This window comes from Nicotiana tomentosiformis, chromosome 2 (assembly GCF_000390325.3).
Source record: "Nicotiana tomentosiformis chromosome 2, ASM39032v3, whole genome shotgun sequence".
Lineage (NCBI taxonomy): Eukaryota > Viridiplantae > Streptophyta > Magnoliopsida > Solanales > Solanaceae > Nicotiana > Nicotiana tomentosiformis.
The window spans coordinates 172461883-172533971 of record NC_090813.1 but is presented as its reverse complement, the minus strand read 5'-3'; the positions used below and the strand labels follow the sequence as shown (position 1 = coordinate 172533971).

Here is a 72089-nt window from a genome sequence, read left to right as displayed (position 1 = left end):
CTTTTGCACCTGCGATGGATAGGCTGCAGGTGCGAGGCCATAGAAACGGCTAGTTGAACACCAATGTGGAGAGTGGCTAGGGAAGGCTAGATCCGCAGGTGCGGATAGGTAAGCACAAGTTAGCAGGCGCAGTGCATATGAGAGGTTGTAGAAGCGGAAGCGCAGGTGCACTTGGTGAGCCGCAGAAGAGGAAGGTTTGGGAATCGAGCTGAACCGCAGAAGTGGGCTTCTTTTAGCAGAAGCTGAGATGCAAAAGCTATCAAGTAATCGCAGGTGTGATTTTGCTTGACATGATTTTTATATGGAGCGTTTGGTCATTTTTCTTATTTTTGGAATTGTGGAGCTCGATTAAGGGTTAAGGGCAATTTTTTGGAGGATGTTTTATCACAATTAAAGGGGTAAGTGATCTCTACTTGATTTTAGTGTTGGATATTGATTACCCGTAGATTATTACATCTAATTTTCATGAATTAAAGGTGGGATTTGGGGGGTTTTTGGACTATGATTTTGGAGAGTGAGATTTGATTATTTGAAGGTCGATTTGAGGTTAGAATTGGATGAAACAGATATACTTGGACTCGTATTGGAATGAGTGTTCAAAATTTATGAGTTTTTTCGAGTTCTGGGGTATGAGCTCGGGGTTGACTTTTTTTTATTTTAATTAAAGATCTTAGCTTTATCATTTGAAATCGTTTCATATGACTTTTATTGATGATATTTTGGCTAGATTCGAGCCGTCCAGAGGTTGATTCACGCGAGAAGGGCCTATTAAAGGATTGATTTGGCTTGCTTGAGGTAAGTATCTTACCTAAACTTGGTTGAGGCACTAGTTGCCTGAGTTATTTCTGATAGCTACGTACTATGGGTGGCGTACATGTGCGGGGATGAGCCTATGGGCGCACACCGGGTATTATTCATGATCGGGTTAGTGCTTAAGCTACGTTATACCTTGAATTGATTGCTAAGATTTATGCTATGATGCTTCTTATATTTATAACCCTGTTATGAGCTATATAAACCATGTGTGAGGGGTTCATCTCCTGATTGAACTTGATAATTGCTACTTTCGTGATGCAATTGCCTGAATTGAGTTATGATAGCACACTTTGCGCATGCATACACCTTAGCATGTCACTTATACTAGTCCAAGAGTATGAAATTTGATTAATTGATCATATACGTGTATTCTTGTATATTTATTTTCTGTGTGATATGGTTTGGACTGGTAGCACGTGACCATGCCGTGCAATTTGTGATATTGAGCCTCTGACTATGTCGGGCCCCCGATTTATTTACTTATCTTCTTTATATGCTGGATCATTGAAGAGCAGAGTACGTTAATTAATTATGTGCACCAAGGTGGTTCTTTTTGTGATTTATGATATCATTTTATTGTTCTATACTTGTCGGATTTATGAACTGCACATGTGAATAATGAGTATCATTTATAATTCTTGCTTCTATTACCTTGTCGAGGTTAGTTATAATACTTGCTGAGTACATGAGGTCGGTTATACACTATACTCTGCACTTGATTATGCAGATCCAGGTGTTGGACCGAGCCACCAGTAGCTGACGTTTATTGCTGAGTGGTCATCCGAGTGATGAGGTAGAGCTGCATCTCGTATGCAGTTTTGGCGACTCTTTTTATTTTTGACTGTTGTCTTTATTTCAGACAGTATTGTTATTTAACTTTTCAGACTTGTATTTCCGTTTAAGAATGACTATGTATTTATCAGTTCTTGAGGATTTGTTATGTATCGATGTTGTTTTTATGTTAATTGGCCTTAGACTTGTACTATTTCTGTTAATTCAGTATTTATATTTCACTTTTGTTATGCTTGCCTTGCCTAACAAGTGAGTTATGTGCCATCACGACCGGTTGGTGATTTTGGGTTGTGACAAGGTGGTATCAGATCCCTCGGTTCATAGATTTTATGGGTCATGAGCAAGTTTAGTAGAGTCTTGATAACCGGTATGGAGACGTCTGTACTTATCTTCGAGAGGCTAACGAACTATTAGTAAACTTCACTTTCTTGCATTTTTGTTGTGCGAATTTGTTAGTTTCAAAGTTTGAATCTTTACTCTTCTATTCTCTCATAGATGGTGAGGATACGTCCAGCCGGATCGGGCGGGCAGGCACCAATACCGCCAGTCAGGTTCGCGAGAGATAGGGGCTGAGGGAGAGGCCGAGGTGGGGCTCGCACTACAGTGTGGGTAGCACATGTGGAGCCACTGGATGCTTCCGTGAAGGAGAAATTTCCGAATGTTGTTAAGCCGATGAGACCAGCTCAGACACTAGCGATTACTATTGTAATACCTGGTCTTCAGGAGGTTTTGGCTCAGATCTTGAGTGAGTGAACGAGCTTCGCTCAGGCTTTTACAATACCTGTTGCACCAGCTACCTCACAGGCTGGGGGATAAGCCTAGACTCCCGCCCCCGTGCACCGGAGCAACTAGCTCAGGGTTATCAGACACTATGGGTGTTACCGGTTCATCCAGTTATTGTTGCTCGGGCCGAGGTTAATCCACCTATTACGGATGAGGAGCAGAAGAGGTTGGATAAATTTAAGAGGCTTGACCCTCCCGAGTTCGGTGTAGGAGAGTCAGAGGATGCTTAGAGTTTTTGGATCGGTATCATTGAATTCTTCGCCCAACGGGTATTGTGGACATCAATGGAGTTGCCTTTACTACTTTTCAACTGAAGTGGCAGACTTATGAGTCAAGAAGGCCAGTTGGCGAATACCACTTACATGGCATGAGTTATCCGTTCTATTCTTAGAGAAGTTTATTCCATAGACTTGCAGAGAGAAGCTGCGTAGAAAGTATGAGTATCTATGTCAGGAGGGTATGACTGTGACCTAGTACGAGATGAGATTCATAGATTTGGCACGTCATGTAGTATGGTTTGTTCCCACTGAGAGGGAGAAGATCAAGATGTTCATTGATGGCCTCAACTATGGTCTACATTGTAGTTTGGCTCGAGAGGCTGAGACGGATGCTAGGTTTGACCCGGTGGTTGAGATTGCTAGACGTTTGGAGCAGGTTTGCAGGCTTGAGCGTAAGGAGTGGGTGACTCAAAGGCCTCATGGTTCAGGTGGTTTTAGCAGTGCCTCATCTGGAGGCCAGTCACATTACAACAGAGGTCGTCCTTTTAGGTCCGCTCAGGCATCTCGTCAGATTCTTTATGGTTCATTAGTTAGCCACAGTTCATACAGTGCTCGCCTAGATCAGTCATCATTCAGTGGGCTGCCGGTACAGAGTTCTTACTATGCTCCATCTACTCAGGGTTCCACCGACAAATATTCGGGTTATCAGTGTCAGCAACCTCATAGGAAGGGTTGTTATAAGTGTGGAGACTTGAAGTCATGTTAAGAGGGATTACCCAGTCTTCTGAGTAGGGTTCCATAGTAGAGCTCACAACCTATAATTTCAGCACCAGTAGCTACACCACCCGCATATACAGCTAGGGGTGGGGCTCAGTCAGTTTGAGGTCACCCTAGAGGGGTAGGTCGGTCAGGTGGTGGTCAAGCCCTTTGTTATGCATTTCCTGCCAGGCTAGAGGCAATTGCTTTCGATGCCGTGATCACAGTATTATTTCAGTGTGCCACAGTGATGCTTCAGTGTTATTTGACCCTGGTTTCACATATTCATGTGTCATTATACTTTGCTCATTATTTGGATATGCCTCGTGATTCTTTAGATATGCCTGTTCATGTATCTACATCGGTGAGTGATTCTATTATGGTGCACTGTGTATATCGGTCTTATGTGGTGACCATTGGGGGTTATGATACTATAACTAATTTTTTATTGCTCAGCAAGGTAAATTTTGATGTGATTTTGGGCATGGATTGGTTATCACCATATCACGCTATTGTTGAATGCCACACTAAGATTGTGATGTTGGCTACGTCGGAATTGCCGAGGGTAGAGTGTAGAGGCTCCCTTGATTATGTTTCTAGTAGGGTGATTTCATATTTAAAGGCTCAACAGATGATTGAGAAGGGGTGTTTGGCATACTTGACATTTGTAAGGGATGTTAGTACCGGTACTCCTACTGCTGAGTCAGTTTCAGTAGTGAGGGAGATTTCAGATATGTTTCCTGTAGACCTGTGGGTCATGCCACCAGGAAGAGATTTTGATTTTGGTATTGATTTGATATTGGGCACTCAACCCATCTCTATTCCACCGTATCACATGGCATTAGTAGAGTTGAAGGAGTTGATAAAGCAGTTGCAGAAGTTGGTTGATAGGGGTTTCATCAGGCCTAGTGTGTTACCTTAGGGTGCACTAATACTGTTTGCGAAGAAGAACGATGGTTCTATGAGGATGTGCATTGACTAAAGGCAATTGAACAAGGTTACTATTAAGAACAATTATTCACTACCACATAATGATGATTTATTTGTTCAACTTCAGGGTGCTAGGGTATTCTCGAAGATTTATTTAAGATTGGGGTACCATCAGTTGAAGATTCTGGCTTCAAATATTCCGAAGATGACTTTCAAGACTCGTTATGGTCACTATGATTTTTTGATGATATTTTTTGGGCTGACCAATGCCCCAGCAACATTTATGCACTTGATGAACTGTGTATTCAAGCCTTATCTTGATTCCTTCATCATAGTTTCGTTGATGATATACTGGTGTATTCTCGTAGCCGGGAGGATCATGAGTAGCATATGAGAATTGTCCTCCAGACTTTGAGGGAGAAGAAGCTATATGCTAAGTTCTCTAAGTGTGAGTTTTGGTTATACTCGGTGGCATTCTTTGGCCACGTGGTGTCAAATAAGGGGATTAAGGTGGATCTGAAGAAGATTAAGGCAGTTCATAGTTGGCCCAGACCATCTTCTACCACTGAGATCCGGAGTTTCCTTGGGTTGGATGGATATTATCGCCATTTTGTGGAGGGATTTTCATCCATAACATCCCCATTGACTAGATTGACGCAGAAGGGTGCACCATTCAGGTGGTCTAATGAGTGTGAGGAGAGCCTTTAGAAGCTCAAGACTACCTTGACTATAGCTCCAGTTCTGGTGTTACCTTCAGGATCAGGTTCTTATATAGTCTATTGTGATGCTTCACGGATTGGCATTAGATGCGTGTATATGCAGGAGGTTAGATTGATTGCTTATGCTTTGATTCAGTTGAAGCCCCATGAGAAGAACTACCATGTACATGATTTGGAGTTTGCAACCATTGTTCGTACGCTCAAGATTTGGAGATATTATATTTACGGCGTGTCTTTTGAGGTGTTCACAGATCACAAGAGTCTCCAACACTTATTCAGGTAAGGATCTGAACTTAAGGCAACAAAGGTGGTTAGAGCTACAAAAAAACTATGTTATCACCATTCTTTAACATCCGGGAAAGGTCAATATGGTGGCTAATTCCTTGAGCAGGAAGGCTGAGAGCATGGGGAGTCTTGCTTATATTCCAATTGGGGGGAGACCGTTAGCATTGGATGTTCAGGTTTTGGCTAATCGGTTTGTGAGGTTGGATATTTTGGAGTCCAGTAGAGTTCTCGCTTGTGTTGTATCTCAGTCGTCCTTGTTTGAGTGCATTAGGCACGTTAGTATGATGATCCCCACTTGCTTGTCCTAAGGGACACAGTGCAACACAGTGATGCCATGGAGTTACCATTGGTGATGATGGGGTATAGGGGTATTGAGGCTACAGGGTCGGATCCATGTTCCAAATATGGGTGGGTTGCGAGAGTTGATTCTTAAGGAGGACAATAGTTTGCGGTATTCCATTCATATAGGGGCCATGAATATGTACCATGATTTGAGGCAACACTATTAGTGGCGGAGGATGAAGAAAGATATTATTGAGTATTTTGCTCGGCGTTTAAATTGTCAACGGGTGAAGTATGAGCATCAGAGCCCTGGTGGTTTTCTTCAGAGGCTTGACATTCCGATTTGAAAGTGGGAGCGATCACTCTAGATTTTGTAGCTGGGCTTCCACGGACCTTGAGGAGATTTGATGCAATGTGGGTCATTGTGGACAGACTGACCAAGTCTGCACACTTCATTCCAGGCATGACTACCTATTCTTCTGAGCAGCTGCTTGAATTTATATTTGGGAGATTGTTTGCCTTCATAGTGTGCCTGTGTCTAATCTCGAATTGAGGCACGCAGTTTAAATCACATTTGTAGGGAGCAGTGCAGTGTGAGTTGGGCACATAAGCCGAGCTGAGTATGACATTTCTGTGATGACCCGATAGGTCATTTTTAGTATTAGCCTTCATTTATGTGTTTCGAGACCTCGAATAGCTCTATTTAGCCATCCTCGATTTACGTGCGTAGTCCTTATCTTTTTCCAAAAAGTATTTATGTGAAAAACTAAAGAAAATGTGAAGTTTTTCCTTAAAACTCATTTGAGTTGACTACGGTCAACGTTTTGTGCAAACGGACCCGAATCTGTGTTTGGACTGTCCCAGTGGGTCCGTATTGTTATTTGGGACTTGGAGTATGTCTGAAATCGAATTCGGAAGTCCCTAACTTGATTTAACGTGATTTGTTAAAAACTAGTAAATTGAAGGCTAAAAGAATTCCTAAGTTGGACCGTAGGTTTACTTTGCTGCTTCCGGGTTCGGAATTCGATTCCGGAACTTGGTATAGGTTCATTTTAGTATTTATGACTTGTCCGCACAATTTGGTGCAAAACGGAGTTGATCTGACATGATCGGATATCCGGTTGTAAAATTGAAAAAAATTAAGTTTCTTAGAAACTTTCATTCATTTTGGTGTCCGATTCGTAGTTTTAGGTCTTATTTTGGTGTTTTGATCACGCGAGAGAGTTTGTATAATATTATTACACTTGTGTGCATGTTTGGTTTGGAGCCCGAGGGGCTCGAGTGAGTTTTAGATATGCTACAGAGTGATTTTTGAACTTAGAAAAATTACCGGTGTGACCTGGTGTGCAGGTCTCGCAATTGCGACATAAGACCAAGTCTGTCATGATCGCAATTGCGAAAAGGGCTTGGGAACAATAGAGATTGCAATTGCGATTATTTGATCGCATTTGCGAAGATCCAGAGTTCGCAATTTCGAGCAATTCATCGCAATTGCGATGAAAGCAGAGATGGGAGTTCTTCGCAATTGCGAACCCCAGGTCTTAATAGCATTCCTTTATTTGTACGAGATTCCGTTATGTCTTTGCTTTCAGATTTTGTAATCATAGATATTCTTGTGATTTGAGTTGTTAAATTGATTCATTTTTTGATTTTTTTTATCAATCGAGTTGCACGCCACAACAAGTGAAATAAGGGAGGATTGATATTGATATGGTGGGATTGGATTGCACGCCGCAACGAATTTTATATGTGATTTTGATATAGTGAAATAAGGGACGATTATGATATTGATCCTGATTATATGGTGGGATCGGGTTACGTTCCGCAATAAATTTTACTTGTTTTCTTGATATTGATATGGTGAAATAAGAGAGGATTGTATTTGTAAGGTGGGATCGGGTTGCGCGTCACAACAGATTTTATGTTTGGTATTCATTGTGTATTGTGTTAGCTTTCAGTGTTTTCATACAAGATTCCGAGAATTGTTATTTCGAGTGTTACTGACTTCGAGGTTTGAGTTTATTTTCATCAGTCAACTGCTTTACTTTTCCTTCCTTTCTTTCCTATAATTATTATTATTATATTGCGTACAAGTTATTGTAAGTGACCCGCCTTACCCTTGTCACTACTTCGTCGAGGTTAGGCTCGGCACTTATAGAGTACATGAGGTCGGTTGTACTCATACTACACTCTGCACTTCTTATGCAGAATTTGGAATTGGTCCTAGCGGCGGTCAGTAGATTGCTCTGATCGGACATCTGACAGTGACTTGAGGTATAACTGCTCAGCGTTCGTAGCCTTGAAGTCCCCTTCTATCTTACCCTAGTTGTTTATTTTATTTCAGACAGTTTCATTCAGACCATTATCCATATTATTTTAGTCGCTGATGCACTTGTGACACCAGTTTTGGGATTGTATCTAGATAGTGCGGTTATTATTGTTTCTTTCTCATTTTATTTCAGTTATTCAGTTTAATTGCTATCAGTTAATTTAATTTGTTAAAAATGGATAAGAATTATTCAAACGTTGGCTTGCCTGGCAAGTGAAATGTTAGGCGCCATCACGGTTCCGAGGGTGAGAATTCCGGGTCCTAACAAGTTGGTATTAGAGCACTAGGTCACCTAGGTCTTACGAGTCACAAGCAAGATTAGTAGAGTTTGGAGGGTCGGTACAGAGACATCTGTACTTATCTTCGAGAGGCTATGGAGTTTAGGAAATGTTTCACTTCTCTCCTTCTCTATCGTGAGATTTTATTCTATCATTGATGATTGAACTATTCTATTCTTGTTCTCTCGCAGATGGTGAGAACACGCACATTATTTGTAGCTAGACAGGAGTTGGAGCCCCCAGTCGAGCCAGAGGCCGAGGCAGAGGAAGAGCTCAGCCTAGAGCTAGAGCAGTAGCACCCGCAGTGGAGCCTCGGATTGATCATGAGGAGGAGGTTCCAGCTCAGACTTTACCCGTCGAACCAGCTCAGGTCCCGGAGGGGTTCATAGCCACTCCAGTACTTCAGGATGCTCTAGTCCGTTTGGTGGGTCTTATGGAGAGTGTGGTCTAGGCCGGTACATTCCCGGTGGCACCAGCCATCTCTCGGGCTGGGGAAGGAGTACAAACTCCTGCTACTGACACCCGGGAGTAGGCGGCTCCCCAGTATCAGACTCCAGTAGCCCCGCCAGTTGGGGTGGTTCCGCTGGTTGTTGCAACACAGGCCGGTGATAGGCCCGCTATATCTTCTGAGGCTTTGTTGAGGTTGGATAAGTTTACCAAGCTCTTCCCTATTCATTTCAGTGGTGCATCTTCTGAGGACCTACAGGATTACCTGGACCATTGCCACGAGGTTTTGCGCAACATGGGTATAGTTGAGACTAATGTGGTTGATTTTACAACATTTCAGATGACTGGTTTCACAAAGAGGCGGTGGAGAGATTATATGTTGACTAGACCATCTGGGTCGCCTACACTTACCTAGGTTCAGTTTTCACAGCTATTTCTAGAGAAGTTCATCCATGTTACTTTAAGAGAGGATTACCGCATGCAGTTTGAGCTTCTTCAGCAGGGTAGTATGATTGTTACCCAGTACGAGACTCCATTTGTGGACCTCGTTTGCCATGTCATTATCTTGCTTCCTACTGAGAGGGAGGGAGTGAAGGAATTCATTGATGGGCTCACTTTCACTATCAGGCTACAAATGGCCAAAGAGACTGTAGATGATGATATTACTTTCCAGAGGGCTGTAGTTATTGCGAGACAGATCGAGATGGTTCGTGCTTAGGAGAGGGGGCCGGTGTATAATAAGAGGCCTTATCATTTTGGTAGTTTCAGTGGTGCCTCGTCTGGAGGCAGGGGTACTTTTGGTAGAGGCCATACTCCCAGACCATTTCAATCAGCGCTTCAGGCATCTCACAGTTCTTCAGGGAGTCGTGGTCCTTATGTGCCTCATTCTAGGCAGCCAACCTATAGTGCATCATCAACTCCTATCAGTGTGCCTTTGATTCAGAGCTATCACCGTGGTTATCTAGCCTATTCAGGTCAGCTTCAGCTTCAGCAGCCACAATAGCAGGATGGGTGTTTTGAGTGTGGAGGTACTAGTCATATCAGGAGGTTCTGTCCGAGATTATTAGGCGGCATGCCACAACAGAGTTCTCGTGCCATGGTCCCAGTACCGGTTACTCCACTGCTCGCTCAGCCAGCTAGAGGCAGAGGTCAGGCAGCCAGAGGTGGAGGTTAGGCCGTTAGAGTGGAGGCCAGGCCGTTAGAGGTAGAGGCCTTCCAGCTAGAGGTCGTCCCAGAGACGTAGGTCAGAGTGGTGGGGCCTAGCACTAATTTTATGCTTTCCCAACTAGGCCTGAGGCCGAGTCATCTGACTTCATTATCACATGTATTGTTCTAGTTTGCCATACAGATGCTTCAGTTCTATTTGATTCGGGCTCTATTTATTCCTACGTGTCATCCTATTTTGCTTCATATCTGGTTGTGCCTCATGATTCTTTGAGTGCTCCTGTGTATGTGTCCATGCCTGTAGGAGATTCTATTATTGTAGATCACGTCTATTGCTCGTGTGTGGTTACTATTGGGAGTCTTGAGACTAGCGTAGATCTTCTACTTCTTGATATAGTAGATTTTGATATTATCTTGGGTATGGATTGGCTATCACCTTATCATTTTATATTGGATTGTCACGCCAAGATGATGACCTTATCCATGCCGAGGTTGCCTCGATTAGAGTGGAGGGGGACTCCTGGCCATTCTACCAGCAGGGTTATCTCTTATGTAAAGGCTCGGCGTATGGTCGAGAAGGGTGTCTATCTTATTTGGCTTATATTCACGATTCTAGTGTGGAGGTTCCTTCCATGGATTCAGTACCAGTTGTTAATGAGTTTCCAGAGGTGTTTCCTGTAGATCTGCCGGGAATGCCACCCGACAGAGATATTGACTTCTGTATTGATTTGGCTTCGGGCACTCAGCCCATTTTATTCCACCATATCGTATGGCCCCACCGGAGTTGAAGGAATTGAATGAGTAGTTGCAATATTTGCTTGATAAGGGATTCATTATACCTAGTGTCTCGCCCTAGGGTGCGCCCGTGTTATTTGTGAAGAAGAAAAATGGTTCGATGAGGATGTGTATAGATTATCGGCAGTTGAACAAAGTCACTATCAAGAACAAGTATCCGTTGCCGAGGATTGATGACTAATTTGATTAGCTTCAGGGTGGCAAGGTGTTTTCAAAGATTGATTTGAGGTCTGGCTACCATCAATTTAATATTAGGGCATCTAATGTCCCTAAGACGGCTTTTCGGACTCGGTATGGGCATTATGAGTTCCTAGTGATGTCATTTAGGTTGACAAATGCCCCAGCATCATTTGTGGATTTGATGAACCTGGTGTTCAAGCCCTATTTAGATTCCTTTGTGATTGTATTCATTGATGATATCTTGATCTACTCCCGTAGTCGAGAGGGGCACGAGCAACATCTCCAGATTGTACTTCAGACTTTGAGGGGTAGTTAGTGATATGCCAAGTTTCCAATGTGCGAGTTTTGGTCAGACTCAGTTGCCTTCTTGGGGCATCTTGTATCGGCAGAGGGCATAAAGATGGATCCTAAGAAGATTGAGGCAGTTCAGAACTGGCCTAGACCTACTTTAACTACAGAGATTTGGAGTTTCCTAGATTTGGCGGGTTATTATCGCCAATTCGTGGAGGGGTTTTCATCCATAGCAGTCTCATTGACTAGATTAACCCTGAAGGGTGCCCCATTCAGATGGCCGAATGAGTGTGAGTTGAGCTTTGAGATGCTCAAGACTGCTTTGACTATGGCGCCGGTGTTGGTGTTGCCCACAGGTTCAGGATCTTACACGGTGTATTGTGATGCATCTCGTAGTGGGCTCGGTGCAGTATTTATACAGGATGGAAGGGTGATTGCATACTCATCACGACAGTTGAAGGTTCATGAGAAGAATTACCATGTTCATGACTTAGAGTTAGAAGCCATTGTTCATGCACTAAAGATTTGCACTATCTTTACTGCGTGTCGTGCGAGGTCATCACGGATCATCCGAGTTTACAGTATTTGTTCAAACAAAAGGATCTCAAATTGAGGCAGAGGAGGTGGTTGGAGCTGTTGAAAGACTATGATATCACCATTTTGTATCATCCCGGAAAGGCCAATATGGTGGCCGATGCCATAAGTAGAAAGGTTGTAAGTATGTGCAGCCTCGAGTATAATCCAGTTGGTGAGAGGCCGCTTGCATAAGATGTTTAGGCTTTGTCTAATCAGTTGGTGAGGTTAGATATTTCAGAGCCCATTCGTGTTCTAGCTTGCACAGTCTCTCATTTTTCCTTGTATGAGCACATCAGAGAGCGTCAGTATAATGATCCCCATTTGATTGTCCTTAAGGACACAGTGCGACATGGTGGTGCCAAGCGGGTTACTATTGGAGATGATGGGGTTTTACTGATGCAAGGTCGTATTTGTGTGCCCAATGTGGACAGGCTTCATGAGTTAATTCTTGAGGAGGCCCACAGTTCTCGGTATTCTTTTCATCTGGGTGCAGCCAAGATGTATCAGGACTTGCGGCAACATTATTAATGGAGGAGGATGAATAAGGATATAGTTGCATATGTAGCTCGATGTCTAAATTGTCAGGAAGTAAAGTACGAGCATCAGAGACCTAGTGGTTTGCTTCAGAGGCTAGAGGAAGTTCATTATGTATTTTGTTGTTGGACTCCCACGGACTTAGAGGAAGTTCGATGCAGTATGGTTCATTATAGACACGTTGACCAAGTCGGATCATTTCATTCCAGTGGAAGTCACCTATTCTTCAGAGTGGTTAACTGAGATCTACATCTGCGAGATCGTCCGTTTTCACGGTGTGCCTGTGTCTATCATTTCTGATTGAGGTACGCAGTTCACCTGTCACTTTCGGAGGGCTGTACAACGTGAGTTAGGAACATGAGTTGAGTTGAGTACAACATTTCATCCCAAGACGAACGGACAGTTCGAGCGCACTATTCAAATATTGGAGGATATGCTTCGTGCTTGCGTTATGGATTTCGGGGGTTCTTGGGATCAATTCTTTCCACTTGCAGAGTTTGTCTACAACAATAGCTACCTATCGAGCATTCAGATGACTCTCTTTGAGGCATTGTGCGGGAGGCAGTGTCGTTCGCCAGTTGGTTGGTTTGAGCCGGGAGAGGCTCGTTTGTTGGGTACCGATTTGATTCAGGATGCCTTGGATAAGGTTAAGATTATTCAGGATTACCTTTGCACCGCTCAACCTAGACAGAAGAGTTATGTCGATCATAGATTTTGCGATGTTGCATTCATGGTTGGAGAGAGGGTATTGCTCTGGGTTTCACCCATGAAGGGTGTGATGGGGTTCGAAAAGAAGTGCAAGTTGAGCCCTAGGTATATCGAACACTTTGAGATTCAGCAGTCCATCCGGTGTTCCATGCGTCCATGCTCCGAAAGTATTACGGTGATCCATCCCACGTGTTAGATTTCATCTCAGTCCATTTGGACAAGGATTTGACTTATGAGGAGGAGCCGGTGGTTATTCTAGCCCAACAGGTCTAAGCAGTTGAGGTGTAACAGTTATCCTTTAGTTTGAGTGCAGTGGAGAGGTTAGCCAATTGAGGTAGCCATGCCGTAGTTCGAGTCAGACATGCGTAGTAGATATCCACACCTTTTCACCAATCCAGGTACCTTTCTATGTCCGTTCGAGGATGAACGTTTATTTTAGAGGTGAAGAATGTGATGACCCGATATGTCATTTTTAGTGTTAGCCTTCATTTCTATGTTCCGAGACCTCGAATATCTCTGTTTAGCCTTCTTCAATTTGCATGCGCAATCCGTATCTTTTTTTGGAAAATTTTTATGGGAAAAACTAAAGAAAATGTGAAGTTTTGCCTTAAAACTCATTTGAGTTGACTACGTTCAACGATTTGTGCAAATGGACCCATATTAGTGTTTTGATGGTCCTAGTGTGTCTGTATCGTGATTTGGGACTTGGGCGTATGCCGCGAATCGAATTCGGAAGTCCTTAACTTGATTTAATGTGATTATTTGAAAACTAGTAAATTGAAGGCTAAAAGAATTCCTTAGTTTGACCGTAGGTTGACTTTCCTACTACCAGGTTCAGATTTTGGTTCCGGAACTTGGTATATGTTCATTTAAGTATTTATGACTTATCTGTAAAATTTGGTGCAAAACAGAGATGATTTAACGTGATTCAGATGTCCGGTTGTAAAATTGAAAGTTCTTAAGTTTCTTTGAAAATATCATTCGTTTTGGTATCCGATTCGTAGTTCTAGATGTTATTTTGGTGTTTTGATCACGCGAGCGAGTTCATATGATTTTATTACACTTGTGTGCATGTTTGGTTTGGAGCCCGAGCGGCTCAGGTGAGTTTCAGATATGCTAGAGAGTGATTTTTGAACTTAGAAAAATTATTGGTGTGACCTGGTGTGCAGGTTTCACAATTGCGAGACCAGGGGTCGTAATTTCGACATAAGACCAAGTCTGTCATGATCGCAATTGCGAACAATTTGTTAGCAATGGTGAAAAGGGCTTGGGAATAGCAGAGATCGCAATTGCGAAGATCCAGAGTTCGCAATTGCGATGATAGCAGAGATGGAAGTTCTTCGCAATTACGATAGTTTTCTCGCATTTGCAGGGTTCGCAACTGCAAACCACAGGTCGCAATTGTGATATCTACGCCTCGACAAAAAAATGAGAATGCGGGATTTAGCTCATTTTTCACAAACTCTCGACCCTAAACACCCTAGAGGCGATTTTCTAAGAGGAGTTTCTTCCCAAAAACATTGGTAAGCAACTATTATTATTATTATTATTATTATTATTATTATTATTATTATTATTATTATTATTATTATTATTATTATTATTATTATTATTATTATTATTATTATTATTATTATTATTATTATTATTATTATTATTATTATTATTATTATTATTATTATTATTATTATTATTATTATTATTATTATTATTATTATTATTATTATTATTATTATTATTATTATTATTATTATTATTATTATTATTATTATTATTATTATTATTATTATTATTATTATTATTATTATTATTATTATTATTATTATTATTATTATTATTATTATTATTATTATTATTATTATTATTATTATTATTATTATTATTATTATTATTATTATTATTATTATTATTATTATTATTATTATTATTATTGTTATTATTGTTATTATTATTATTATTATTATTATTATTATTATTATTATTATTATTATTATTATTATTATTATTATTATTATTATTATTATTATTATTATTATTATTATTATTATTATTATTATTATTATTATTATCATCTCGTCACTACTTCGTCGATGTTAGGCTCGACACTTTTAGAGTATATGGGGTCGGTTGTACTCATACTACACTCTGCACTTCTTGTGTAGATTTTGGAGTCAGTCCTAGCAGCGGTCAGTAGATTGCTTTGATCGGACATCTGATGGAGATTTGAGGTACAGCTGCTCGGCGTTCGCAGCCCTGATGTCCCCTTCTACCTTATCCTACCTGTTTATTTCATTTCAGACAATTTTACTTTCATTTAGACCATTATCTGTATTATTATAGTCGCTCGTTCACTTGTGACACCAGTTCTAGGATTGTATCTAGATAGTGCGATTATTATGGTTTCTTTCTTATTTTATTTCAGTTCTATTTCAGTTATTCAGTTTAATTGGTATCAGTTAATTTGATTTGTTAAAAAATGGATAAGAATTATTCTAACGTTGGCTTACCTGGCAAGTGAAATGTTAGGCGCCATCACGGTCCAGAGGGTGGGAATTCCGGGTCGTGACAATTTCATTCTCAGTCAGACGAGCAGTTCGAGCACACTATTCAGATTTTAGAGGACATGTTACGTGCTTATGTCATTGAGTTTGGAGGTTCATAGGATCAGTTTCTTCTGCTAGCAGAGGTCGCCTACAACAACTGTTATCAGTCGAGTAGCTAGATGGCTCTTTATGAGCCCTCATATGGGAGGCAATGTCATTTTCCAGTTGGTTCGTTTGAGCCTAGGGAGGCTAGGTTGTTGGGCACTGATTTGGTACTGATGATTTGGAAAGATAATTCAGGAGCGGCTTCATACAACGTAGTTCAGGCAAAAGAATTATGCTGACGGGAAGGCTCGTGATTTTGCGTATATCGTGGGTGAGAAGGTTTTACTTAGAGTTTTGCCCATGAAAGGTGTGATGAGGTTCGGGAAGAAGGGAAAGTTGAGTGCTGAGTATATTGTTCCTTTTGAGGTGTTTGAGAGAGTTGGAGACGTGGCCTATAGACTTGCCTTTCCACCTAGTTTATCGGGAGTTCACCCGCTATTTCATGTTTCTATGCTCCGGAAGTATTATGGGGATCCGTCACATGTTTTGGACTTTAGCACGGTGCAGTTAGATGAGGATTTAACTTATGATGTGGAGCCGATGGCCATTTTAGACTGGCATGTTCGAAAGTTGAGGTCAAAGAATATAGCATCGGTGAAGGTTCACTAGAGAGGCCAGCCTGTTGAGGAGGCTACTTGGGAGACCGAGCAGGAGAAGCAGAGCAGCTATTCTCACCTTTTTGAGACCCCAGGTATGATTCTAGACTCGTTTGAGGATGAACATTTGTTTAACAGGGGGAGAATGTAACAACCTGGCCGACCATTTTGAGTATTTTAGCCCCGTTTCTCTATTTGATGCTTTACATGTGTAGTTGTGATTATGGGACTTGCCGGATGATGGCAGGCTAGAAATCCGTGTTTTAATCATATTTTACACTTTAATTACTACACTTTGATTGTATTTGAGCCTAATTGTTAGTACTTTATAATTATTACGTGTTCTATGTTGTGTAGGATGTGATTTCGAGTGAAGAAGCAGGTTTGGAGTTAAAATGGATAATTTGGAGCTTTGAAGTCTGAGTAGAAGCCCAAGGAATTATGTCAGGATCACGTTCGGAGGTCGAGGACCAAGTCTGGATGCCAACAAGAGAGAAAAAAAAAGATTACTTTGAGAAAAATGCACTACCGCGCCGCGAGGAACAAGGTGCTGGTGCAAAATTCCTGCAGAGTGGAAAAAACTGCTCTCTGAACTTTCCCACTGGTGCGTCGCATTGGGCGACGCGACGCGAGGCGTGCCGTGCCTGTGTATTTTCCTTAGAGTAATTTTCCACTTCGGCTTGGGAAGGGTAGTTCTGTTCGAACCCGTTTTTACATGGTATAAATGCGCCAAAAATATGTTTTTGAATGGACTTTTGACCTACGGATAATTGGAAGAGCATTGTAGACTCAAGCATAAAGAGTCATCATTCTTTCCCCAACTCAACACCCGAGTTTGGATTGAATTCATGTTTTCTTATTCTTTAACTTTATTTGTGATGACTTCCTCTATGATTATGGAGTAGTTTACTTTAGGTTTTGACATGATTTGGTAACTTGAGTGTTGTTCATGGATTTGACTACTATTTAATTGCTTGAATTTATTGGAGGAGCTTTATTATTAGTTGTGATTTTATTCTTTGTAGTATTTAATCGAAAGAGGAATATTTTATTGAATATTATTGCAGCGTATGCCTTCGTTTATTTTGGTGATTGTTGAAGTAATCGAAAGAGCTTTTTGAGTTACCATTTAAATTAAGATTGTGAAATATTCGCAAGAAGTTTCTCTTAGATCATTCCTACCAATAAGATTCTTGCAAGTTTCACCGCACTTTACATTAGTTTATTTGAAAGATTTAGATTTAATTGAGAGAGGAATCTGAATCAGAAGTATAAGCTAATCACCTATTGAATTCTTAAGAATTAGAACCTTAAGAGTGAAATATAAGTTTCAAACTCAGGATAGCAGTCTTGCACCTATCATGTCAAAACCCTTATTCTTCGTCTTGATAATAACACATTGCTATACTCTCTAGTTCTTTGTGATCAACTGTTAATTTCTTTAATTTTAATAGTTAATTTTAGTTCAAAGTAACTGCAATCAAAGTGTTTATTATCCTGAATAATGTTAAACCAGAAATTACTTAAAAATTATTTAAATCAAATTCCTGTGGCGACGATAATTAAACTATATTATCTTTGGCTTGCGAGCATCAATTTCGTGTTGTGTTTTGTGCTCGTCAAATTTTGGCGCCAATGTCGGGGATTGGTAATCAATTGTGTTCAGAATAGTTTTTGGTGCAAATTCAGGAACCAATTTTAATTTCTTGTATTCACATTTTTCTCACTTGTGTGCAGGCAACAAGTTTAACTTCTCTGGTGTATGACTCGATCTTCTTCAAAAGAAGTGACTCCATACGATCCAGAGGTGGAAAAGCGTCTGCGAGAGTTGTGGAAAGAGAAAGAAATCACCAAACAATTCTTGGGGAAACCTTCAACCCAAGAACACATGGCAAAAAATGGTGATTATGGAGTAGACTTAGCTACAAGAGAAGCAACACAACATAGAGAACAAGTTGTATGGTTAGCAGCTAAAGCAGCCCTTAGAGCTGCTGATGAGACTATTGAAGAGAATGAGGGTCAAAGATTCAATCTAAATTGACCCCTGGTTGAAGACCAGTTTGAAAATGCGCACTCGGTCCTGGGAGAGCATTAGGTGACTATGCCAGATCAGTGTACAATCAGGGATTGTCATGTGTCAGACCTCCACCCGTAGCAGTGAATAATTTTGAGTTGAAGTAAGGCTTGCTTCAAACTATCCAGAATAACCGTGTCTTTAGAGGGAAGGTGAATGAAGATCCTAACACTCAATAGAATCTACTAAGTTTATTGGAGGTCCATCTTATAGCCTTAGACAGTGCAAGGCCATGAAAACTCACGGCCATAGACAGTGCAAGGCCATAAAAACTCAGTGCCCTAGATAGTGCAAGGCACTGTCCAGGGCATCAACCTCAACGCCCCAGACAGTGCAAGGCACTGTCCAGGGCATCATCCTCAGCGCCCCAGACAGTGCAAGGCACTGTCCAGGGCATCATCCTCAGCGCCCCAGATAGTGCAAGGCACTATAATTTTGGCGCCTCTGATGGCGCCTTGCATAGTTATTGTGGCGCCCCTGATGATGCCTCGCGTCGGCGAGGTTTACCCGAGCTATTTTTATTTTTCTCCTCAGTTTTGGGATGTGTTCACTTATTTAAAAACCCTTACCTCGTTCCCCCACACCCCAAACATGAAAACCTACTCTAGAAAGGGAAGCTCTCAAGAACCTAACTTCCCCAAGGTCTCTCAATCATCCAAGGTAAGTTCTAACGATGATTCTACGTTAATTTCAATTCTCCTACACCTTATTAACATGGGTAAATCCTTCCACTTATTAGATATTCGGTTGAGACACCATTATTGAGAAAGGAAATGCTAGAACTCGAATTCAAGAGGAGTGAACTTCAAAAAGGTAATGCTTCTACTCCCTAATCATTTATAACTATGAATTGATGAGTTTTTGGGATAATAGTAAATGGGTTTGATAAAGAGAACTATAAGAACTATGCAAGGGTTTTGGATTGTTGACTTATGATTGTTGTAAATATTTGGCTGATGAGAAATTGTGTTAGTTACATCTATTTGGGATAGTAGAATCACCTAGAAGTAGTAGAATGAGAACTTGGTGAAGAAAAGACCAATTACTAAGGGCTATGAGGCTTTACGCCCATAAGGTGTTTGATAAAATTTCTAAGTGACTAAAACATGAGAATCATTACCTTACAGTCGTCAGTATTTTCAGACAGTCAATGTTTTCAGTACTTCATTAGAGGTGTCATAGACTAGAGTAATAGTTAGACAGAGTCACGGGCTTTTCATGTTAAGCAATGTTACTACCTATATGTTTCAGACTTATATTAATGTTTCCGCACGTGATTTATATCATTCGAACTTTCAGTATATCGGCATGTGTTAGTTTATCTTCCGCGTTCAGTATGTTATGATATCACATGTTGATTCAGTCAGGCAGTTGGTTTGCTCGATCTTATATTGTCAGGCACTAGGTGTTGTGTTACGTCCAGGCCCAAGTTCGGGGCGTGACACAAGGCTTGGAAAGGATTCAAGGATATAGTGAGAAGGTGTCAGCATAATAGAATGGAATTATGGATGCAACTCCAGGACTTTTGAGATGGACTGATACCCTCCTCACGGCGAAGTCTGAGTATTGCAGTTGGAGGTCCATTAATGAAGAAAACTCCATATGAGATTGTCTCTATCATTGATGAATTGTCTGAGTATGCTAACCAATGGCCTGTTGAGAGTAATGACAGAAGAAAATCTATTGAGGTTTAACAAGTGGACTCTAACACATCAGTGCAAGACCAACTAGACATCATGTCCAAAGAAATAAGAATGTTGACCTTAGCCAATGACCATATCCAACCACCATCAGTTTGTGACTTTTGTGGAATTGGTCATCCAACGCATGATTGTCAGTCCTTAGCTACAGATGAAGTGGTAAATGTTATGGGAAGCTTTGATAGAGGTATCTACCAAAGTGGAAATATTTTTAACTCCATGGGGAACAAGCACCCAGGTGTTTCGTAGAGTTTACCAAATGGTAGTCTGAACTCATGGCAGTGGAATAATTCGAGACCCCATGAACAAGGAGCTCTAGGATTTCAAAATCAGCATAGGCAACAATACTAGCCTCCATAGTCTAATCAATATAGCATGGAAGATTTAAATAAGGATTTCATTATTAAGATATATGAGAGATTTGAAACTCATGGTGCACATATTTGAAACTTAGAAAGGCAAGTGGGGTAGATTGCTAGTTTGTTATTTGAGAGGTCTCCAGGAACCCTCCATGCAAATACCGAAAGGAATCCAATAGAAGCAATAAATGCAGTGTCTTTAAGTAATGCCAAAGTATTGTAAGACCCAATGGTAACACAGAAGGATGAGTTGACTGGAAATCAAGTTAAGACTGAAGGGGAGTAGAAAATTGATGAGCATCGTAGGAGTGAAGAGAGGGCAGAGCAAGAGGATGGTCTGAAGAAGAAGAAGAAGAAGAACAAAATTGAAGTTCCAACAAGGAAGAAGAAAGACAAACAATGAAGTAATGATGAGACTGAAGAGAGCAATTATATGCCTGCTCTACCTTACCCTCAGAAGCAAAGAAGAGAAAAGCTGGACAAACAATTTGGACGTTTTCTAGAAGTACTCAAGTAGGTGCATGTTAATCTACCTTTCACTGAGGTGCTCTCACAAATGCCAACGTATTCCAAGTTCTTGAAAGAGATCTTGTCCAGTAAGAAGAAAGTGGAAGAGACATTAGTTGTCTCAGAGCATTGTAGTGCTATTTTGCAAAATAAGCTCCCTCAAAAGTGTGAAGATCCAGGGAGTTTCACTATACCTTGCTCTTTAGGAAGTACTAAATTTGAAAATTCTCTGTGTGATTTTAGGTGCTTCTATTAATATTTTGGATTTGTCTATTTTCATGAAATTGGAGGGAGAGATTAGAGAAATCAGATCTAGACCTGTGTCCTTGCAGCTGGTGGATCAGACCACTATCACACATGAAGGAATAGTGAAAGATGTTCTAGTTCAGGTGGACAAATTTGTGTTCCTATGGACTTCATTTTGGTGAACATGGAAGAGAATAAGGAGGTCCCTCTGATTTTAGGGACCCCTTTCTTGGCTACTAGCAGATCTATTCTGGATTTTCAGGAAAGGCTGCCCATGCTAAGAGTGGGGGAAGAAAAAGTGATGTTCAAGATGAAGGAGGCAGTAGGTGCACCTAGAGACGAGTCGACTGCACACTCTAAATTCAAGGGAAAGGCTTTAAAAGAGTGAGTTGGAGCTGATAAGCATGATAAGTGTGGGGTGTACCAGAAGAAGGTAGAAAAAAGCTTTCAGCATTGATGTGTGCACTGAATCAGGCGTGAAAAGTGGACCCCCACATTGATTCAGACCCATAATAGATGATTTAGGGGAGTTTCTTTTACCTCTTACTTTTTATTTATGTGACATGGGGACATGCCACAATTTAAAGTGTGGTGTGGGGGATGTAAATATGTATAATATCTGTTTATTTCTTTTATCCTTGTGTGTGTTTTCGTGAGTATCGTTTGCAAAAGAAAGTTGACTTTTCCTGATGATGGATTTCCCCGACTGTCTTCTTGAGGGATCAAAGCCAAAAAAAATGTCTTTCATTTTTGTTTTGTTTTCATAGGTAATGTAACAATTTTTCCTTAGTTTTTCTTTGTGTTGCGGTTCTTTTGCAAGGGTTTTGTTTGAACCAGGTATAGTTAGTTTTTCTTTTATTAGGAATAGAGAAGTCTTGTACTATGATTTTAAATGGGGATAAATGTTCTTCACTTTGTTGTGCCTTGAGAGAAGTGAGTTCCTTACTTTTGACACCTAGACTCAGTTCTTGACTCGTGTATAAGTGCCTTAAATTGTTTTATCTCGACTTTACTTAATTGCTTTGACTAGAGAGTCGGGATAGTTCCAGTCCTAAGTGAGTTATGTGCCAATGTGTGTGAGGTTTTTGTTAATATTCTGTGCATGTCAGTCGCTGTCTAGAACATGCCCTGTGTGTTTGCAAAGTAAAATAGTAGTCTTGTTCAGTCTAGGAAGTGATAGAGGCGTTTCTTTGTTGAGTTAGATATATATTTATTACCTGCCTAATTGTATGTATCCTAGTTAGCCCCTTTGAGCCTGTAATCCTATTTTCTTTGGCAACCACACTACAAGCCTGACCCCTGTTTTGTTTGAATTGATTATATGTTTGACCGTTTTACCTCTCTTGAGCACTTGAAGTTGTTATGAGATTGTTAAAAGATAAGTTGAGGTATGGTTGGATTTTTAAGTGGAACTGAGAACAATAGGAGAAAGGTGCACTGTTTTGAAAAAAAGTGAGAGCTACTTGTAGGGAATTGAAAAAGAAAAAGGAAAAAAAAATTAGAAGATAAGAAGAAAGAAACAAAAGTGTGTATGTATTTTGTGGAAAAATTATATTTCTTGCTAGTGGTAGCTCTTGATATATTTGTGCTTAAAGAAATAGGGAGCTAACATTAATATGATATGAAGGTTGGGGTTTGGTTCAACATAAGTATAGGGTTTAGATTGTGAAGTGTATGTATTAAACTGCTCAAGGAGGTGAAGTCACTATTATCCAGAATGTAACATACCCGTCTCGCAGCCTACATTACAACCAAAATAAAGTCCTACTTGATCTTTAACTGAATGATCTCAATTAGTAGAATATTATACTACAGGCAAGACTATGGTACGTTGTCTGTGGCATATGAATTTTGATTCTGAGAGTGAGTAAATTCTTTCTATTATGAGTTACTATCTGTTCTTGAATTTTATTGTATGTGGAACTACTCTCTATGTTTGATGTGAGGGCACATGACTTGCGAAGGAAAGGTAATGACTTTGGCCTCTTTATTAGAGTAAGTGATCAGGTTGTAAAAAATGCGTGGTGCTTTTGACTCGAGTTTTGAGGCTAGGATGTTATGATAGGGTTCTTAGTCTGCTTTAAATATTCTTGACATGATGAGTTAGGGAGGTTGTTTGATGAAAAGGTCGTCTCTATGTGAAGTGTAGTTTGATTTCTTGAGGGCGAGCAATGGTTTAAGTGTGGAGTGTTGATGGTAGGCAAGAAACCTGGTCTTTAGTCGTATTTTGCACTCTAATTACTTCACTTTAATTATATTTGAGCCTAATTGTTAGTATTTTATAATTATAACATGTGTTATGTTGTATAGGATGTGATTTCAAGTGAAGAAGCAAGTTTGGATCTAAAATGGATGATTTGGAGCTTTGAGGTCTGAGTAGAAGCCCAAAATATTAAGCCGGGATCACTTTCGGGGGTCGAGGACCAATTCTAGATATCAAAAGCTGAGGAAAAAAGATTACTCAGAGAAACCTGCACTACCACGCCGTGGGGTGCGCCTCGGGGGGCAAGTTGCTAGTGCAAAATTCTTGCAGAGTGAAAAAAAACATGCGATTTGAACTTTTCCACTGGCGCGCCGCATGCCCGCTTCTACATGGTATAAATATGCCAAAAACATGTTTTTGAATGAACTTTTGACATACGGATGATTGGAAGAGCCTTGTAGACTCAAGTATAAAGAGTCATCATTCTTTCCCCAACTCAACACCCGAGTTTGGATTGAATTCATCTTTTCTTATTCTTTAACTTTATTTGTGATGACTTACTCCATGATTATGGAGTAGTTTACTTTAGGTTTTGACATGATTTGGTAACTTGAGTGTTGTTCATGGATTTGACTACTTTTTAATTGCTTGAATTTATTGGAGGAGCTTTATTATTAGTTGTGATTTTATTCTTTATAGTATTTAATCGAAAGAGGAACATCTTATTGAATATTATTGCAGCGTATGCCTTAGTTTATTTTGGTGATTCTTTGAAGTTATCGAGAGAGATTTTTGAGTTACTGTTTAAATTAAGATTGAGAAATATTCGCGAGAAGCTTCTCTTAAATTATTTCTACTAATAAGATTCTTGCAAGTTTCACCACACTTTACATTAGTTTATTTGAAAGATTTAGATTTAATCGAGAGAGGAATATGAATTGAAAGTATAAACTAATAACCTATTGAATTCATGAGAATCGATAGAACCTTAAGAGTGAAATATAACATTGTCAAATTCAGGATAACAGTCTTGCACCTATTATGTCAAAACCCTTATTCTTCGTCTTAGTAATAACCCATTGCTCTACTCTCTAGTTGTCTGTGGTCAATTGTTAATTGCTTTAATTTTAATAGTTAATTTTAGTTCAAAATTATTCCAATCAAAGTGTTAATCATCTTGAATAGCGTTAAATCATAAATTATTCGAATATTATTTAAATCCAATTCATGTGGAGACGATAATTAAACTATACTATCTTTGGCTAGTGAGCATCAATTTAGTGTGTTGTTTTGAGCTCATCACCGGGATGGTTGGTTTGGTTTCGAGGAAGTTTTGGAGTGCATTGGGACACTTAGTCCCAAGGTTGGAAGTTTAAGTTGTAAAAGTTGATCGGAGTTTGACTTTTATGTAAATGACTCCGAAAAAGAATTTTGATGATTCCAATATCTTGGTACGGTGATTTTGGACTTAGGCGTATGTACAGATGTGGATTTGGAGGTCCGTAGGTTGATTTGGTGCTTTTTGGCAAAAGTTAGAAAGTTGAAGGTTTGGAAGGTCTATAGATTTGACTGAGAGTTGACTTTGATGGTATAGGGTTCAAATATTTGTTTCAGGAGTTGGAATAGGTCTGGTGTGTCATTTGGGACTTGCATGCAAAATTTGAGGTCATTCTGAGTTGATTTGATATGGTTCAACATGAGTTTTAGAAGTTGAAAGTTCATTAGTTTTCTTAGGCTTGAATTGAGGTGCGATTTGTAGTTTGATATTTGATTGGGTGATTTGTGTCTCGGGTAGGTTTGTGTTATATTTTGGGATTGGTTGGTGTGTTTTGATGGGGTCCCAGGGGCTCCGGGTGTATATCAGATTGATTCCGGATCATTTTTTGACTTTGTTGCATTACTGAAGCTTCTGAGTTCTGATGCTTTCCCTCCTGCGATGGATGGGCCACATGTGTGAGTCCACAGAAGCAGCATGTTGATCGCAGATGCGGAAAGTGGCTGGGGAAGGCTGGGTCTGCAGGTGCGGACAGGGAAGCGCAAGTGCGCAGGAGATGCCACAGAACTTGAAGCGCAAGTGCGCATGATGAGCCGTAGAAGCGAAAGGTCTGGGAGTCAACTGGAACGTAGATGCGGGCTTCTTTTCAAAGAAGCAGAGCCATAGAAGCAGTCAAGTTATTGCAAGTGCGATTTTGCTGGACAAGATTTTTATATCGAGGGTTTGGTCATTTTTCTCATTTTTGTAATTATGGAGCTCAGTTAAGGGCGATTTTTGGAGGGCATTTAGTTATGATACTTATTGAGTACATGAGGCCAGTTGTACTCATACTATATGTACTTAATTGTGCAAATCCAAGTTTTGGACTGAGCCACTATTAGCCGAGGCTTATTATTGAGTGGTCATCTGAGAGACAAGATAGAGTTGTATCTCAACCACAGTCTTGGCATATTTTTTCACTTTGTATTGTTGTCTTTATTTTGGATAATGTTGTTATTTATCTTTTCATACTTGTATTTCTATTTTAGAGCTCATGACTTTGTATTTACCAGTTCTTGGGATTTGTTATGTATCGACGTTGTTGTTTATGTTAATTGGCCTTAGATTGTACTATTCCTGTTAATTCAATATATATATTTCACTTTTGTTATGTTTGACTAGCCTAGCAAGTGAGTTTGGTGCCATCACGGTCGGTTTGTGGTTTTGGGCCGTGACATTCGAGTAAGAAATATGTACTTGAAAAATTACATCTTCTTTCCTCCGGTTTGTACTACACAAATATTGGCAGAATTGAAACACATGTCATAATAAACTAGAAGTTTACTAATCCAAATAATCTTATTATTTGGCATGACCGGGTGAGCCATTTCGATTCTAATATGATGCATAAAATAATTGAGAATTCACATGGAAAAAATTGAAGAATTGAAAGATTCTTCAATTTAAGAAATTATCTATGTTCTTAAGGTAAATTTATATGGTTACAATAGATGCATCTACAAGATGGTCTCATATATGCTTATCATCAACTCACAACCTGGTATTTTCAAGGTTGTTTGCTCAAATAATAAGATCAAGAGCACAATTTTCAGATTATGTAATCAGGACAATTCATCTTGATAATTCTGGTGAATTACATCTCAAGCCTTTAATGATTATTGTATGTCAACTGGGATAACAGTTGAACATCATATTGCTCATGTTTATACTAAGAATGGTCTAGTAGAATCATTTATCAAATACCTCCAATTAATTGCTATACCATTGCTTATGAGAACAAAACTTTCCATTTTGGTGTGGGGTCATTGTTATTTTGCATACAGCAGCACTTGTGCGTATCAGGCCAACAAATTATTATGAATTCTCCCCATTACAATTGGTATATGATCAGGAGCCAAATATTTCTCATCTTATAATATTTGGATGTGCGATATATATTTCAATTTCTCTACCGCAACACACAAAGATAGGTCCTCAAAGAAGTTTGAGGATATATATTGGGTATGAATCTCCTTCTATTATTAAGTATCTGGAACCCATGACTGGAGATTTGTTTACATTAAGATTCGTTGATTGCCATTTAAATGAATCAACTTTTCCAACATTAGGGGGAAATAATAAGTAGCTGGAAAAGGAGATAAACTGAAATAAATTATCACAATCTCAATTTGATCCTCGTACAAATCAATGTGATCTGGAAGTTCAAAGGATAATTCATTTGCAAAATATTATAAGTCAACTACCAGATGCATTTACTGATCTACCAAGGGTTACTAAATCTCATATTCCAGTTGTAAATGCTCCAATTTGAATTGATATCCTGGTAGGACAATCTGTTAGCAAAAATGAGTCTAAGCCATGGGTGAGACGTGGTAGAACGATCGATTCCAAAGATAAAATTCTTCAAAAAAGAAAACGGGAAAAATGATCAAGATGGTCATAATATGAAGGCAGTTGCTCAAGATGAGCCCCGATATATAACAATTGGTAAAACCTGAAGAGAGGTTCAGATACGTAAAAATAATAAAAAAATAAAGAGATCTCAATAAATAATGTCTTAACTAGAAAAATATGGAACCTAAATGAAATATTTATCGATATTATTTTTGCTTATAATGTTGCTATTAAAATAATACAACACGATGAGGATCCTAAACGAAGTCTGTCAATGAATGTAGACGGAAAAATGGTTGGCCAAAATGGAAAGACTCTATCTAAGTAGAATTGACTTCACTCAAAAAACGTGAAGTTTTTGGACCTATAACCCAAACACCTGAATGTGTAAAACCAGTAGGGTACAAATGGATTTTTGTGCGAAAAAATGAGAAAAATAAAGTCATAAGATATAAAGCATGATATTTGGTACAAGGATTTTCATAATGACCTTGCATTAATTATATGGAGATATATTCTCCTATGGTGGATGTAATTACATTCAGGTATCTTATCAGTCTAGTAGTACATAAAAAACTTAATATGTGTCTTATGGATATTGTCACGGCCTATTTATATGGCTCACTGGACAATGAATTTTGTATGAAAATTATTGAAGGATTCAAAGTGTCTGAAATATACAAAGATTCCTAGAAAACTTGTTCGATAAAGCTTCAGAAATCTTTATGCGGTTTGAAGCTATCAGGGTGCATATGGTATAATTGCCTTAATGAATACCTATTGAAAGAAGGGTACAAAAATGACCTAATTTGCCCTTGTGTCTTTTTAAAAGGATCTAGATTTGAATTTGTCATAATAGTTGTGTATGTTGATTACTTGAATATTATTGAAATTCTTGAAGAGCTTCCAAAGGTAGTAGAATGTTTGAAGAAAGAATTTGTGATGAAAGATCTTGGAAAAATAAAATTTTATCTTGGCTTACAAATTGAGCATTTGAAAAGTGGAATATTTATACATCAATCAACATACACAAAAAATATCTTAAAATAATTTTATATGGATAAAGCACATCCATTGAGTACTCTGATGGTTTGAAGATCGGTTGATATAAATAAAGATCCATTTTCGTCCTCATGAAAATGATGAAGAGCTTCTAGGTACTGAAATGCCATATCTTGGTGTAATTGGGCCATTAATATATCTTGCTAATAATATTCGACCAGATATAGCTTTCTCTGTAAGTTTTTTAGCAAGATTAAGTTCTTCACAATACAATGACACTAGAATGGTATTAATATTCTATTTAGATATCTCCGCGGGGCCATTGATATTGGATTATTTCATTCAAATAAAACCAGGTCACAATTGATTGGTTATGCAAATGTAGGGTATTTATCTGATCCATATAAATGTCGAACTTAAACAGGCTATTTATTCACATGTAGAGGTACTACCATATCATGGCATTCAACAAAACAAACTATGATTGCTATTTTTTCAAATCATGCAGAGATAATAGCCATTCATGAAGCGAGTTGAAAATGCGTTTGGTTGAGATAATAACTCAACATATCCAAGAGATATATGGTCTTTCTATAATGACCTGGTCGGTCGTTTTGTGTATTTTATACATGTTTCCCTATTTGATACTCCCCGTATGTGTGTTTGGTACTATATGACTTTCAGGGATAGTTTGTTTGGGTTTGGCAAGGTTTTGGAGTGAATTGAAATACTTAGTTCCAAGGTTAGAAGCTTAAGTTGATAGAGTTGACCAAGCTTTGACTTTTGTGTAGACGAACCCAAAATGGTGTTTTTGATGGTTCCAATAGGTTTGTATGGTAATTTTTGACTAAAGCACATGTCCGAATTTGGATTCAGAATTTCTTAGGTTTTTTTTGGCTTGAATTGGCGGAAGTTGGAAAGTTAAAGGTTTGGATGGTTCATAGGTTTGATCGAGGGTTGACTTTGGTATTATTGGATTTGGATTTTGTTTTAGGAGTTGGAATAAGTTTGTTATATAATTTGGAAGTTGTGTGTAAAATTTGGGGTCATTCTGAATTATTTAGGCATGTTCGGCGTAAGTTTGGAATTTGAAAATTTGGATTAGTTCATTAAGCTTGAATTGAGGCGCGATTCATGGTTTTGATGTTATTTTGTGTGATTTGGGCCACGAGTAGGTTCGTATTATGTTTTGATATTGATTGGTGTGATTGGACAAGGTCCTGGGGCCTCGGGTGTGTTTTGAGGTGGTTTCAAACCATTTTGCCTTATTATGGAGCAGTTGGTTTTCTTCTTCTTCGCGTTGGGGATGTCGCGATAACAGACTGTTGGGGAGCGGAAGCTTCGTGTGTGCATTTGGAGGTTATGATCGTGTTGATTTGTGTCAGGCTGGGGATGTCAGGTGGCTTAGGTGATGGTAAATTGCGATCGCGTGCCAGTGGTCGTGTTCGTGTAGGGTTTTCTGGAGGCAGCTATTGACTTGAGCTTTGAAATCATGAAGTAGGCCTCACGATCGTGAAGGGAACCCCTAGGCAGACTTAAGTACTCTATTTCAAGTGTTTGAGTTATTTTATCACATTTTGAAGTTGGGAGCTCAGATTTTGGGTGATTGTTGAGGCTATTTTCACGACTTGGATTAGGGTAAGTGCTTTTGACTTGGATTTGATTATTATACATGAATCCATCCTTGATTTATGCATTTAATTGGTGAATCTAAGTGAGGAAAATTAGGGATTTTAGAAAAACTTTTCTAAAATGAAAAATAGGGATTTGAGCCCCGATTTAGAGTCGAATTTGGATGAAACTTGTGTGAGTGGACTTGTATTCAAATGGGTGTTCAAAGTTTATGAATTTTGTCGGGTTCTAGGAGCAGGCCTGGGTTAAGTTTTTGTTTGACTTTGCATATTTATATAAAGATCAAAGCTTCATTGTTTGGGGTTGTTTCCTATGACCTTAATTGATATTATTAAGTTATTTTAGGCTAGATTCGATCCATTCAGAGGTCAATTCACGCGGGAAGGGATTTATAGAGTATTGATTTGGCTTGATTGAGGTAAGTATCTTACCTAACCTAAAATTGATTGAGGCACTAGTTGCCTGAGTTATTAGTGTTTTCTACGTACTATGGATGGCACACATGCAAGGGTTTGAGCCCATGTGCGTGCACTAGGGTTTTTATCCATGCTCGGGGTAATGCTTAGGCTAATTTATGACACGAATTGACTGTTAAGATTCTTTCTATCATGATGCTTATGTTTGTACCCCTTTGTGAGCTAATTGAACCATTTTAGAGGTTATATGTAGGTTAATCTTCTGTTTAAATATGATAATTGCTATTTTTGAGACGTAATCGCCTAATTTGAACAATGGTAGTACACTTCGCACATGCATATACCTTAGCATGTCACTTATATCAATCTATGAGTATGTAATTTGATACCATTATTCATGTACATGTATTCTTTTATATGTTTTTGGTGTTATATGGACTAGGTTGATAGCATATGAGTGGTCCGTGCGGATCCGAGATATGATAGCACGTGAGTGGTCCGTGCGGTTGATATATTTGGAACATGAGTTGTCCGTACAGTATGTGGATAAGGATCCACCCCCTAAGATTACCTCTTATATTTCTCTCTTGATGGTGTACACGAAGTATGAGGAAAGCTGATCAATATTTGGTTATTGCATCTCTTCTCTATTTGTAATTACCTTGGATGTATACATGTTTTTATTCGCATATCTTCTCTATATTCTAGATCTGGAATGTATACATGCTTCGTTATACATATCTTCTGTGTATGTTGTTTGGTTGACTATTAGGAGCACAATACATATCTTCTCTATATGCCTACCTATGCACCCGAAACTTGATAATAGATGCATATCTTCTCTATATGCTAGGTTGACTATTGATACATGGCTTGGCATATTATCTCTTATGTACTGAGGTGACTTTATTTGTGTTTTATGATTAGATGGTACTAATGATATGTACTTGTGAAATTCATGAATCGGGCAGGTTATTAGCGAATTCATTGATAATTCTTGCTACTATTACCTCGCCGAGGTTCGTTATGATATTTTCTCAGTACATGTGGTCGGTTGTACTCATACTATACTCTACACGTAATTGAGCAGATCCAGGTGTTGGACTTAGCCGAGAGCCGCTGCGATTTTGCTGAGAGTTACAAAGAGAAGAGGTAGAGTTGCATCCTAACCGCAGTCTTGACGTCTCTTTCCATTTCAATTGTTGTTATTATTATACAAATATTATTTTCATTTCGTATTTTTTAGACTTGTACTTCTATTGTAGAACTCGTGATGGAGGGCATTTTATGTATCAACGTAGTTTATTTATGTCATTTGGCTTTAAATTTGTTATTTTGTTCCACTTTGTTATTCTTGGCTTGACTATCAAGTGAGTCAGGTGCCATCACGATCGGATAATGATTTTTGGGTCGCGACAAGTTGGTATCAAAGTCCTAGGTTCATAGGTTCTACAAGTCACGAGCAAGTTTTTTGCGGATCGGTGCGGAGACATCTGTACTTATCTTTGATAGGCTACCAAACTATTAGGAAAATTTTGATTCCTTTCCTTCTTGTCGTGCAAATTTGTTATTTTTGAAGTTTGAACCTTACTCTTCTATTCTCTCACAAAATGGTGTGTAATAACCCGACCAGTCGTTTAGTGTATTTGAGCTCCATTTCCCCTTTTAAAGCTTCCTGTATGTGTATTTTTGGTTTTATGACTTGTGGGGATGGTTAGTTTGGTTTCGTGGAAATTTTGGAATGATTTGGATCCATTAGTTCTTAGTTTAGAAGCTTAAGTTGGAAATATTGACCGAGGTTTGACTTTTGTGAAAATGATCTCGTAACAGTGTTTTGATGGTTCCAATAGGTTCGTATGGTGAATTTGGACTTAGGCATGTGTCCAGAATTGAATTCAGAGTTTCCTAGGTAGATTTGGCATGTTTTGTTGAAAGTTGGCAATTTGAAAAATTAGAAATATCCTAAGTTTGACCGTAGGTTAGCTTTTTGGATATCGGGTTTGTATTTTGATTTCGAGACCTAGAATAAGTCCATTTTGTTATTTGGAACTTGTCTGCAAAATTTAGTCTCATTCCGAGTTGGTTTGATAGGAATTGGACGCATGGTTTTGTTTCAAGCGATTCTTGAGTTCATTGTAATTTTCTATGTATTTTGGTGCCCGATTGATAGTTTCGGATGTTATAATGTTGTTTTGATCACAATCGAGTTCTTATGATATTTTTAGACTTGTGTGGATATTTGGTGTGGAGCCCTGAGGGATAGGGTGAGTTTCAAACGCGTTTCAGATTGATTTGGGCTGGTTGCTCAGTAACTAGTGTGTCGGTGCTGCAGTTATCACAAATGCGAGCACCAGTTCGCATTTGCGATAATCACATTTGTGGAATTCACATCATATTTGCAAAGGGGGAGAGTGGGTGGCAAGCTTCTCATTTGCGAAGCCAGCCTCGCAAATGCGAAGAGGGACTGGGCTGGGAGCTGTTTGCTTTTACGATCAAACGACCGCTTTTGCGAGGGGTTCTGACTTCGCAAATGCAAAGTCAGGGTCGCATTTGCGACATTCCCTGGTTCTGTCTGGCGTCGCATTTGTGATGCATCATCGTATTTGCGAACCCCAGGTGATATTTGCGAGACCTGCAGCTAAACAAAATAGTGAGATTTCAGGACTTAGCTTCATTTATCATATTCTAGAAACTAGACTCTGTGGGAGGCAATATTGAGGAAAGATTGTAAAAATTGTCATATACAACTATTGGGTAATTGATTTTGATCCAATTTCAATTATATTACATGGTTATTTATTTGATTGAACATCTAACCCATGAAATTTGAAGAGAATGTTTGGGAAATTTTGACTTTGTTTTGTAAAATAAAAAATTGAGATTTTAGAGTCGAATTGAACTCGAATTTGAAAACAAAACACATATGTGAACTCGTGGGGTTATGGATAGTCGAGATCTACCTTTGGACTCGGGTTTTGATTGGGCGGACCCGGGGTTGACTTTTGAGGAATTGTATAAAGATCTTAACTTTAATTATCAAAATTGGTTTCTTTTGCATTGTTTCATTATATTATGTCTTTTTGGTTAGATTTGAGCCATGCCAAGGTGAATTTTAAAGGAAGAGCTATTTTTGAATATTGATTTAGCCTAATTGAGGTAAGTTTCTTGCCTAAATTTGTGTGAAGGAAACTACCCCGTAGGATTTGATCTAATTGCATTATTTGAATTATGTGAAAAATTTGTACATGAAGTGACGAGTATGTACATGGGCTTATATGTGGTAATTGACCGGTATAGACTCTTAGGCTATTAACATGCTTTTAATTGAAGTTGTTGTTATATGGAATATCTTTCATTGTTGAGTTATTTCCCGTTTTATTTTGTTGTTATTGAGGGATATTAACATGCTTTTTATTGAAGCTGTTGTTATACGGAATATCTTTCATTGTTGAGTTATTTTCCATTTTATTTGGTTGTTATTGAGATTCTTGTACACATTGTTGTCGAGTCGAGGGCGATGTATTGTTGTGATAGTGATATTGCCATTTTTGAAAATGTTGTGGCATATGGGCATGTGTGGCGCGAGTTGATTATTGTGTTTTGATGAGATGCACATGCGGCGGCATAAGGGCGGTGATATTGATGCGCATGCAACAAGATTAGGGGTTTTATGCGCGTGTTTCTAGTAAGAAAAATTATTTCATGTGAAGCACACACGGCGAGATAAGGGGCTTATGCGCGTGAAGCTATTTTGGAAAAAATATTTTTAAATGTAAGGCTCACACGGCTTTCTAAGGAAGATTTGTAATTTGTGACTTGTGATTATGAGGTGTGGTACCTCGGGGAGATTCATGTTGTAACTCTTGTGTTGGAACAACTTGATTATTTGAACTGTCATTTGTTTTGCTTAATTGATGTCACTTGTACTTTTATTGTGTTTTGATTATTTTTACTGTTTTATCGCATGTTTACTCTTTGTTGCCATTTATTTATCTATTTTGCTTACCATTGTTAGTTCTTATTTATATCATGCTCAAGTTTCTATATCTAGCGAGCATCTTGACTTGAACCTCGTCACTACTCCATCGAGGTTAGTCTTGATACTTACCGGTGTTACACCTCATGTTTTCGTATGTGAGAGTACTTCGTAAGTCAATTGATGTAAGCTCAGAAATGAGATTATATTTGGAAGCATATAAAGTAAGTTAATCGTGTTACCTTTGAGGTTACAAGTATTTAAGATCATGAATAATAAGTACCAAGAGTGTTGGATGGCTTAGAGGCTAAACGAATTGAAGAAAATAAGTTTCGTCGAAAGTCGACAAGCGGGGAGAGTTATAGTATATACTTTTGGGGTGAGAATAGGGTGGTTAACATGATAAGTAGGATATCTTATGAGTTATTTTAGTCATATGATAGTCGTTTGTTATGTTTTGAAGTCATGCAAGTAGTGGAAGAAAGGTTGGAAAAGGTCCTCACATGTTACATTCATAATATGCTGAATATTACGGCAAATGTAGTTGAGCTTTTCTCCCAATATACTTGGAATTAAAGGGATGATCTACATACCAAATTTAATTTCTACGAGTCTAATTTCCAACACATTAAACCGTTCATCGATACGACGTCAGAATAGAGAGATATTCGCGTTTTCGCGAGACTGCGCAAGCAACTCCCATGGGACCACCCACTTAGGCAATGGGTGATTCTCCAACCTTTAAAGATCGGCTCAAGGCTCATTTGGGGTCATATTTCAACCCAAACAGACCCTATAATCTCCCAAAACACTCTCAAAGCAGTCTCCATGATTCTAGAGTGAAAACCAAAGAGAAAAACATGAATCCAACGCTAGGGATCCCGTGGTGCTTACTAGGTCGCAATCCATCATCTTGTGGCTGATTTGGAGGATTATTCAAGTGAAGTGACCTCAAATTTCGTGTTTTTCTTTTTGATTAAAGTAAGAATCAGTCCCTCCCTCATATATATTATAGTTTCAAGGATAAATACAAGTGTTTACACACCAACTTGAAAACAAAAGTTGATTCAAGAAGAGGATACAACTCCTATAGTGTTGTGGTGTGATTGAGGGTTGTTGTGAGCTAAAACAGCTGGGGATTTCAAGTTATATCTACTGCCTAAGGTAAGTAAATCATTTTCTTCATTGTTCTTAAGGTTAATCATGTGCTGATTGAGTTGTTTGAGAGGAAATATACATGGCATAAGGAATTATTATCTCTTTTTATGGACTGTGTTGAGGCTATATATATAGTTTGTTGTGGCTGGAAATTATTATAAATAGTTCAATTATGTTATGGATACTGTTGTTAAGATTATCTATGTGCTAATTAAGCTTATTGAAGAAGATAACATGAAAAATAAGAGGTTGACGATAAATGCTAATGTGCTAGGTGTGTAGACTATTTTTGTAGATTATTCTTATGATGTTTTGGGCTGTAAATGATATGATAAGTATAAGTATGATGCTATAGATGTTGTAGGTAGATTCATGGAAAAGGAATTGGATTCTAACTATATTTTGTTAATCATAAATCGAGCTTGCCGCTCAAAATGGTTGTTGAAGTAATCGAAGAGCTTATTGTGAATTATAGTGTTGTTGTTTGGGATGTTTGGTGACTTTTAGTAACTTATGAGATATAGTAAAAATAGGAGAGGTGCTGTCTGTTTTCTTGTAGAATATTGGTTTTGAAATATGAGAGTTACAACGCTTATATGATGACGACGAAGTCGGTTTACTCATTGTAGATATAAGAAGATCATATTGAGCTTGGTTGACGATTGGGGAAAATATTGCAAAGGTATGTTAAGGCACTTCCTTCTTTCTTTTGGCATGATCTAAAGTAAAATAAACGTAAACGATACACTATTTCATAACAAATCTACTCCTAGCATCTAAATGTTGTCCATGCTGTTCTTTCCTTATAAAGGTATTCTAAGAAAGTCTGTATGATCCTTGAATCCTATTGAGGTTCATATTGATGGTATGGAAGTCCATAATGTTAATCAAAGGTGCGATGACCTTACATCACTCTGAAAGGTTTAGAACGTGATTCCATGAGCCCAACATGCTCTCTCTCTCTCTCTCTCTCTCTCTCTCTCTCTCTCTCTCTCTCTCTATATATATATATATATATATATATATATATATATATATATATATATATATATATATATATATGTATGTGTGTGTGTGTGTGTGTGTGTGTGTGTATGTCTATAATGTTAATCAAAGGTGCGATGACCTTACATCACTCTGAAAGGTTTAGAACGTGATTCCATGAGCCTCTCTCTCTCTCTCTCTCTCTATATATATATATATATATATATATATATATATATATATATATGTGTGTGTGTGTGTGTGTGTGTGTGTATATATATATATACTATACTCCATTGAGCCGTGCTATAGTCGGTCGGGTACGACACCTATTGTGCAACCACTAATCAGTTGGGTTTTACCGAGCTCCACGTGGCCGAGTAAGATTCTACCGAGCTTGATGATGGCCGGGTACGTTTTTACTGTGCCTATTATGGCCGGGTACAATATGATGACGATGATGACCACATAGGCGAATATTTATAAAAGCTTATGTATATATATGCATCATGCATTTCATGTCAGTAGCCCTTAGAGGTACTCAGATGTTACAAGTTGATCTTCTCTATCTCTCTTTACATTATTGTTTTTATTTATGCTTTCCGTTCTTACATACTCGGTACTTTATTCGTACTGACATTTCTTTTTCCTGGGGACATTACGTTTCATGCCCGTAGGTCCTGATAGACGGGTTGACGATCCTCCTAGTAGGCTATCCGTTCAGCGGAAGATGTTGGTTCACTCCACTTGCTCCGGAGTTACCTATTTGGTCAGTATGATTCGGGCATGTATTGATTGGTATGGCAGAGCCCTGTCCCGGCCTTTATGATGTTTATGTACTTTTAGAGGCTTGTAGACAAATGTCATGTATATGGATATTTGTACGGCCTTATCGGCCTATGTTTTGAGTGTACAAATAAGCATGTCGGCCTTATAGGCCCGTATGTTACATGTTTAAGTTTTTATATCATGTTGGGTCGTCCTATATCAAGTATTCCCTTATCTTTTATTCTAGTTATCTCATGACGGCCTTTCCAGCTCATTTACCCACGATAGTACGATAAGATAGATATGTTAAGTTGGTACTCAATTGAGTAATGCACCAGGTGCCCGTCGCGACCCTTTAGTTTGGGTCATGACAAACTTGGTATCAGAGCAGTTCTATCCTGAGGAGTCCATAAGCTGTGTCTAGTAGAGTCTTGTTTGTGGGTGTGTTGTACACCACACTTATAAGCAGGAGGCTACAGGTCATTTAGGACTGTCACTCTTTCTTCTTACTCTAGATTGTGTGGTAGAGATCAGTTGTCAGAATTCGAACTCCTAAATTATGTTTTATTCATAATACAAAGATACATACATCCAGAAAGATAGTTGGTAAGAGATTGCATGTGGCCGTGGAAGAGTTGAGTCAGAGGAACTCGATTTTGCATCAAGCTTATGATGAGTAAATGTAAGATCTTCAGTAGATTATGTGTGTACTAAGATGTGTAAGCTTCTTGATAAGGAGCCCTAATGCATGAATATCTATCCACCAATATGGTAAAAAAAAGCATTAAGAGAATCAGAAGGTAGACACAAGTTTCAACAAGTAAAAGAAGCAAGGTGAAGAAGGGTACGAGGTACCCAGTTAGTGAAGATTATCGGTATTTACAATTCAGGCAGAGAAATATAAGTATTCTGAGTTACCTTCAACAGTAATAGAGGTATGTACAATTAGCCACACACATCTCAGTTATGCTCTATGGGAGCTAACATGAATAGTTTAAGAGAAGGATGGGATATCAGGATCCAGCTGGAGTTAAAGTAACCCAAAATTGTTGATGGATTGTTAGAGTTCGCTGAAGTTTTCAAAGGATATTGCAAACATGGTAATAGTTCTCCTTGTGAGACACCCGGATGGTGCACTCTAAAATAGTACAGTTAGATATGAATACTAGAATGTTTAGAAAATTCAGAAGATAGGCACTAGAATCCTAGAAGGGATAAATATTTACCTTAGTATGACTCCCGTCCCTAGTAAAGAGAGAATGTTAGGAGACCCAAATAGCCAGTGAGATGGTGCAAGGGGAGCTAAAAGTAGAAGAATGTTTTGATGAAGTTTTCAGAATAAGGTAATTGATCAAAATATTAGCAGGAGAATAAGAAGAGAGTAAATGAAGCATTATGAGTAAAATGTGATAAATGGGTGATAAAGGTAAATCAAAATATGATAGGATAACAAAGTCTATATTCAGTGAAGGAAAATACAAGAGGAGACAAGCCTTGAGACAATAAAGAGTATAAGCCATAAAGTCATATCCTCATTTCGAGAAATGAGTTGGTGACTCCAACGTGATTACCAGAAGGAAAAGTTAGACCCCGGAGTAATATAAATCAGTATGGGCTAGTGAATAAGGTAAACTGAACATGAATTAGGGACTGTAGGATTTGATAATAGTCAGCATCGTGAGAATTTCATATATAGCATTCTGGTAATAATAGAATGGACAACAGAAGAATAATCTTTAAAGGTCATTCAAGAAAACACTTTCCTAAACCAAGTACTGTAAGCAGAGTTAAGCTTAAGGGACTAAGTGTGCCAGTTACAACAAGTGTCACCCTCGTACGTAAGAAATTCAGTTATCGTTGATACAGAAGGGTTACTTCAAGGCGAGTAAGAGTCAGTGAAGATGTGAAAAGACGCCAAAGATGAAGAGGTAAAACATTTATAGGCAAATCTTCATAGCATTAAATGTTAGTACTCCCGTAGAAGATGGTGTGATTTAGTATTAAGTCGGATTTAAGTGATTCAGGTATATATAGAATGGTAAAAGAAGAATGTGGTATAAAGGCAAAAGGAATGAGATTGCATTTACTCAAATCCTACATATATGTTATGACTTCAGAATGTTATGTAAGCACGATGCTGGGGAGAGGAAGTAAGGGTTCCCGCACGAGATGTTAATTGGTAAATAAGTGTGAATGCACACTTGATACATAAGAAGCCAGTGCGAGGGGTAAGTTAAGACAAAAAAAACATAACCCAAGAAGGGTTATGCAGAATATAGATATGAGAATGGACCAACGAGTAGTCTGTAATTGATTTAGGAAGAGCCTTGTTATGGCTAGACACGAGGTCATAGATAAATCAACAGATCATGCAAGATAAACGTAGTGAACCCCAGCATAAGGAATTCAGTCTCGCAGATAAGAGATCACAATCGTTGAAAATTTTTCAGATAGGAGTTGTGATAGTTAAAGATACCGTTTAAGTTTTACAAAAATAAGAGAGAGTGCCCCTAAGGAGACAATCAAAATTTGAGTTCAGAAATAACCCTATGGGCACAAGGGAGTGGAGGTATGTAACTATGGATATTTATATGCGAGTAAGAACATGAAATATTCCTTCGGGTATACAATATAATAAGCTCGCAACTTTACAAGAGCCATAAGGTCTCCCTATGTACAACAACAAAAGACTAGCTGAGGAAATAAGGAAGAAAACTTCAACCTAAGCAAAGTAACTTGAAGAAGAAATGGTCTTGTAGGTCGCAAGATAAAGTATCGTAGAGCAACAAGATTTTAGGTAGATAGGAATAAGGATAAGAAAAGGTGAGTGAGAAGGTGACGAGAATAGGTAAGTCCTCGAGATCAAACCCATCAAAACAAGAGAGATGATGGTTTCTGTAAGTTATAGAAAGCTTAGTATAGGCTTAATGAATGCAAAAGAGTCTAAGACTAGGAGCATTTAGAAGAGATGGAATGTTGCTCTGGTAGTAGAATACGGGTGTACTTGTGATAGATAAGAGGAAGATGTTTGGGCCTTTGATTGAGTAATAATTTAAAGAAAAGGTATTTCATGGATTAAACGGGATTAGAATACACCCCCTCCCATAAGATGAATCACGTTGGGATGCTCTGAAATATGGTTATTGATGTATAGTATCGTCCCTAGGTGGATCAGGAAAATCACTTCAGATGTTCCTTGATGAAATGCGAGCCCTAGTGACAATGTATTATGTAAGAGGTTTCAAGTTAACAGTGGTAGATTATAGATCAACATTAAGGTGAGTCAACAATAGATGAATAAAAATTCAAAAGTATGAGAAGAGATTATTGTAAGGCCCCGTAAAATTTTGCAAAAGAAAAAAAAAATGTTTCGTGGTGCCGCATTGGTTTTACGGGTTGTGTATTATAGAAATTCTTCACGGCGATCTTGCGAGCCGCGGCTCGGACTTTTGGGGTTGAACAATGCACTGAAAAATAAAGGAAAATTTTTGACAGAAAAATACGTTTCTGCCGTCCATTATGCGACCGCAGAATCACTTTGCGGGCTGCATAATGGACGCATAAGTGAGGCAGGAGAGGGCCAGTTTGGATGAAATTTTGCGGTCGACTATGCGACCGCATAACTGTTCTGTGGTTCATTATGCGACCGCAGAACAGGTCTGCAGGCCGCATAGTGATTGCAGACACGAACATGTTTTTGGCTGTTTTGGTCACCGATTATGCGACCGATATGCGGTTCGCATATCGATTATGCGATCGCAGACCTTGTTCTAAAGTTTCATTTTTGGGGGTTTTTAAATCCGACCCTATTTCATTAAAACACATCCCATGGACCATTTTGATCATATTTTCTGATATTTTTAGAGTGAGAGAGAGGGTCCTAGTGGGAGAAGTGATCTTCATCACATTGATCTCCAATTCTCACTTAGAATCTTGAAGATTATAAAGAGAGGCACCTAGGTCTTCTTCCTAAGAGGTAAGATTCTATCACCCAAACTCTTAATTTCAAAATGTAACTAGAATGGGCCATTAGTAAGGATATTCATGGGGATGGGAGTGCTTACCTTGCATGCATATATCCTTGTAGTATGTGGGAAGATTGTGAGCTGAAAATGGCAGAGAATGGGTTGGGGAAGGATGGAATCCTCCACAAAGAAAAAGGCCTTAAGGCATTGATGCACACCTAGTGTTTAATAATATGCTCAAATGAGCTAAAACCATATTCATCTTCCTAATTTTGGTTCAATTTTGTTATATTGCTAAAATAGATTGAAGTGGCTAATATTCCGGAACATCTTAGAGTTTTAAGGAGCTCAATTGAGGTATGTTGGCTGAATCCCCTTCTTCTTAGAATCGAACCCCACGATGATCATGTAATTGGTGTAAGCCCTTGATCATTATAGAATTGGTGATTTTTAACGTGTTTGTGTTGAAGGATGTAATTTCAATATTTATTCTAAATGCTTCATCATGTTATCTTGTCATTGAGGATATGTTTAAAAATGTGGAATATGTGTTAGAAATATTAAGACTTCATGTCAAGATCGAAATAAAGGTTGTTCTGCCAAATTGTATGAAAAGCCTCTATGTGCCTAAGATTCCTAAATTGCTCATATGTGAATTTAATATCTTGAATGGGGAGCCTTATTGATTTTGATAATGATTTTGAATGTGGAAAAGGGGTCTGGAACTATGAAATACGGCCAAGTGCCAAGAATGACTTTGTTATCATAATCACTAGTGTCAATGAATCGAAAGTACATGAAAGAAGTACGAAGAGAGATGATTGACTGAAAAAGGTAATGTCTCAAATGAGATGGCCTAGCCGGTTAGGCCAATATCGGACTCCGTGTAAGAACATGGTGGTATTGTGGGTGAAATTGTGAAAAGGGTTGATGTCTCAAATGAGATGGCCTAGCCGATCGCACCGTGATCGGACGCCATGCCGCACCATGGTGGTACAGTTCTGGAAAGTTATAATGAAATTGTGGTAATGTCTCATATGAGGCGGCCTAGCCGATCGGGACCAGATCGGACTCCGTGTAAAAATACGGTAGTATTGTGGATGAAGAAATATCGGTACAAAAGGTCACCCAACCAAGTAATATGGAAATTGTCTTGAAAATGTATATGATCCTTAACTTGTTATTTTATTATTATTTGAAGCCCTTATTGAATTCTTCACTGTTCCTCTTGTATTATTACTCATTCTATTGAGTTGGTGTTTAGCTATTCACACTAGTGCTATTCGACGGTACTAACGTCCCTTTTGCCGGGGGCGCTGTATCTTTAAATGGATGCAGGTGGTTACATGGCAGACAATGCGGATCACAGACAGTGTTGCATCCTCTTCTCAGCGGACTCGTTGAGCCCCATTTTATTCTAGGGTCATGTATTGTATCTTTTGTTTATATTATGGTCACTTTTTGAGGTATAGCCAGGGCCTTATTGCCGGCACCATCGTTACTCTCTTTTGTATCTCTAGAGGCTCCGTAGACACTATGTGGGTTGTATATGGGTGTTGGGAATGTTAAATAAGTCATGTTGTGTTTGATCACTTGTTCCACTTGAACTTTAAGAAATGTGTATTTTGGGACTTAAAAGCGCAATGTCTAATAAAATGATTTAGGATTGTATGAATAAGACTCCCACTGTATAATTAATGAAATCACGTCTTCTCTTGATCATGGGTTAATTGGGTAGAAAGTATCTAACAGGCTTGCTCGGCCTGGTTCACTCAGTTGAGCGCCGATCGCACTTCCCGAGAATAGGACGTGACAATTATGATGCCATTCTTTAGATGAACAGTAATAAGGGAGCATTAAAGGACTTAGATTTATACATATGGGATAAGTAGTGAGAGAGTAACCAGGAGTTGGGTAGCAGATCTCGGTAATAATAAACCAAAGTTAGAGTTAGGGTATAGTATGACCTACCTAAATGTAGTAAATCCAAAAGCATAGATAACCGAGGCTATGAAGCAATGTATATCAATATTCGTAAGTTCGACAAAGTACCGAGCGAAGAACTTCTGTACAACTATAGATGCCTAAAGGGATAACTTGTCATAGTTCTGCAAATGTTCACAAAGTGAGGCCTAGAGATTGTCTAAAAACTGGAGGAAAAAGGAGAGAAGAGTCTCATAGGTGAGCATACAAGGACATAGTCATACATGCTGCATGACATAGAGTAGCAACAGTTACGAGATTGGAAGAATTTCGACCAGAAGTCGTGGTGTGAGAAAGAAGCCTAAATAGTGGAATGCCATGTCATTTGGATTTATTCACCGAACAGTTTCCTAGATAGCAAGGATAATATTAAAGTATTCATAAGAGCTATGGTTATGACACTGATAAGCACATCAGTCACATTCAGGGACAAATGTTCCAAAGTAGAGAATGATGTTACACCCCATGTTTTCGTACGTGAGAGTATGTCGTAAGTCAATTGATGTAAGTTCAAAAATGAGATTATAATTGGAAGCATATATAGTAAGTTAATCGTGTTACCTTGGATATTACAAATATTTAAGATTATGAATAACAAGTACCAAAAGTGTTGGAAGGCTTAGAAGCTAAACGAATTAAAGAAAATAAGTTTCGTCGAAAGTCGACAAGCAGGAAAAGTTATAACATATAATTTTGGGGTGAGACTAGGGTGCTTAACATGATAAGGAGGTTATTTTATGAGTTATTTTACTCCGTTTTGAAGTCAAGCAAGTCGTGGAAGAGAGGTTGGCAAAGGTCATCACAAGTTACATTCATAATATGCTGAAACTTAGACCAAATGTAGCTAAGTATATCCCCCAATATACTTGGAATTAAGATATAATCCACATACCAAATTGAATTTCTACAAGTCTAGTTTCAAACGCATTAAACCGTTCATTGATACGACATTGGAGTAGAGAGATATTTACGTTTTCGCGAGACTGCTCAAGCAGCTCCCACAGAACCCACTTAGGCGGTGGGTGATTCTCCAACCTTTAAAGATCGGGTCAAGGCTCATTTGGGGGTCATATTTCGACCCAACCAGACCCTATAATCTCCCAAAACACTCTCAAAGCAATCTCCATGATTCTAGAGTGAAAACCAAAGAGAAAAACATGAATCCAACGCTAGAGATCCCGTGGTGCTTGCTAGATCATAGTCCTTCATCCTGTGGCTGTTTTGGAGGATTATTCAAGTGAAGTAACTTCAGATTTCATGTTTTTATTGTTGATTAAGGTAAGAATCAGTCCCTCCCTCATATATATATATATATATATATATATATATATATATATATATATATATATATATTAGAGTTTCAAGGATAAACACAAGTGTTTACACACCAACTTGAACACAAAAGTTGATTCAAGAAGAGAACACAACTTCTATAGTGTTGTGATGTGATTGAGGGTTATTGTGAGCTAAACCAGCTGGGGATTTCAAGTTATATCTACTGCCTAAGTAATTAAATCATGTTCTTGGTTTTGCTTAAGGTTAATCATGTGTTGGTTGAGTTGTTTGAGAGGAAATCTATAAGATAGTAATTGACATGGCATAAGGAATCGTTATCTCTTTTTATGGGCTGTGTTGAGGCTATATATATAGTTTGTTGTGGCTGGAAATTGTTATAAATAGTTTGATTATGCTATTGCTTCTGTTTTTAAGATTAATATGTGCTAATTAAGCTTATTGAAGAAGATAACATGAAAAATAAGAGGTTGACGATAAAGGTTAAGGTGCTAGGCGTGTAGACTATTTTTGAAAATTATTTTTATGATGTTTTGGGATGTAAATGATATGGTAAGTATAGGTATGATGTTATAGATGTTGTAGGTAGATTCATGGAAAAGGAATTGGATTTAAACTATATTTTGTTAATCATAAATCGAGCTTGCCGCTCAAAATGCTTGTTGAAGTAATCGAAGAGCTTATTGTGAATTATAGTGTTGTTGTTTGGGCTGTTTGGTGACTTTTAGTAACTTATGGGATGTAGTAAAAACAGGGGAGGTGCTGTCCGGTTTCTTGTAGAATATTGGTTTTTGAAATATGAGAGTTACAATGCTTATATGATGACGACGAAGTCGGATTACTCATTGTAGACGTAAGAAGATCATATTGACCTTGGTTGACGATTGGGGAGAAGATTGCAAAGGTATGTTAAGGCACTTCCTTCTTTCTTTTGGCATGATCTAAAGTGAAATGAACATAAACGATATTCTATTTCATAACAGATCTACTCCTAGTATCTAAGGTTGTCGATGTTTTTCTTTCCTTATAAAGTTATTCTAAGAAAGTCTGTATGATCCTTGAATCCTATTGAGGTTCATATTGATGGTATGGAAGTCCATAATGTTAATCAAAGGTGCGATGACCTTACATCACGTTCAGAATCACGACCGGGTATGACACCTACTGTGAAACCACTGATCAGTTGGGTTTTACCTAGCTCCACGTGGCCGGGTTCGATTCTATTGAGCCTGATAATAGCCAGGTACATTTTTACCGAGGCTATTACAACCGGGTACAATATGAGATGATGATGCCCATAGAGGCGAATGTTTTTAAAAGCTTATGTATATATGCATCATGTATTTCATGTCAGTATCCCTTAGAGGTACTCAGATGTTACATGTTGTATCTTCTCTATCTCTCTTTACATTATTATTCTTATTTATGCTTTCCAGCCTTACATACTCGGTACTTTATTAGTACTGACATCCCTTTTGCCTGGGGATGTTGCGTTTCAAGCCTGTTGGTCCCGATATACAGGTTGACGGTCCTCCTAGTAGGTTATCAGCTCCGCGGAAAGTGTTGGTTCACTCCACTTGCTACGGAGTTGCCTATTTGGTCAGTATGATTTGGAAGTGTATTGATTAGTATGGCGGGGCCCTGTCCTGATCTTTACGACGTTTATGTACTCTTAGAGGCTTGTAGATAGATGTCATGCATATGGAAACTTGTACGGCCTTATCGGCCTATGTGTTGAGTGTACAAATGATCATGTCGGCCATATAGGTCCGTATGTTACAGGTATAAGTTTCTATATCATGTTGGGTCATCCTATATCGAGTATCCCCTTATTTTTTATTCTAGTTATCTCATGATGGCCTTTCCAGCTCATTTACTCATGATAGTACGATAAGAAAGATATGTTACATTGGTACTCGGTTAAGTAAGGCACCAGGTGCCTGTCGAGTCTCTTCTGTTTGGGTCGTGACAACTGGGTACCGATTGCAGTGCACTTATACTATGCTTCTGCACATTTTTGTTCAGATCCAGGTACCTCTGAGCGTGCCGGACGTTAGCTAGCTGCTTTTGAGATTGCATAGACTTCAAGGTATACCTGTCATTATGTTTGCAAGCCTCAGAGTCATCTTCTGATGTTTACCTTTGCTACTATTTATTTTCATTCCAAAAATAGTTATTGTATTTGAGATTTTAGCTTACTCTTAGTACAACATATTACTTCGTACTACTGATTTTGGAGATATATGACTATTATTTGGATTCAACTTTATTATGTCATTTATCAGTTTGCTTAAATGCCTAAGTTGTTTATATTTGTTAAATCTTAGCATGTGTTAGGTGATGGTAGGATATAATCTCATATTTTAGTCGCTTATTTCATTCTAATTTACTGCACTTTAATTGTGTTTGAGCTTTAATCGCTAGTGTTTTGTACTTATTGTGTGTTTTATACCTTGTAGGAATGATTCGGAGCTATGTAGATGTTGGGGAACTAATTTGAGCTATTTGGAGCTTTGAAGTCTGAGTAAAACCCCAAATGATTAAGCCAGGATTGTTTTCGGGGGGTTGAGGACCAAGTCTGGACGTCAAAACGCAAGATTTGAGCCGTACTCTGAGAAATTTGCACTAGTGCGACGCAGGGTGCGAGGCATAGTGTGACGCATCAGTGTATTTTGGCAGCCTGATGAATTTTTGAGCTCTCTAGATTTCCCCAATAATGCCCCGCATAGCTCGTCACCCCATGCGGCATGCCTGTGCAATATTTCCATAGCCAATGTCCTATTTCGGCTAGGAGAAGTTGGTTTCGTCTAGTCCCGATCCTACTCGGTATAAATACATGGAAAACATTATTTTCTCTAATTTTGACACATATTCGACCTAAGGAGGCTAAGGAGGAGTTGGAAGAACACGAGCACAAGGATTTCATCATTCCTTCCTCACTCAAGACACGAGTTTGGATTGAATTTGTGTTTTCCTCTACTTTAACTTTATTTGCGATGAATTTCTCCATATCTATGGAGTAGTTCCCCTTTAGGGTTTTATGGATTTGGTGTATTGATGATTGTTTGTGGATTATAACTCTAGTTTTATGTATTGAAGCGTTTTTGGATAATTTAATTGTTGCATCTATATTCACTTGTTCATGTAATCGAGAAAGGCATAACTTCTGATATCTTTACATTATATTGTTGGTTGAGTTCATTGAATCTTCTTAGTAATTGAAAGAGGCTAGTTGAATCATTTATTAAACCTAGTTAGGAGAATAATCAAAAGGGATTTTCCTAAAGACCAATCCACTACGCATTCTTGCATATCTTCACGTGCTTAAATTGGCTCATCTTGTGAGGTTAAGACTTAATCAAGAGAGGAGTTTTTGCTGAATGTTTGAACTAATAATTGAGTAAATTTGAGAGACTCACTTAAACATTAGAAGTGAATTACCTAAAGTTAGATCCCAAATAATTATCTTGCACCTATCCTATCAACCCCTATTTTCTCCTATTGATAAATTCCTTGCTTACCTTTGTTGCGACTGTCATTAGTCAATAGCTTTAGATTCTTAGTTAATTGTAGTTAGAAATCATATAAATCTCAATTGTTGATCATCCTAGATAATAATCAAGCTAGAAACTACAAGAATACTGTTTAAATCCAATCCATGTGGATACAATATTATACTATACTATATTTGACTAGCGAGTATAATTTAGGTGTGTGTTCTGAGCTCGCCAAATTTTGGCGTCGTTGCCGGGGATTGGAAATCAATAGTTTTTGAAATAGTTTTTTTAAGCAAATGTACAAGGCGAGGTTCCTAGGGCTATTTTATATATCTCAAAAAATAAAGAATAAAAAACATCGTGTCAATGAGTCTACGAAATGTAGCTACCTATCTAGTGAACGTACATCAGCCCTATTATCAATCTTGAGTAATATGCTCAAAATTGATATCACATTGTGTACTATGAAGTGGCTAAAACAGTTATGAACATTATTATAGAGATAGCCACAATTCACTATTATGCATCTAAGATTGTTGTATTGGCCAGTCTTCATCGTGTTTTCGGACCTTGTGGAGATTATATCCTTTGGATGGAGGAGTTCATTCTCATGTGTTGAAGATCTGCAACCATTTGAAGTATCCAAAAAAGTGGTCAAGCATAAGCTTTTCTCTACTGTCCAGCCGTTGAAGTTCATGATGACTATGGTATCTTGCATCCAGAATTTCATTATGATCCTTGCCATTAAGTGTGAATCCTCTCCCAAAATCTCTTCCTTGCATATCATTGATGTTGTTGATGGAAAGCAGCTCCTTGTTGTCCAGCTCTTGTAACCTATGAAGTCCATTGAAATACACCGCCTCGTCCATGGAAATCTGTGTAGTGTCTACTTCTTATGTTTGTTTCTATCCTTAGCAGATTGTATTTTGCAAGTGTTTGCTAGGCTGATTACGTTACTTGACGTAATAGAACTATGTTCATGTAGATTTGCATGCCCAAGTTCTCCATTAAAGTCGTAACAACCCAGTTGTTCTCTTTGGTTCAGCAGCATCCTACTTGTGCCTACCCCAACTTCCCTCCCATTGGAATGAGTACATAGTACTAATACCACCACATGGGAGTTGTTCAAGGTATAGGGCATGATTACAGTAGCGTTTCCTGCAAAAAAGAAGACTAGGTTAGTAAAAAATATGGTCACCATACTCTCCTCCATAAGGCGTTGAGTATGATGATCAAGTGCATTGCCAGCTTTCTTCCCAGTCTTGTTGCTCCTTTCCTCCTCATCTCCTAACTTCTTGTGACTTTTACTCTTAAGTATGGGCATTGCAACTTATCACTATTCACAATCCTTCTCCCTTTGACATCTAGATCCTCAAAACAGTGGCATTCCATTGGTCCTATATCTAGAGCATAGTTAGCAATGTGATCTGCCAGTTGGTTGCCTTCTCTGAGTGTGTGTGAGATTTTCAAATTACATATCTCCATTAATTCCTTAATCTCTTCAACCTTTACTGCAACTTCCCATGGTGTAGTCCATACCCTTGTATCATATTCTTGATCATCATCGAATCTGTATGCAAATCAATGAGTATATAGTCTTTCTCTACACAATATCTCAAAGCTTCTCCAATGGCCCTCACTTCTGCTTCTATATTTGTTCCTTCCTGAATCTCCTTGCCACATGCAAAGACAACATTCCCTTCCTCATTTCTCAACACATAACCAATTGAGCTCCTACCTGGGTTGCCTCTCGATGCACCATCTGTGTTTACTTTTATCCAGCCCTGCTCAGGAAATTCCTACAGAACTTTGGTGTACTTCAACTTGGGAGTATACTGCTCCATCATGTGTACTAAATCAGGCCATTTGTGTGGGACATTTTGTATGCTTGGTTTTCTTGAATTTCACCAGTGCCTGAAGAGTAGTTGATACCTGGTATATGACCCAACTAACAAATACATCATCCCCATATATGTATCAGTTTCTCCTTTTCCATAATTCCCAAACAATTATCGAGGGCAAAGCTTGAAGAGTTGGTTGCAATATTGGGATAACCTACACTGTCCAGCATTTCACCACAGCTTGGTGAAATGTCAATCCTTCCACAACTATTCCTACACATGTTAGAAAATAATACCTCACTTTTCTAGCAGCATATGATGTAAAAAAAACAAGTGTGACATTGTTTCTTCTTGTGGTTGCACACAACACCAGTACCTTGATGCCATTAAATATTCCAATCTCTTGAAAATATCATCCAGTGGAAACTTAATCTTCCAAACATTCCACATGAAGAAGAATATTTTGAATGGTAGTCCCTTCACCCAAATGTTCCTATAGGCAGTACTTGGATCTTTTCTTTTCCTAACATATTTCCACGCAGATGTAACACTGAACTCTCCTCTTGATTCAAGCTTCCATATAGGTTTGTCCAGTATTCCTTGATGAACGGGAGGCTTAACATTGTTCTGAATATAATCAACCAATTCCTCAGGCAGCAGCTCTCTCAATCGAGTTGTATTCCACCTATCCACCTGTACTACTTCATATACATTTTGGACTGCTTCATCACAAAAGAAATCTGGGGGAGTGATAAAGTATAGATCACCCAGTCCCGTCCAGTTTTCAAACCAAAATAGAGAAGGACCCATTTTTGGTTGCCATGCAATTTGATGCTCTATATAGTCCCTACATTTTAATATTCTCCTCCACACATGTGAACCATCCCTCCAAGGAAAAATCACAATATTTAACTTCTTACAGTATTTTTGGCTTATGAATGAGCTCCACAAGAATGGCTTTGTTCTAAAGTTCCACCATAGCTTGCAAAATAATGCTTTAGATGCATCATGCAAGGATCTAAATCCTCTTCCTCCTTCTTCATATGGCAAGCATAGAGCATCCCAAGAAGCCCAATGCCTACTCCTCCCATCTACTGAATTGCTCCAAACAAATCTAGCCATAAGCTTATGCAATTTATTGATCAAAAATCCTAGTGCATTGATTGCAAAGAGCAGATGTATGGGCATACTTTGCAAAACATGAGAGATTAACACTGCTCGATCTCCTATAGACAGTAGTTTCCCCTTCCACGATTGTATTTTATCAAGTACTTTATTGATTAGTTCTTGATAGTATTCCATCTTCCTTCTAGCATAAAAGATTGGACATCCCAAATAAATGAATGGGAATTCTTGCCTTCCTATTTCAGTCACTCTTTCTACCTTCCTTATCACATAATCATCAGTAAGGTGATGCATGTACACATCTAATTTGGATTTGTTTATCAACTGGCCCGATGTTGTCTCATAGGCTGCCAATACTTCCATAATTAGTAGTAGTGAAGTTTCATCAGAAGAGGAGAAAATAATTGTGTCATCTGCATATGCCAAGTGATTGATTTTGGGAATCCATTTAGGCAAACCATAACCACAAAAGTATACATTCAGATGGAGAGAATTCAATCCTCTTGATAATGCCTATGCTGCCGTGATGAATAGGGTAGGTGATAGAGGATCACCTTGTTTTACTCCTCTTGTCGACTTGAAAAATCCATGAGGCTGCCCATTTATAAGTAAAGAATAGCAATTATTCGAAATGGTCCCAAACACTAGGCCAATAAACCTCTCATCAAAGCCCATCCTTATCAACACTTTTGTCAAAAAGATCCATGACAATCTATCATAAGCCTTTGTCATATCTAGCTTGATAACCACATTAGGTCCTGTCTTAGTTCTCAATCTAATATCAGAGACAATCTCGTGAGTCAACAGGACATTCTCTACAATACTCCTTCCTTTGACAAAGCCTTCCTATTCATCAGAAATAATATTGGGAAGTAGACCAGCTAAACTCCCATGAATGACTATGGAGAAGACATTGTTTATGAAGTGAGGCTTATAGGTCTCATATCTGAGAAAATGATAACCTCCTTGTTCTTAGGTAATAACACTAGGTTTGTATGGGTGATAAACCTAGGTAAGTCCTGCCCATTGAAGAAAGCTTTCACCATCTCCACCACATATTCACCAACTATATCCCAAAAAGCATGAAAAAAGTTGCCATTGAATCCACCAAGACCTCCAGCACTGTCCCCAATTAGCCCAAAAACTACCAGTTTCACCTCTTCTGTGGTGGGTAGTCTCATTAAGTTTTGATTCTACTCCCTAGTAACCATTTGAGGTACATGATCAATTATTCCAAAGTCTGTAGGAATATTGTCTTCATGAAATTGTGCTTGAAAAAATTCCGCTGCTTCCTCAGCCATTGCTTCACTATCTTCAATCCAGCTGCCTTCACTGTTTTGGATTCTCTTCAGTTGTAATCTTTTAATTTTTCCATTAACATGTGCATAAAAAAATTTGGTATTCCTGTCACCCTCAATAAACCAAGTCATTCCATATTTCTGCTTCCAAAACTACTCCTCCAGTGCTAGATATCTAAACAGCTCTGCCTGTACTTTTGAAGCCTTGCTCTATTTTGCAAAGTAGGATGGAGCTCAAATTGTGCTTCATGAACTCGTACCACCTCTTCTAGACTCAAAATCTTTTGGAAGATGTCACCATATGTTTCCCTACTCCATGTTGTCAATGCCTTCTTCAATTTTTTAATCTTGTGATTGAACATAACAAAAGGACTAGCATGAAAGTCTGCCTGCCAATTCTCTTTAACCACTGTCTTAAAAGATTCATGTTTTGTCCAGAAGGTTAAGAATCTGAAACTCTTCTTAATTTGTGCAGTATCTAGATTACATGTGATCAGTAAAGGACTATGATCCGATCCGATCTTAGATAAGTGTGTAACTTCTAAACCTGGCCATAACTGTTGAAGTTCTATGTTTGCAAAGCACCTATCCAATCTTTTGAAAATACAGTCTTCTTCAGCTCTTCCATTCCACCAAGTGTATATACTCCCCTTAAAACCAAAATCAAATAAGTTGCAAGTGTTCATACAATGCCTGAAGTCATCAACTTGATTCAATGAAACTGGCAGCCCTCTATATTTTTCTTCTTCATCCCATATAACATTGAAATCCCCCTACCAACTAAGGTGTGGTCATATCTCGTTCTAGATAATACAATGAATCCCAAAGCTTAATTCTCTCAGTAGCATCACACTTAGCATATACAAGTGTGAGGATAAACTCTTTTTGCTCCTCTATGTCAAACAACCTTAGAGTTAGTTGTTGCACCGTGTCAATCTCCACTGTTATGTCATATTTGTCATCGATGAAAACCCAAATTTTGTTAGAAGTATTCACAATAGCCTATGCAAATCCTATATGCCTCCTATACCTATCCAATTTCATGGCATGCTGCATTGGTTCCATTATTTCTATGAACTGAAAATGATATTGTCTATGCATTGTGATGAGCCTTTCAAAAGCTCTCTGTGAATTTGTAGTGCTAATTCAGGATTTTTTTTATTTTTTATTTTTCTCTTTTTATGTTTGATTTTGTTTTGATTGTGAGCAGGTTACAAGTTAAGATTGGTGCATGACTCGAATGTTTGCGAAGGAAGTGCTACCATACGAGCTAGAAATTGAAAAATAACTGTGACAACTAAGGAAGAAAAGAAATCTCACCGAGACAACAGAAAAGGTTGGGCAATCCTCAACCAAAGAACTTATGGTTGGAAACGGTGAAGCTAATTTAGATTTGGCTGCAAGAGAAGTAGCCCAACGATGAGAACAAGCTACACAGGATGCTAAGGAAGCATCTATTAGAGATGCACAGATTATCTATGAAGAAGAGATGGGTCGTAGAATTGCTGAAAATCAATCATTGGCTGCAAACCAATTAAGAAATATAGCTCCCGGGCCTGGGAGACCACTTGGCGATTATGCTAGACCACTTGATAAATATCTCTCCTCATCTAAATCGGGCAAGTTTAGAAGTGAAATCCATAACTTCTGCCAGAAAGAGAATGAAAATATTTTTGAAGCATGGGAGAGGTTTAAGAAGATTGTTAGAAAGTGTCAACACAGTGGAATTGAACTCTGGATGCAACTCCAGAACTTTTGAGATGGATTGACACCAACATCACGTAGAACATTGAGAAATGCAGCTGGAGGCCCGTTGATGAAGAAGACTCCAGAGGAAATAGTTACAATTCTTGATGAGATATCTGAAGATGCAAATCAGTGGCCCTCTGAGAGTACTGAAAGAAGAAGATCGACTGGTGTTCACCAGGTTGATGCTAACACATTTGTGCAGGTACAACTTGATGCTATGGCTAAAGAAATACGAAAGCTGACCTTGAACTCGATACAAAATGAGTCTCATGCAATTTGTGATATATATGGAAGAGGACACCCTACTCATGAGTGTCAAGCCTTAACTGAGGAAGTGAATACTGTGGAAAATTACAACTTTAATGCAATAGGTCAGAAGCACCCTGATTTTTCATTGAGTTCACTTGGGGGTACTGCAAATGCATGGCAACAAAATAACCTCAGATTTTAGGGACAAGGAGCTCTTGGTTTTGTGAATCAGCCGAGGCAACACTTTCAGCCTCAACAGCCCAACTAGCCTGGTCTAGAAGATCTAATGAAGGCCTTTATTGTGAAAACTAATGAAAGATTTGAAGTACAAGGGGCAACAATTCGAAATCTAGAGAAGCAAGTGGGACAGATTGCAACAATATTATCTGAGAGAGTTCTAGGTACTCTTCTCGCTGATACTGAAAGAAATCCCAAAGAAACAGTGATTGCTGTAACTTTGAGAAGTGGGAAAGTGTTGAAAGATCTCACCTCAATCCAAAAAGATGTGAGACTTGAAAAAGGAAGTGGGGAGAAGCTGAAAAGTGATGATGACAATAAGAAGAAAGGCCAGATGAAAGCTGAGAAAAAGAAGAATGAAGAGAATTTGAGAAGGGAGGATCCTGAAGAGAGCAAGCATATGCCTGCTTTACCTTTCCCTCAAAAGCTATATAGAGAAAAGTTGGACAAGCAGTTTGAGAGATTTGTGGACATGCTAAAATAGGTTAATGTAAACTTGCCATTCATAGAAGTACTCTCACAGATGCCAGCTTATGCCAAATTCATGAAAGAGATCCTGAAAAAGAAGATGAAGATAAAAGAGACCTTAGTGGTCAAGCTCACAGAGCATGGCAATGCAATCTTTTAAAATAAACTTCCACAAAAGTGTGGATATCCATGGAGTTTTACTATACCTTGCTCTTTAGGCACTATTAATTTTGATAAGTCTTTATATGATTCTGCTGCCTCAATTGATCTAATGCCTCTATCTATTTACAGGAAGCTGGAGAATGAGAGCGGAGAGATAAGGTCAGCACCAATATCTTTGTATTTGGTAGACCAAATGACTCTAATACCCGAGGGGATAGTTGAAGATGTCTTAGTTTGGGTAGATAAGTTCATATTTCCTGTAGATTTTATAGTGGTGAAGATGGAGGAGAACAAGGAGGCCCCCTTCATACTAGGAAGATCATTCTTAGCAACAAGTAGAGCTATCTTAGATTATACACGAAAGAAAACTCATGCTTAGAGTGGGTGAGGAGACTGTGACTTTTGAGATGAATGTAGCAACAGGGGTGAAAAAGGAGAAACCAGCTGCTAGTGTTGAGTGGAAAGTGAAGAACTAGAAAGATAAGGCTCCAGTGAGTGATAAAGATAAGTGTGGGGTGTACCTCAAGAAGGCCGAGAAGAAGCTGTCTGCATGGATATGTGCATTAGTTCGGGCACGAGGAATGGAGCCCGACTTCGACTCAGACCCTGACTAGATATCCAGGGAAGTTTCCTTTACCTTATGTTTTTTAATTGTGTATCATGGGGACATGCCACAACTTAAAGTGTGGGGTGGGAGATATTTGTATGTTGTACGTATATTAGTTTCTTTTTGTAGCAGTTGTAGTAGATAGAAAAAATTGAAAAAAACATAAATAATTTTTTTTAAAAAATCATTTTTTCTAGACGATGGATATCATCGACAGGTTTCCTAAGGGATTAAAGTCGAAGTAAAAAGACCAAAAAGATTTTCTTTTATTAGGTAGTGTACTAATTCCCCCTTGATTTTTCTTTGTGTCACGGTTCTTTTCCAAGGGTTTTGTTTGAACCGGGTGTAGTTAGTTTTTATTTTTGTTAGGAGTAGGAAATCTTGGGCTATGATTTGAATTAAAAGCAATATCTCTTGACTTTATTATTCCTTGAGAATAGTAAGTGCTTTAGTTGTGACACTTAGGCTCAGTTTTTGACTCTTGTATAAGTACCTTAAATTGTATGATCTTAACTTTGCTTAACTGCTTTGACTAGAGTGTCTTGATGAGTCTGATCCCGAGTGAGTTATGTGCCATGTGTGTGTGAGGTTTTGTGTTATTCTGTGCATTGCATTTGATGTCTAGAACTTGCCCCGTGTGTTTGCAAAGTGAAATAGTAGTTTTATTCAGTCTTGGAAGTGATATAGGCATTTCTTTGTTGAGCTAGTTATATGCTTTTACCCACCTAATTGTTCTGTATCTTAGTTAACCTCTTTGAGCCTATAATCCCATTTCTTTAGAACCCACATTACAAGCCTTACCCATTTGTTTGAATTGACCATCTATTTCAACCTTATACCTCTCATTAGCACTTGAATTTGTTATGAATTTTGTAAATGTTGAAGTGTGGGGGTGATTGGTTTGGCTTTTGAGTGTATCTAATGAAATCAGGAGAAAGGTGCACTGTATTGAAAAGGTAAGAGCCACTTGAATTGAAAGAGAAATAAAAAAAAGGTTGTATTGTTGTACAAAATATTCTTTGATAGTGGTAACTCTTGATGTAATTGTGCTTAAAGAAGTAGGGAGTTAATGTATATTGATGTGAAGGTGGAGTTTTGGTTTGACATAAGTGTGGATTTTAAACAATGAAATATATGTATTAAAGTGCTTAGGGAGGTGTAGTCACTCTTATATCTAAATGTATCCTACCCATCCTACAGCTTACATTACAACCAATGAAATTCCTACTTGATCCTTGACTGAATGAGCTCAATTAGTAGAGTAGTACACTACGGGCAAGCCTATGGTGCATCTTTTGAAGCATATTCATGCTGTTTCAGAGAGTGAGCGAATTCTTTCTATCTTGAGTTCCTGATTGCTCTTAATTTTTATGGTGTGTGGAACTACTCTCTATGGTTGTGTGAGGTCACTTGATTCATGAAGGAAAGGTAATGTCTTTGACCTCTATGTTAGATTAAGTGAGCGGTTTGTGAAAAGTGCGTGGTACTTGTGATTCAAATCTTGAGACTAGGATGTTACGGTATTGTACTTAGTCTATTTTAAATATTCTTGGTATGATAAGTTAGGAGAGTTGTTTAAAAAGGTCATGTCTATATAAAGTGTAGTTTGATTGCTCGAGGACAAGCAATGGGTTAAGTGTGGGATGTTGATGGTAGGACATAATCTCATGTTTTAGTCGCTTAGTTCATTCTAATTTACTGCACTTTAATTGTGTTTGAGCTTTAATCGCTAGTGTTTTGTACGTATTGTGTGTTTTATGCCTTGTAGGAGTGATTTCGAGCTATGTAAATGTTGTGGAACAAACTCGAGTTATTTGGAGCTTTGAAGTCTGAGTAAAAGCCCAAAGGATTAACTCGGGATTGTGTTCGGGGGTCGAGGACCAAGTCTGGACGTCACAACGCAAGATTTGACCCGTACTCTGAGAAATTTGCACTAGTGCGACGCAAGGTGCGAGGCGTAGTGTGACGCAGCAGTGTATTTTGGCAGCCTGATGAATTGTTGAGCTCTCTGGATTTCCCCACTAATGCCCCGCATGGCGTGTTGCCCCATGCGGCGCGCCTATGCAAATTTTCTAGAGCCAATGTCCTAATTTGGCTAGGAGAAGGCGGTTTCATTTAGGCCCTACCCTACTTGGCATAAATACATGAAAAATGTTATTTTCTCGACTTTTGACACATATTCGACCTAAGGAGGCTAAGGAGGAGTTTGAAGAACATGAGCACAAGGATTTCACCATTCTTTCCTCACTCAAGACATGAGTTTGGATTGAAACTATGTTTTCCTCTATTTAACTTTATTTGCGATGAATTTCTCTATATCTATTGAGTAGTTCCCCTTTAGGGTTTGATGGATTTGGTGTATTAATGATTATTTGTGGATTATAACTCTAGTTTTATGTATTGAAGCATTTTTGGATAATTTAATTGTTACATCTATATTCACTTGTTCATGTAATCGAGAGAGGCATAACTTATAATATCTTTGCATTAAATTATTGATTGAGTTCATTGATTCTTCTTAGTAATCGAAAGAGGCCAGTTGAATCATTGATTAAACCTATTTAGGAGAATAAATGAAAAAGGTTTTCCTAAAGACCAATCCACTACGCATTCTTGCATATCTTCACGCGCTTAAATTGGTTCATCTTGTGAGGGTAAGACTTAATCGAGAGAGGAGTTTTTGTTGAACATTTGAACTAATAATTGAGTGAATTTGAGAGACTCACTTATACATTAGAAGTGAATTACCTAGAGTTAGATCCCAAACAATTCTCTTGCACCTATCCTATCAACCCTTATTTTCTCCCATTGATAACTTCCTTGGTTACCTTTGTTGCGACTTTCATTAGTCAATAGCTTTAGATTCTTAGTTAATTAAAGTTAGAAATCATTTAAATCTCAATTGTTGATCATCTTGCATAGCAATCAAACTAGAAACTACAATAATACTGTTTATACGAGCATATGATATTATACTATACTATATTTGACTAACGAGCATAATTTAGGTGTGTGTTCTAATCTCGTCAAATTTTGGCGTCATTGCTGGGGACTAGGTGCCATCATGATCCTAAAGGCAGTATTTTGGGGTGATGACAAGTTCGTATTATAGCTCTAGGTTCATAGGTGCTACGAGTCATAAGCAAATTTAGTAGAGTCACGCGGATCGGTATGGAGACGTCTATACTTATCTTCGACAGGCTACAAAACAGTTAGGAAATTCCACTTCTTTAATTCCTTATCGTGCTGATTTGTTGATTTCAGAATCTGAGCCTTTGTCTTTCTATTCTCTCATAGATGGTGAGGACACACAGTACTAGATTAGTTGACCAGACACCTGCTCCCCCTAGTAGAGCCGCGAGAAGCCGGGGCTGAGGTAGAGGCCGAGGAGTGGCACGTGCTACAGTTAGAGCACCTGTTGGAGCAGCAACGGAGGAGCCACCAGTAGCTTTGGTTGGGGTACAGGCACCCGAGGCACCTGTTGCTACCCCTGGACTCCAGGAGACTTTGGCACATTTCCTGAGCATGTTTGCTACTTTGGCTCAGGCAGGATTGATCCCAGTTGCACCAGCAACTTCTTAGTCTAGGGGAGTAGCTCAGACTACCGTCGTCTATACTCTAGAGCAGCATATCCATATTGATCAGGTTTCAGGTATTATGCCGGTTCAGCCTGCTATCGCGTCTTAGACTGAGGTCAGGCCAGATGCATTAGAGGAGGAGTAAAAGACGCTTGAGAAGTTCAAGAAGTATTTTCCTCCTACTTTTAGTGGTTCAATGTTTGAGGATGCACATGAATTCCTCCTACTTTCAGCCACAACGTTTGCCTTCTCAGGGTGGTATAAAATATCAACATCATAGTCTTTTAACAATTCGAGCCACCTGTGTTGCCTCAAATTCAACTCATTTTGCTTGAATACGTACTCCAAGCTCTTGTGATTGGTGAAGATGTCAACATGAACTCCATATATATAGTGGCACCATATCTTTAGAGCAAAAATAACAGCAACTAGCTCTAGATCGTTTGTTAGATAATTTTGCTCATGTTTCCTCAGCTGCCTTGAAGCATTTGCAATAACTTTCCCGTGTTGCATTAGAATGGTGCCTAACCCCACTATAGAGGCATCATAATATATGACATACCCCTCGGGTACCTCAGGTAGAGTTAACATTGGTGCCGAGGTTAGCCTGTCCTTTAACTCCTAGAAACTCTTCTCACAACCATCGGTCCACCAAAATTTAGTTGCCTTTTGCGTCAGCTTCATTAATGGAGCAGCGAAGGATGAGAAGTTTTCCATAAATCTTCGGTAGTAGCCGGCTAGGCCTAAGAAGATGCGTTCCTCGCTAGGAGTTTTGGGTCTTGGCCAATTCTTTACTGCTTCAACGTTTTGACCATCAACTTTGATACCTTCCCCTATTTCTATATGGCCATGAAAAACCATAGAGCTTAGCCATAACACGCACTGGGAAAATTTGGCATACATCCTGTGATTTAGGAGTGTGTGTAAAACCTTTTGCAAATGCTCCGCGTGCTCTGCCTCTGTTTGAGAGTACACCAAAATATCGTCAATGAAAACGATCACAAATATATCCAAGAATAGCTTGAATACTCGATTCATCAGACCCATGAAGGTCGTTGGTGCATTAGTTAGGCCAAAAGAAATTCATAGTGGCCATATCTCGTCCGAAAGGCTATCTTTGGAACATCTTCTTCCTTGATCCTTAGCTGATGATACCAAAACCTCAGATCGATCTTTGAGAAATACTTATCACCTTGTAGTTGATCAAACAAATCATCGATCCTTGGCAGCGGATAATTGTTCTTGATGGTTACCATATTTAATTGTCGAAAATCGGTACATATTCTCAACAAACCATCCTTATTTCAAACAAATAATATCGGAGCTCCCTATAGGTAAGTATTGAGTTGAATAAAGCCTTTATCAAGAAGATCTCTCAACTGGTCCTTCAATTCCTTCAGCTCGGAAGGAGCCATCTTGTTCGGAGGAATTGATATCGGTTGCATATCGAGTGGCACAATGATAGCAAACTCAATCTCCCTCTCATGTGGAACACCTGGGAGCTCATCCGGGAACACATCAGAAAATTCTCTAACAACCAGAACCAACTGAAAGGTTGGAAACTTTGCCTCTGGAACCTTCACCCGCACCTAATGATAGAAATATCTCTTTATGATCATCTTTCGAGCCTTGAGGTAAGAAATAAACTTCCATTTTGGCACCGTAACATTGCCCCACCATTCAAGAACGGGTTCTCCCATAAAGTTGAAACAAACAACCTTCTTTTGGCAATCCACTGTAGTAAAACAAGAGGCTAATCAATCCATGCCCATAATGACATCAAATTCTATCATTTATAACTCATTCAAATCAACCAAAGTATGGTGATCATGAATCATCATATCACAACCTCGATACACCCGCCTAAATACCACAGATTCGCCCATGGGAATGGATACTTCGAATGGTTGACATAACAATTCAGGTTTCTTACCACATTTACTAGCAACGAATGGGAAAATGTACAACAAATTGGAATTGGGATCTATCAAAGCAGACATATTAAGGGAGAATACAGATAGTATACTTGTGACCACGTCTGGTGAAGACTCTAAACTCTGGAGACCCGATAATGCATAGATATGATTATGCTACTACCCACCTGGGTCAGACATTCAACCTCTACCTCTACCCCCTTCCATCAGTAGTTGCATACCTCATTCACGAGGGCGTGCCGTTGATGAAGAAGCTGCTGCTGATCGCGTTGAGGGTGTCATGCCACCCACATTTCTCACTGGGCAAAAATGCATGATATGACCGGTCTGCCCACAAGAATAATACAAATTTGAACCTTGGTGGCATTGCCCAAAATTATTCCTACCATGTCGACCACAATGTGACATTGTGGGTCTCGCCCTGCTAGGTTCCCCGTTGTTCTGAGAACTCTGCCCTCAAAAATTCTGGCCCCAACTAGAATAAATGGTCCGCTCTCGATGCTGTCCTCGGGATTACGATGGTATGCTAACCATCGAGTTAGAAGGGACCTAAACCCGCCTTGAAACTCTCATGTGTCTCTCGTAGATCAGGATCTCTTAGATTGACCTTGATTTTTTTCTTCTGCAACTTATTGTTGCCTTTTGCGATCCTCTAAGTTATGTACATAGGACTGAATATGGGAAATATCCATAATTGAATTCAGAGAAGCTGGGGTACATTCATTTATCAGATGTGTCCCCAAACCGGCCACAAATCGATGTACCCGGTCACTCATCTCGGCCACCACCAATGGAGCATACCTAGCCAAGGAGTTAAATTGCATGTTGTACTCTCAGGCACTCATGTTACCTTGCTCCAACAGCAAAACATGTCCTGTATAGCTCGACGGAGTTCAACGGGCATATATTGCTGTAAGAATGCCTCAGAAAATTCCCTCCATTGTGATACTGGGGCAAGAGGTCCCCTAGACTGTTCCCAAGTCCCATACCACACAAATGCTATAACCCTTAACCTATAAGAGGCAAGCTCCACGTTTGTCACAGGACACGACCTGCTCCGAAGTCCCGTGCGAACCGAGGTCTGTTCTTACATTCTTTTTATCCACAAAATTAGGCCATTGAGGTCTTTAAGTAACAATACCAGAATTATAATGTGTGCAACTCTTTTACAAAAGAAACATTGGCATTCCATGCATATTTATGACTGTAATAGAGTTACATTTCCACCTTTCTACCTGCAACCAAACTCTAGCATGCAAGCCTCTATGAGAATCCAAAAGAGTTAAACATATACACAACTTAGTCGGGACAGGGCCCTACCGTATCCAAAATACTTAGAACACGAGCTTCAGTACTTATCGACCTTTGAATAGCTACTTCAGAGAAGTGGAGAGAAAAAACCAATAGCTGAATCGTACGCCTACTAGGAAGGGAGGTCATCGGGTCTATCTGCATATGTGGGCATGAACACAACACTCAAAGAGAAGGGAGTCAGTATGGAAAATGTACTGAGTATGTAAGGTTAAGCGTGCAAATAAGAGATATCACATAAGAGATATGAGAGCATGCTTTCAACCCAGGTACCGTAGAGCTATACACTTAAAAATATACAAGCCTTATGAAAGGTTAAGCCACTCATGGAGTTTATACACTAATTTCAATATAACATTATTGTCACGCCCCAAAATTGGGGAGCGCGGCCGACACTCAACCGAGTGAACCTGGTCGAGCAAGTCAGTTAGATACTTTATACCCAAACTCACTTATGAATCGAGATATTAAATATTTTCGTTAATTAGACAATAAAGGGATCATGTGTACAATACCAATTCAATTCCATTAGTCACTTCATTTTAAAATCTCAAATTACACACACTTTCATTGTTTGAAGCGGAAGATGTAACACACATACAACATTACTATCTTGACTTTCCCAATACCAATACAACCCACACATATCTACGGAACCTCTAATAGATACAGAAGAGTACTATGATAGTGTCGGTAACAAGGCCCCAGCTATACCTCAAACACAATACACAAGGAACAAAAGATACATAACCCTGAAATGAAGTGGGGCTCACTTAGTCAGCTGGGAAGAGGGTGTACTGCTATCACTGATCAATGTCTCCTGCTGTGGAACCACCTGCATCCAATGAAGATGCGGTGCCCCCGGCAAAAGGGACGTTATTACATATGGAATACTACTAGTATGAATGATAAAACACCCTCTCAATAGATTGATAAATAATACAAGTAACAACAATCAAAATATCGGTGAAAGCCACGAACAACACGAAATTTCAAATTAGGATCAGGACAGTGTTCAAATAAATTTCCATATCTTAAGTTGGGAGACTTTTAGCACCAATATAACACCTTTCACAATACCAATGTTCACAACACCAATACCGCCGTACTTTTAGCACGGAGTCTGATCACGACCTGATCGGCTAGGCCATCTCATTTGAGACATCAACCACAATCGCAATTTCAATTTACAACTTCCAGCACAATCACCACCATGTGTGCGGCATGGCATCCGATCACGACCCCATCGGCTAGGCCGTCTCATTCGAGACATCAACCTTTGTATACCAATCATCTCATTTCATACTTCTTTCACATCTTTTCATTTCATTGGCACTAATGGCCACAATTATAAAATTATTCTTGGCACATCGGCCGTATTTAGTATTTTATGCTCACCTTTTTCGCTTTCAAAAATCATCATCATCATCAACAACAAGGAATTACAAATCACGGTTTTTAGTACACATGTGAGCAATTAAGAGTCTTAGGCACAAAGAGATGTTTCACAAAATTTGTCATAATAGCCTACGTTTGAACTTGACTTGAAGTGGCAATATTATTAATGCACAGTCCATACTTTGAACATATTCTCAAATGATAACATAACATGATAAAAGAATTTGGGATACATATTGAACATATATCATTCAACACAAGCTTATTCGGAATAGCCATTTTTATAATGAACAACTCGGGACATACATAAATTACATGAATACAGTGGGATTCAATTCTAGGAGAGGAGTTTAGCCAACATACCTTGCTTTGAGCTTTCTTAAATTACTACAATGTTCCGAAAACTCTAGCAACCTAAATGTATTTAGAAACATAGCAAAATTGAACCATAATTAGGAAGATATTCGTGGGTTCACCTCATTTAAGCATTTTATCAAACACTAGGTGTGCGAATTTGATTACAAAGTTCTTCCACAAGGTTTCCTTCACTCCACAACTAATTCAACACCAAGAGTTTACTCATACTAGTTAAATTTCCTTCTCACCACCCTCGTAGCTACATGCATGCATAAATTACAACTCCCATACCCAGAAATCATACTCCCAAATTACCCATCATATACCCAAACTCAAAATTGAAGATTAGGGTTTGAACCTTACCTCTTGGGTGAAGCTCTTGTAAGTTTTCCTTGTGTATTCCCCAAGTCTTGAGCAAGGATTGATGAACAATTAGCGTAGGGTTTCCTCTCTCTATAAAACACTCTCACTTCTCTCTAAAATATTAGATTTTTGCTTCAAAAGAGTCCCTTTACATCAATATATCGAAATAGGGTCGGGTTAAAAATTAGAAAAAATAAAGCTCTGAAACACAATTTGCGGTTGCATAATGACCGCAGAATGGTTACGCGGTCCGCAGATCGGCCGCACAATTAGTGCTCCGGAACTAGAAAAATACGGGTTGGGTCTGTGGTGGTTCTACGACCCGTAGACCTATTCTGCGGTAGCATAATGCACCGCAGACATGTTCTGCGGTCGCATAATGCGCCGCAGACATGTTCTGCGGTCGCATAATGCGTCACAGAACTTCCCTCCGAAAAATCTCTATGCTGGTTCTGCGATTGGTATGCAGCTCACGAAATTATTTTGCGGCCGCATAGTAGACCACAAAATATCATCCAAACTTGCCCAGTTTTCTGTTTCACTCTACGGCCATTATGCGGTCCGCAGAGTGATTTTGCGGCCGTATAGTGGGCCGCAGAAATGTCTTCTTCTGCCAAATATTTTCCTTTACTCCCCAGTGCATTGTTCAACCAAAAATTTTCGAGCCGCTACAATCCTCAAACATGTAAGCCTACTTCGGCACCACAAAACCTTAAATTCCTTTGCGAAATTTTACGAGTGCTTACATTCTCTCCCCTATAGGATCATTCGTCCTCGAATAAGGGTCAAAATCCGTCATTAGTATTCAATGTGACTTAGCTGCTATAACATACACCAGCAGTTCCAAATTTTTGACTAACTCCCTAAATTTCCAAAACTTTAGCCAAAGTCTCCCTTGTAACTGGGTCTATCCATCTATCAGAGAATCCTAGAAACCAATCCTAACAACATATACGAAATCCGATGACACAATATAACATAAAAACAATACCAATCGTGGCCTCATAAGCAATATATTATCAGAAAATGAACTCCCTTAACATCAATTGTACAAATGATACATAATTCATAGAAGGTAACTCTTAGCATCTTCATAGAATACAACTTTATAAATACATGGCTATTCAAAAAAATAAGGATACTTCTTCTTCATTTCTTCCTCGGCCTCCAAGGTGGCCTCTTCAACCTGCTGATTTCGCCATAACACTTTCACGGAGGCAATTTCTTTATTTCTCAACTTTCGGACTTGCCGATCAATAATAAAAACTGGAATCTCTTCATAAGTTAATTTCTCATTAACCTCAATAGTCTCAGCCGGAACAATGAGTGTCAGGTCTCTAACTACTTTCTTCAGCATAAACACATGAAACACCGAGTGCACTAATGATATTTCAGGTGGTAGCTCAAGCTTGTACGCCACCTCATCGATCCTATGTATGATTCTGTACGGTCGGACATACCTCGGACTTAATTTCCCTTTCTTACCAAATTGCATTGCACCCTTCATGGGGGAAACTTTCAAGAATACCCAATCATCTTCTTTGAATTCCAAATCCCTACGACGAACATCTGAATAGGACTTCTGATGACTCTGAGCAGTCTTCAACCGCTCCTTAATGATTTTAACCTTTTCCCTAGCCTGATGCACGAGGTCTGGCCCTATCAACTCTGCTTCCTCAATCTCGAATCACCCAATGGGAGATCTACATCTCCTTCCATATAAAGCCTCGAACAGTGCCATCTGAATGCTAGCATGATAACTATTGTTGTAGGCAAATTCTATGAGTGGCAAATGATCATCTCGGCTACCTTTGAAGTCCAGGACACAAGCGTGTAACATATCCTCAAGCGTCTGCATAGTCCGCTCTACCTGCCTGTCAGTCTGCGGGTCAAAGGATGTACTGAGATTCATCTGAGTACCCAAACCTTGCTGAAATTTCTTCCAAAATTTAGCCATGAACTGTGCCCCCGATCAGAAATGATAGAAATTGGAGTTCCATGCAACCTAACTATTTCTTTGATATACAACTGAGCATATTGTTCCACTGTGTCAGTAGTCTTAACCAACAAGAAGTGGGCTGATTTGGTGAGTCGATCCACAATCACCCAAATCGAGTCAAACTTACGAGGCGTGCGAGGTAGTCCTACCACAAAGTCCATATTAATCATTTCCCACTTTCACATTGGAATTTTTATGTTCTGTGCCAGCCCACCGTGCCTTTTGTGTTCGTCCTTCACTTGCTGAAAATTTGGACATCGCACCACAAAGTCTGCTACATTCCTCTTATATCATTCCACCAATAGACGTCCTTAAGATCATGATACATTTTTGTAGAGCCCGGGTGCACGGAATACCTAGAGGTGTGAGCTTCGGTCATGACTCTTTCCCGGAGACCATCCACGTTTGGAACACATAGACACCCTTGGTACCATAGTGTACCATCACCCATGCCAAGAGAAAAGGCCATGGTATTATGTTTATGCATCCTCTCTTTCAATTGTGCCAATAATGGATCATTGTATTGCTTCTCCTTGACTTTCACAACAAGTGATGATTCAGCCCTATTTTGCACAATCACCCCTCCTTCACAATAGTCCGCAAGACGAACTCCCAAATTGGAAGTGTGCTAAACTACCTTGGCCAATGACCTTTGATATGCCTGGAAGTGTACTAAACTACTCATAGATTTCTGGCTAAGAGCATCCGCCACAACATTAGCCTTCCCCGGATGATATAGAATATCAATGTCGTAGTCCTCGAGTAACTCAAGCCATCTTCTCTGCCTCAGATTCAATTCCTTCTGCTTGAAAATATATTTAAGGCTCTTATGGTCCGTGAATATATCCACGTGGACCCCATATAAATAATGACGCCAGATTTTCAATGCAAATACCACCGCCGCAAGTTCTAAGTCATATGTTGGATAGTTCTTTTCATGATTCTTGAGTTGCCTAGAAGCATAAGCTATCACCTTGACATGTTGAATTAATACACACCCAAGTCCGATTCTCGAAGCATCACAACATACTACAAACCCATTTGTACCGTCTGGTAGAGTCAACACTGGTGCCGTAGTCAATCTCGATTTCAACTCCTGGAAGCTCATTTCACAAGCATCTGGACATTGGAACTTAATTGCCTTCTGCATCAATTTAGTCAACGGAGAGGTAAGAGTAGAGAAACCCTCCACAAACTTTCTGTAATACCCAGCTAATCCTAAGAAAATGCAAATCTCTGTTGGAGTTGTAGGCCTCGACCAATTCTTCACAGTTGCAATCTTCTGAGGATCAACCTTAATTCCTTCACTAGAGACGACATGACCCAAGAATGTGACAGATTCAAGCCAAAATTCACACTTTAAAAACTTTGCATATAACTTCTGCTGATATAGGGTTTGCAGAACTACCCTAAGATGATCAGTATGGTCCTATCGACTTCGTGAATATACAAGAATATCGTCAATAAACACTATCACAAATGAGTCAAAAAAGGCTTGAAGACTCAATTCATAAGATCCATGAAAGTTGTTGGGGCATTTGTTAGCCCAAAAGACATCACCAAAAATTCAAAGTGCCCATATCGGGTTCTAGAAGCTGTTTTTGGAACATCCTTCTCCCTGATCTTCAATTGGTGATACCCGGATCGTAAATCAATTTTGGAGAAGTACTTAGCACCTTGCAATTGGTCAAACAAGTCATTTATCCTTGGCAGTGGGTACTTATTCTTGATTGTGACCTTGTTGAGCTGCCGATAATCGATACACATTCTTAGTGACCCATCCTTCTTCCTCACAAAGAGAACCGGTATGCCCCAAGTTGACACACTCGGCCAGATGAAACCTTTTTCTAACAAATCTCTCAGTTATTCCTTTAGCTCTTTCAATTCTGTCGGTGCCATTCTGTAGGGCGGAATAGATATAGGCTGCGTGTCTGGTATCACATCAATCCCAAAATGAATCTCCCTGTCTGGTGGGATCCCAGGGAGTTCATCCGGAAAGACTCCCAGAAATTCATTCACAACAGGCACGAACTCTCAAGTGTAGATGCCTAAGCATCGGTGTCCGTAACCCGGACCAAATGGTAAATACACCCCTTGTTGATCATATTCGTGGCCTTAAGGTAAGAAATAAACCTACCCTTCGGCACCACATCATCACTCTTCCACTCAATAACTGGTTCATTGGAAATTCAAACCTAACAATCCTAGTTCGATAATCAAGCTTGGAAAAATAAGAATAAAGCCAGTCCATCCCCATTATTACATAAAAATCAACTATTACTAATTTAATGAGATCGTCCATGGTGTCCGGACCACGCAACATGACAACACAATCCCTATAAACCTGCGCGGCCAAAATAGACTCACCAATCGAAGTAGATACAGAGAACGGCTCATGAAGATGTTCCGGTTCTATCCCAAATTGCATAGCAACATAAGGAGTGACATATGACAAAATGGAACCGGGATCAATAATAGCAAACACTTCATGATATTGGATAGTCAATATAACTGTAACAACATCTGGAGAAGCCTCTGAATTCTGACGACCCCTCATAGCATAGAAACAGCTAGATCCTCCCGAAATCTATGCTCCGCCGCTAGCTGCACCACGGCCTGCGAGTGTTGGAGTTCCTCGAGCTGGAGGAGGTGTTGTAGATGTAGTATCTATAGAACTGACTGGCTGTGCCGAAATCGGGGAGCGCAACCGGCACTCAACCGAGTGAGCCCGATCAAGAAAGCCTATTAGATACTTTCTACCCAAACTCACTTATGAATAAAAATATTACATATTTTCGTTAATTATACAATAAAGGGATCATGTGTACAATACCAATTCATTTCCATTAGTCACTTCATTTTAAAGTCTCAAATTACACACACTTTCATTGTTTGAAGCAGAAGATGTAACACACATACAACATTACTATCTTGACTTTCCTAATACCAATACAACCCACACCATATCTACGGATCTTCTAATAGATACAAAAGAGTACTGATAGTGCCGGCAACAAGGCCCCATCTATATCTCAAACACAATACACAAGGAACAAAAGATACATAACCCTGAAATGAAGTGAGGCTCACCGAGTCAGCTGGGAAGAGGGTGTACCACTATCACTGATCAATGTCTCCTGCTGTGGAACCACCTGCATCTATTGAAGATGCAGTGCCCACGACAAAAAGGGACGTTAGTACATATGGAATAGTACTAGTATGAATGACAAAATACCCTCCCAATAGAATGCTAAATAATACAAGTAAGAACAATCATAATATCGGTGGAAGCTACGAACAACACCAAATCTCAAATTAGGATCAGGATAGTGTTCAAATAAATTTCCATATCTTAAGTTGGGAGATTTTTAGTACCAGTATAACACCTTTCACAATAACAATGTTCACAATACTAATACCACCGTACTTTTAACACGGAGTCTGATCACATCCCAATCATCTAGGCCGTCTAATTCGAGACATCAACCACAATCACAATTTTAATTTATAATTTCTAGAACAATCACCACCATGTATGCGGTAGTATCTTGCCTTACATTATTTCGTACCCAGCATCGTAGAGAGATCGATCATACCCGGCCATACAAGGTCTAGATCATACTCGGCCACACAAGGGCTCGGTAGCATTTCACCATCATACCCAACTAATCAGTGGTTGCACAATAGGTGTCGTACCTGGCATCACAAGGGAAAGATCGTTGAGAGGGATTAGAACTACCAAACCTTACAGTGCAACAACCAAAACCCACAACGACCATATGCTCCTATCCAAACCACTACTCATCAGAACCAACCTGCTTATGCATCATGCCCTCGTCCCAACTTCGAAGAGAGGGGTAGTAGAACTTATACCCCAATTGCTGAGCCCCTATCCCAATTGTTCGAAAGATTGAGAAGAGCAAGATTGATACACCCAATCGAGGGAAGGGTACGTGAATATCCCTCCAAGTAGTTTGATGCTACTAAAAGATGCATGTACCATTTCAATGTACCTAGGCATGATACTGAAGATTGTTTCAAGTTGAAAAATGAAATTGAAACCCTGATCAAAGCGGAACCATTTAGCACATTCCGGCACCATCCAATGTGAATCGCAACTCGATGCCAAATCATCGAAACCAGGCAGCTAATATGATCACATTATACGAAAAGTATGACATGAAGGGAACATATGTCACTATATGAAATGTAGAAGCCGTCAACATCTCTCATCAAAAGGCTCCTATTATTATAGTACAACTGAGGCCTACAATGATGGTTCAGACTTATCCACAACAACCTGCTGCTGTTACTGGTGACAAAGAAGGTCAGGAGTACAAAACCATCCCCTGAACATACCAACAAAAGGGAAAGGCCAAAATGACAGATTCTGCTGCAGCCTATGGTATGACTAGGTCTAGGAGATGCTACGCTCCTGAAGACATCAATCAAGGACACCCAAGTAGAGAACAAATTCCAAGAAGAAACATAACAGACCCAAAAGCCGCTGAGTTTTAGAAAAGAATGTCAAGCAAAGAGTATTCTGTGGGAGAGCAGCTGAAGAAAACTCCAGCACAAATATTAATCATGGATCTATTAATGAGTTCAGACAGTCATAAGGATGCCCTGTTGAAAGTACTAAGTGGGGTAAGTGTACCAAGAAACACCACTAGTGAGGCAATGGCCTCGACAATTGGGAAAATGTTCGAAGCAAACATGATCACCTTCAGAAGAGACGAACTTCCTGTTGAAGGCGCAAGTCACAACAAGGCTCTTCACATCACTATCAAATATATGGATAAAATTGTGTCCTGAGTGTTGGTTGATGGCAAATCAGGGGTCAACATTTGTTCGCTCTCCACCTCGGAGAAATTTATCTAGCCTTGCAAATCGGGTCGGTCAATTTTCCGGTATTGTTTCAAGCAATGGGACATCTCTTCTTCCTACAACTTGCTGCTGGGTAGGCCCGGGATACATATGGCAGGGCCCGTACCATCCACTTTGCACCAATGCATAAAATTTGAATGGGGATGTCAGGAGATCGTGGTTCATGGCGAGTGGGGTCACTCTGCCTATTTGGAGTATGTTATTCCATTCATTGAAGGGCTGGACGAAGTTGTCTTCCACACTGTGGAAATCATGCAGACTACCGAGATGAAGAAGACTAAACAAAACTTGGGAATGAAGTCTCCGTATAGATCCAAGGTGGCCATGAGCGAGATGATGAAATATAGATACAAGCTAGGAACACGGTTGGGAGCCAAGTCAGATGGAATCACAGAGCCGATTGAACATAATGGGCAGAAAGGAAGGGATGATATAGGATATCAGCCTCTGAAAGGGAAAGCTCGCATCGTTAGCTCTGGGAGAAAGGTTTTTGTGCCAGAGCATGCTGTGAGTCCGGGATAGAGTTCAGTACCCGAAGATTATATCATCAACGGGATGGGAAAGTCATTCGTGATTATGATTGAAGAATGTTATAAAGTAACTAACATCAAGACACCGACTATCAGGGATGCCGAACTAGGGGAAGAGCTGAAAATTGGTCCGCCAGACCATCTTTGGTTCGCCGGGAGTCTTGGTAGTATGGAACTATAAAAGTTTTCTTTTGAAAAGAGCACAGTCATTTGAGGC

The 72089-nt window shown here is 39.0% G+C and overlaps 2 protein-coding genes and 1 non-coding gene across 3 annotated transcripts; 1 reads left to right on the top strand and 2 right to left on the bottom strand.

Moving 5' to 3' along the window:
* Nucleotides 1-52210: 52210 nt before the first annotated feature.
* On the bottom strand, nucleotides 52211-52729 carry LOC138906094 (uncharacterized). Its single transcript, XM_070194616.1, has one exon. It carries the CDS (start codon nucleotides 52727-52729, stop codon nucleotides 52211-52213), a length of 519 nt encoding a protein of 172 aa, XP_070050717.1.
* A 935-nt stretch (nucleotides 52730-53664) lies between these two features.
* Nucleotides 53665-53771, bottom strand: LOC117279196 (small nucleolar RNA R71). Its single transcript, XR_004509612.1, has one exon. It is a non-coding gene; the product is annotated as a small nucleolar RNA R71 (small nucleolar RNA).
* Nucleotides 53772-54801: 1030 nt separating this feature from the next.
* Nucleotides 54802-55287, top strand: LOC138906093 (uncharacterized). The gene is made up of 2 exons (XM_070194615.1): nucleotides 54802-54889; nucleotides 54965-55287. The coding sequence occupies exons 1-2, from the start codon at nucleotides 54802-54804 to the stop codon at nucleotides 55285-55287; spliced, it is 411 nt and encodes a 136-aa protein (XP_070050716.1).
* The last annotated feature ends 16802 nt before the right edge of the window (nucleotides 55288-72089 follow it).

Excerpts from the sequence above, each read along its gene's own strand:
- LOC138906094 (XM_070194616.1), bottom strand. The coding sequence starts at position 52,729 with ATGAACACTTGCAACTTATTTGATTTTGGTTTTAAGGGGAGTATATAC.
- LOC138906093 (XM_070194615.1), top strand. The coding sequence starts at position 54,802 with ATGCCAGCTTATGCCAAATTCATGAAAGAGATCCTGAAAAAGAAGATG. Across the intron at positions 54,890-54,964 it reads GGTCAAGCTCACAGAGCATG|GCACTATTAATTTTGATAAG; the intron begins GCAATGCAATCT and ends CTTGCTCTTTAG.